This window comes from Leptinotarsa decemlineata, unplaced genomic scaffold (genome assembly GCF_025532065.1).
Source record: "Leptinotarsa decemlineata unplaced genomic scaffold, Ldec_3_MD MMD2_tig00000505_RagTag_RagTag, whole genome shotgun sequence".
Lineage (NCBI taxonomy): Eukaryota > Metazoa > Arthropoda > Insecta > Coleoptera > Chrysomelidae > Leptinotarsa > Leptinotarsa decemlineata.
Window position 1 is genome coordinate 8392940 of NW_027412549.1, and position 60948 is coordinate 8453887.

A 60948-nucleotide genomic window follows, 5' to 3' on the forward strand; every position below is an offset into this window, starting at 1 on the left:
GTTGAAGGGGACAAAATACAGAAAATATGGAGGTGTTTCATCATCATCATCATCATCAAAATTACAAAGAATAGCATAGAGAATGAGCCATCATTACGCCATCAAAGGAATCGGTAGAAGAATTCACCTTTTTTTGAAGTTTCCTATTTTGCAGGATCTAAATTCACTAGAAACTCGATTGAATAATTTAGCGGCGCTGTATCCAAGTACAGCAATAAAACATACATGAAATTAATTTTAAATAGATCTATAAGAATTATAATGAATTTTCAATGAAGTTATATAATGAAATAGCAGGTAGGTATATAAACATTATAATAACATTTCAATATAGTAATATGCAATGAGTAAGGAGAATTTCATCTGCGAAAGATGCGTTAGGCTCAGTCGTTAAAGTTGTGTCAAGTCCTGATAAGTATTTGAAGTGTTCTGGCTCAGCTGGTTCTGAGTTATAGAAATGAAATCTGGCGTTTACACACAGGAAATATAGCTGTCCATTATCAAAAAAATTTGACTCTTTATAAGGGCTATCGAAAGAAAATCTGAGGGGTTTATTGAGAATCAGCCGAATGAATCTTTTTTGGATTGTTTTCAAAGGATTCAAATATATCCTAGATGCGTTTCCCCGAATCCTAATGGATTTGGGCGTGTTATTAACAGCAACTGAGAATCTTTTCGGCCCCAAAGTCGTCACTACCGACTTTCCGAAACTTTGCTTTGAATTATCAGCTGATAACAAATCAAAGTCTGTGGACCACGATTGATGGGATGTTGATCAAAATCAATGTCAGGGAACTGAAAAGAGAAGTAAAGTCGCAGAATGTTTCACCAAATTCTAGTATAGGAAATCTTACACCGTTAGAGACGAATTTGTCCTTGATAGTTATTTATAATTGGATTTTTCAAATGTCATACTATAGACATGATAAATAAACACACATGCATACATATTCACAGTATAAATAGACAAGTGTATGAAACAATCATTGAAATAGACAGAAATTTGCATATGAATTACAGAAGTAGGTACCTAATGCTATTTTGAACGTGATGTGAATGAAGGTATAATTTGTATTCGTAGTTTTTGATTCCTATGAGTATTCTGTTCGTACTGAGAATGAACATGCAGCTGTTGCACATCGGAATGAGTGGTTGATAGTTGTTTTTTTTTTCATTAAAAAAAGACGTTTCAACCACATAGGGTTATTAGCGTAGGTTCCGTGATACAGATTATGCTAGTGCTATATTTCGTGTAACATATTAATGTGTTTGACGAAAGCTAAGAGATTGCCAGTATTACAATTTTATCCTAATATGTCTTTGAGTTAACGGATAATATTGAAATTGAGCCTATCATTAGAACGCTTTCGGTTAACATAATATGTTCAACACTTGAAATAGAATTACACATTGTACATTTAGGTTGCTGTTCGCCCGTCAGAAGATGTCCATGACCCAGTCGAAGTCGTGTATGACCCAGTCGAAGTCGTGAAGGATTACTTGTTTTGACCTGTTATCAGGTGTAGAACAGATGCCTTGATGCTGGATAATTTTGAGGATGATTCATTCCATTGGGATTACCAACAGTTGAAGAGGATATGTTTGTAAAAGGGTTTAGATCTCGGTACGCAACTTGAAGTTCTGTTGCTGTAATCGGGTTGGTAATGGCTTCTTTTGCTAGTTTGTCCGCCACCTCATTACCTGCTATTTCTATATGCCATGGAATCCACATAAAATGAATTTGTAATTCTTCATTTCCTTGCAGCTAGTGTATAGCTCTTTTTATGAGGAGTATGATGGGGTGGTTGGTGTACAGTTCTTCGATTGCCTCAAGTGCATTCAGCGAGTCTGTAACAATAAGGCATTTTATTAGATTCCTTACTTCGGCATGATTCAATGCTTTCAATATAGCATATAATTCCCCTGTGAATACTGTACTATCTTTGGGTAATTTGAAGGAGGCCTTGTAATCAGAACTTATGAAATCTGCCCCAACACCCTTTTCGGTTTTTGATGCGTCCGTGTATATCAAACAAAAGTCATCATTTTGGTTCATTAGTTGGTGAAATTCTGTCTCAATTATCTCATGATTGGTTTTATTTTAGTTATACTGGGTGAGACTTATGTTTGTTTGTATTTGAGGAATTGTCCAGGGAGGAGAGTTTAATATATTTGAAGTATTCATAATATTTAGACATAAACTGGATAGGTAGCGGTTATATCTCTCATAAAATGGAAGATCAGCTTTTTTCTTTCTAGCAAAAATGTTTTTGAATCTGTTTGCGACGACGTTGTGGTGAACTGCATTTTCTGGATTTGAGTTGACAGAAGCTGCGTATTTCTCCGAGAAGATAATTATGGTTCACCTGCTTCACAACGGATGTTGTTTACCGGACTAGTGCAGAGGGCTCTGATTGCAATTCTGATGGCATTATTCTGAATGGTATCCAGTTGTTTTGGAATTGTCTTCTTTTGGATAGTTGTTTCAATTTGTGGATTATTGACCTATAAATTTCTTGTAGTCAAAGCAATGATTTGAAAGTGTTGCTCATTCAATTCAGGTACATATTCAAAAAAGTTGTAAACCTTACTGTTTTCACTTTGAAATTATGATGCTTTATTTTGTTGCACATTAAGAATAGAATCTTCCAATTTCTTCGAGTTGTACCTCAATACATTTGATGCAAGCACAATTGACCAGATAACTCACTATACTGCGAGGCAATCACAGTTGATCAAATTTACAACTTTACAGATATTTTTAATTATTTTCAGTCGCAAGTGAGACTTGAGAATTTTCTACTTCAAAATATGTTCCCAAACATCAAACACAATCATTGAACCGACAGTTCGTTTTGTAATGTATAGATTCGAAACAAAAATTACAACATGGACACATAAAACTATTAGACTAGTGGAACTAACAGAAATTAGTAAAGTGGCGAAAAAATTAACATTTTCCAAAAGTTGATCACTTGATAACAAAATTGATGTACCGTGTTAGGAATCACGCGTTGAAAGGTAAGACCTCGTTAGTCCTTAGCTTGCACAATTTTCTCAACTCCTGAGAGTTGTCGTTCATATGGGAGCGACAGCTGATTAACGGAAAAACATATTTTTTTTAAACCTACTCAGAAACTTAAATAGTTTTATTTCACAGAACTTGAAAGCAGCTTTTCGGAGTTGTGATCCCGGGTTCAATCTCGGGTTCAGTCATATTTCGACTTTCTATTTATTATTATTAAATATTTATGAACGCTTCTTGTTATGAATTTTGAAAGTATTACTCTGATTCGGGATACCCTTCAAAATTATTTTCCTCTCATAAATCATGAAAAAGTATAGTATTCTACTCGAGCAAAATGTAAATTACTCGCTCAAATGATTTACGGCTCTTGCGTTTGGCTCGCATAGACAAACTTCATTCTCAGTAATGGTCAAATTTACGACTGACTTTGTCTGCCCATCGATTTGAGGTTCAATTCAGTACACCTCAAACTTCACTGTTTAAGGACTCTTTCATTTGGAGAATTGCGTTTATGTGAAATAAACTTCCTGAAAACGTTTTTATGAATGAATTTCATCTCCAGCGATGAAAATCCAACTTGAATCGCTACTTTCGCACAGGCACCGCTCTTAGAGCGCCTTAAGGATTTTCCTAGAGTTTTTGTGTTCTGTCCTTGAGAAAAAGTTCATCGCTAGTTGAGTAGTGTGTTAGGAATCACACGTTAAAACGTAAGACCTCGTTAGTCCTTACCTCGCATAAGTTTCTCAACTTCTGAGAGTTGTCGTTCGTATGGGGGCGACAGCTGATCAACGGAAAAACAGATTTTGAACAGGAACAGAACAGATATTATTTAGGGTGAGTTTGTAATTGGACGCGATAGTTACCACATGTTGTGATCATTAAGATATTGAATTGATGGAAACCATCATGAAAAAAAACATTCTTATGTTTTTTACCACTTTTATGTAGTAAAAAACGTAGAAAGTTTCAATTCTCATTTTTCATCACCACCACCAACACCCAACCGTTATTTTAACACCTCGACACGTGTTTCGATCACCAAGTGATCATCTACAAGAGGAAGATTGAACAGATTAGGATTAAGAAAATAAACCAGTTTAATCTTCCTCTTGAAGATGATCACTTGTTGAGGTGTCGAGGTGTTAAAATAACGGTTTGGTGTTGTGAGAAAACCTCAGTAATATTCATAATTACACCAAAGGTTCCAAACAGTGCATCACAAATTATGGTATTGTGTTATGCAAAAATCTCCCAATGAAGAGTTATTTACTAGGTACATAACATATTTCAATTCTATGACTTATTTAAATGCGTTTCGATGAATACCTGGTTTTCGAATAAAATTTCATAACTGTTATTGGTTTATTAGAATACGAGATATAATTAAAATGAATGGTACCTCTTAAAGATCAGTTTTATGAGATCATTTATGATCCGAAATATAAAGTTCAGTCATGAGACTGTAATTTTTATTAGAGTGAGATTGATATATGAACTTTTTTTATTATTTGGAGTTGTTCACGAGATCCGATCTGATACTATTTTAACGTAGTTGAACAGTTTCAGATGAAACGAATAGTGTTGTGGCCCTACGTTTATCACCAACTTTGGATATCGAAAGTGAAGCAGTCCAAATTTTAATGTAAGAAATATTATTCTCATTTGTATACATTGCACCTCGGAGGTTGGATAATTCCATTCATCATAAATACATTCAATTCGACAAAATAGAATTAATAACAAATTAACAAAATATTTCACTTATGAAATCACCAAAAACACAGTAACACACATTTGGAATTATTCATTTGAAGAGAAATCGAATCAATTGGATTGTTGTTTCGGATTTTCAGGTCATCTTCTGTTGACATTTCTTTCTGATGTTTCGCCCGCGCGAGTGGCTGGCATGTTTGGAGATGCGTGTTATCGTTTCCAAGATTGAAAATACACTGTTAATTTTGAAATCCTCCATAGTGGGATATCCAAAAGTTTTTTGGATAATTGACGTTCCATTATCTGAAAAATAAACGAATCTGAATCAAAAGAGGAACTGTTGAGGTTTAATTATGGGCTAACTGAAAAGTCATCCTCGAAAAGATACTGGATAATATGATTTCCAATCAGTAACTTGTCTACGAATTGAGTATATCCTAAAAAATATTCAAGTATATATTTAGTGTTCTTCAGGTGAATAGATACGCTTTTATTCGACTACATTATGCAGAATAACATTCTTCTATGACAGAATGAATGAGATAAACTCTGAAGAAGGTAGCCACTCACGGCAGTGTAACGTCAGGAAGGAATTCCAAAAACCGACGGCTTTCAAACACGAAAAATAAGAACACTGAACATCCTTTCTTAGCAAAACTAAAAAAATTCACTTTAAAAAAACATCGACAAATGTTAAAATAATGAAATGCCTGAATATCTCATTCGATAATCCACATGAATACACATATAGGATGTTTTCCGATAATTCAGTTCAAGTTCACATTTTCGTTCACATAGATTCTCCATTAGCAATGGTAACCTTGTCGTTATCTATCATCATTTTGATATTTGCAGAAAGAAATAAATCATATTTAGTTTCATCTGAGGTGTTATTTTACAAATGTTTTTTTCGGGTTTGCGTACGCATAAGAGAATTACTTTCCAAAACGTTAACGATCTAAAAAAAGCTAATTATATGAATTCAATTTTTTCATAGATTATTCAATTCATAGGCAAAGTTGTGAATACTCACTGAGAGGCATTTTCAGCGGTTTATATGCGTAATTATTTTTCGCGGTGAACTTTTCAGTTTGCCCGTCATAACATTTCAGTAGATACTTTATCGACCATTTATTTTTCAGAAGAAATACCACAGAAAACAGAAACAAACAATGACCCAACAAAAATATATTTCAAGCCATATGTTTCATCTCCTGTCAGTGATCCAGTGCCTCAATTCTGAATAAAATGTCGGGCTGTCCTTGTTACTTTGTTGCACTGTCTATAGCTGATTTTGCTGCTAACCTTCAAACATGTTTTCCTATGTTTCCAGTTCTGCTCATATTTTTGATTGATCAAGTTTCTGGACAGTAAATTTCATACCCCAACAGTTGGTTGAGCTGAAAATCCGGGTCTAGCAGTCTTATCAGTTTTTTCAATCTGAATGTCTAGGAACCCAATATAGAGACAATTTATTTCAGTCTGACAGTTCTTCACGGTATTTTGCGACCAGTTTTTATGTCATTTCTTTTTTTTTAAAATATTTATTATGATTATAATGTTCAATCATGAGCATGATGAATTTTCTTTCTCAATTGACTGTAGGTCAGAGTAATTAGGAAACCATAAAATATATTCATTGGGTATGTTTCGTCTATTACGAAACAGAAGACAAATTTATATACACATGACCTTCGAGTTGACGTTCATATTTTGTGGGATTGTAAATTCGATAATTTATTCATGATTATGTACATATTCTGAAAATGAAACCTTGAATGCAATTTGTTACTTATTTGATAGAAACAATATTTGATAAAAACTATATAAGATCGGATCTTTCGATCCAACAAAATAGATATTCTCAGCACGAATAGTAAATTTAATTTTTTACAAATGACGAATGGTACCAGTTAAAAATCACTATCACTACATAGTATAAAACGAAAATGCTTCCCGCTATCAGTTACTATGTATGCTTCGATCTTTGAAGCTACGTAACGAATTTTGATGCGTTTTTTTTAAATAGAGGTTAACACAAAAGGAAGGTTAACATGTATATAACATGCATGATATGGTAGAGAAACAATGATAATTTTAGAGGTATTTAAATAAACACATTTTTTGCGCTTACATTGCAAACACTAGCTGAACCCTACGAGATAGATCAAAATATGTACTACATACAGTATTGTACATTTTAAAAACTTTTCTTATCTCTTGTGATATACTGTTTGGAACCTTTGGTGTAGTAATTAATATTACTGGAGTTTTTCCCAACACCAAGTCGTTATTTTTACACCTCGACACGTGTTTCGATCACCAAGTGATCATCTTCAAGAGCAAAAGGAGGAGATAGAAAGATCTTCCTCTTGAAGATGATCACTTGGTGATCGAAACACGTGTCGAGGTGTAAAAATAACGATTTGGTGTTGGGAAAAACTCCAGTAATATTCATTTTCTTGTCCCCTAGAAATAATGGCTTATTCACGAAGAGATTTTGAGCAATCATCATTAATCCTTATCCAATTAATAACCTCAAATACACTGTGCATTTGATGTAGGTCATTATGGCTCTTCAAAGCATATACAGCAAGCGCCAAACGTGATGGCTAGCGATCGCGCAGATATACACTCTCCCAACTAAATTCCTATTGGATTACAATAAGCCAACCAGTGTCGTACCTATAATTGGTTTTAATTAGGGTAGCGAATGGACTTCTTTTTATTTTCTTTTCGTATGTTATTTAGTATTATAAGGAGTAGTGGAGTTCATTGAAATGTTATATAATGATACACTCTTGATGACTTGTTCTTTGTTAGGCGGTGACATTCAGAAACAACACAAATTATTCAGACAATGTCAAACGCCGACAGCATTGGAGGACAAGTAATAATACGCATACGTAACTGTACAGAGCATTTGTATGTATTACAAGGGCTGTAGTGGGGGTTATATTAAAAATGAATTTATGCGCGTGGGGCTCGCCATCATGTTTGGCGCGTGGGCTTTTTGTAATTTAAATGAATATTTTTGGGGTATTACAAATTGATTGCGGCGGTACCGGCCTGTGAGTTGGCGGTGCGTGCCTGCCCTAATAATACAGTATAGCGAAGTAAATTATAATGTTTTAATACATTTTGCCAAAAAGTACTAGTTTCTACATATAATGTTCTGCATTTGTAGCAATACTGGGAACACATGAGGCTCAATCAAAGATTGCAAGGCAACGATATGAGTATAATCGCGTACTTCACTTTCATCTCTCATGGTATGTTGGGGATTCAGAAGTAGGTATACTTTAACGGAAACATTTACTCTTCAATCTTAGAACAGGTTCATGAAAATATAAGGTCATCCTCACTTTGAGATTTTTTTGCATTGTATATTCTTGAAAGTTTCATCTTGGTATGTGTGGCAAAATGAGACCAGATACCTAATTTTTTGGTTATAATTAGATAACTAAATCGCCTGTTTGGTAAATCTCAAGACAGAATAGCCCTGTTTATACGACTTTAAAGAATCTATTACTCGTATGTTGACATTAGGAAATACTAAAAAAATCATGCAGCCTCTTTTATTTTCCTTCACGCAAATAATATCGCGAAAATTTTTTTTATTTATAAATTGAATGCGATTAATAAAAAATGGAAAAATTAATTTTTTTAATCATATTACGTATATAGGTAAACTGACGAACCGCCACGGCTCCGCACGGCTGCAATGCTGATACCAAATATAAATTCACCCACCGGCAATTCAAGGGTATGGAGAAACAGTGATGAAAAGATAATTTTCTTTCATGAATGAGCCTTTATTCCCCGCGGCTGGCGCCCCAGTTGAAATATTTAAAAATCCTTTCTCACTGCACAAATTTCAGCCTACGAAAATATGCCATTATGGAGAAACAGTGATAAAAAGTTAACTTCATTTCATGAACGTAACTTTTTTCCCGCGGCTGGCGCCTCAGTTGGAATATTTGTAAGTTCTTCATTGCACATCTACAACATAAAACAAACCTACATATAAAATTTCCGCGTCCGAAAATATAGCAATACGTAATATAAGCGTACCTCTTTTTTCCACACGGGGGGCCGCTCCAGTTGGAATATTTGAAAATCCTTTCTTAGTGCCCATCTGAGAACCACCTATACAGGGTTTTTCAAATTCGATCTTCACCATTGGGATCTCGGAAACTATGATAGATAAGAGATGGTTAAAATGGGATGAAGTTGCGCATTTACCTGACTAACAATATGCCGTTCAGAAAATTCTGAAGTTCCGAAGATATCCGGAAAAAACAGATATTTGAGAAAATGTTTTATTTTTTTCTGGCTTTATTTGTCGAAGGATTATAAAATAAATTGCACTTTTACATTGACACTTTTTTCCTGCTACATGATGGTAGCAGGAATTTTAATTTTTCTTATGGGCACTACATTGTACTCTTTCTGTTTTGAATAGAACGAAAAGATTCCTTGTGAGAATCAGTCAAAGATCGTTTACTGTGTGAGTATGACTTGATTGCAAGTTCAAAAATGGTTATGGCATGATTTGGAACCCCTGTAATGGGATTGGGGTCTTCAAAATAAATTTCTAGAACCAATGACAAAAATATTACCACCAGCTCCCGATGAATTACCTAATACTTTATTTTGTAATTGTAAAAATGGGTGTCTACGGTGCGGATGTAGAAAATCGGGGTTGCAGTGCATTTTAGCTTGTGGTCAGTGTAATGGGCAAGCTTGCCTCAATGCTGTATCATTGCAAAGTGACGGTGAAGAAGAGAGTATATTTGACCCTGAAATTCTGGCAGGTCTGGAAACAACGATTCAGGACAAGGAAGATGATGACGATGAAACAGAAATTACTGAACGTCCAGAAGGTGAAGAAGAAGAAAACTAATACTTTTCTTTTAAATATCATTAAACATTTAAAGATTTTTACAACAATTCCATTTTAATTGTCAGAAATGTACAGCTGTTGAATAAAGATAAAATTAAAATATATTAACTCATTTTACTTCCTTGAAATTTCCTTTGATTAAATTAATATAAATGTAAGATATATAATAATGTGATAAGTATAATATATTATCTAAAATCAAAAAATGTATACCTTTCAATGATAAAATACTTAATTATTTTTATATTTCAAATGTATTTTCAATACATTAATTATTTCATAATGAGTTCTTAATTACACAAAGTAGGTAAGTATTAAATTAATGTATGTGAATTGTAAAATGTCGTTAAAAATGATATATCAACTGATAAATAATACAAATTATTCAAAATTGAAGGTAATATTCACAGATATTCACGGTTGACCTTGGATTACAGTACGCACGGCAGAGCGCTGCGCCTTTACCGTCCTCTATTTCAAAAACAATTGAACGCATGAAAAAAAGTTCAAATAAAATTTATTCTAAATTTTATGCTCTACAATTTTTATACAAAATGGAGCGATAGAAACTGAGATAACCACGAAAAACTGGTTTTTTACCTTTGACCTCGTATAACTTCCGGTACAGACATGAGATTATATGAGACTTTTGCGACAGTTTTTCGAACGCCACAATAGAGGTATATACAAATATTCAGCATATTACCTCTCATTCCGAGGTTGATCGCTAAATTAACAGGACTATATTAGGTATAGTACGTACGCAACGTAGTAAATATGTTAATGAATACGTCTTCTTTTATGATTGATACCATCGCTGGAATTCCTCTGGTAAAAAAAGTAATGATGAGATTAGAATAAATGTGTGATCATCTATTTTTGGAAAACACCATTTCACATTCAATCATAATTTCGCCAATTTCTAACCTTGAAATAATGATTTTAAATCTGAATATTTATGAGATAGACCGGATGAAAAGGTACATAGGTTGTTTGTTCATCATTTGCTACTGCATTGAGTGATTGAATTAATAGTAGAATTTATGTAACATATAACAATCGAAAGTATTTGATGATTTTTGGAAAAAGTTTTTGGCTTTCTACTACTCCATCTTGATACAAAAAAAAATGTAGGAATCTTCCAAAGAAAGGAAGGAAGTAATCAATTTGAAAACAAGTAGGTTATGTCATCGATGTCATCGATGACCTAAGTAGATCAAACTTATTCCGTGACATTAAAAATCATAATTCATGAATGAATTGTGTGTATTTTCTAAAATGTTATCCAGGTAGGTACTGAAGAGCCCTGAGACAAGTGTCTTACGGCTAAACATCGATGTCTACAATGAGGATGACAGTGTTCTATGTAAGTGCAATTTGTTAACATTCATTTAAAGTAGAACTCTTATGAATGATATCTGATTTTATTCCATAACGAATGTTTGGAATACAAACTGAATAGAGAAAAGTATCTTCTGTATAATTCAGTGTTCATATAAAAGTATTTGTTTCGAAAGGATTTTTTCTTTCATGTAATTCAATGTTTAAATGAAATTAGTTATTTCAGGAGAGCTTTCTTCCAGTTTGTGCCTGAAAGTTGCTTCTTTGCATGATCTACACATCCATATTACTTATTTGCAAATTGATTACTTCCATCCTTTCCTTTTGGAGTGTTGTATCCACAAATTGTTTAATTTTTGATTTAAATCATGCACACTCGATAAAATCCCTATTGGTATATATATAGATAAGTACTTTCTAATTATACCCATTTTGATTTCAATTTAAGAGCCACCAGTAGACAGCTGTTTCAGTTTATTGGGCATCGTCAGTACCGGGCAGGCGGTCCTCGATTGAAGACAAAATCTGTATATATTTTTTTTTGAATGATGCAACTAATTTTCCTTTATTTTCAGTATTTTAATATTAATGTAAGTCACAAAAAGGATTTGAAGCTTTATCACTTCTATTTAATTATCTGCGAGCGCTTTCGACAAGCTGGTCGTGCCATCATCATCTAGGCTCTACTCAAACTGTTTGAGTAGATGTATATATATATATATATATATATATATATATATATATATATATATATATATACATATATATATATATATATACATATATATAATATATATATATATATATATATATATATATATATATATATATATATATATATACATATATGAATGTGAAAATTTGACTCAAATCGTTAAGATACGTTTTCTTGTTCATACAATGTTATTCGTTATTGATGTGTTCATTTCTAAAAATGTTTTTTAGTTGAATTATTTTTCCCATCTGAATTTTTTGTGCTTTCAAAATCCATTTTGTGATCCTCCGTATTGAAGTTTGCAGTCGCTTCTGTCTGAAGTTATGCTATTATTAAGAGGCCTAGAAGTATGTCCTACATATGTTTTGGAACAATCAATTAATGAAAGTTTGTATATTGTGTTCGATTTTTGTTTATTCACAATTGGACTTTTGACTTTTTTTGGTAAACAGTGATTTTATTTATTCTGTTTCCTAATGCTTTTATCAAATTGATCGTCATCAATGATAAGGATGGTAATTGATAAATCGATAAACACACGTCTGTTTTGTGATGATCAATATTATGTCTAGAAGAGGAAGACAGTTATCAATTTCTTCTTCGATTGTCACCTGAATGTTTATATCGCAAGAACCAAAGATACTTAAAACTTCTTCTTCGCCGTCTGACAGATAGGTAAGAGAAAATCAACTAGTTTTCAGAATAAAAAAAATGTATTATGGGCACGAAAACTATACAAATCTGAAAGTCGTGTGGCTTGATTGCTCTCCAGTTAACAAAAGCAAAATTCCTTTCACTTCTCCAAGGTTCTCATAACAGTTCAGTTCTCTTGGTTAGAAACATCTTTTTATTGTGTAGACAACCGAAAGAAATGTGCAGACAAAAATTTGTTGAAAATATTTTTGATGATCATTTTGGATTTTTAGGTTTTACATAACCTAGCCAGAGCTTAGGAACAACTCAATTGTTGAGATGGGTCTACCATTGAGAGTACCTAGTAAGATATTCGTCGATATAGTTGTGCCGATTTACTGCGAGGGAAAATTTTACATGCGCTGTTCTGGTTATGAATAAATGGAAAATATCTGAACACATTCTACTAAGAAACTAATATGAGATAGGCTCTGAGTTGAATAAAAATAATAGTATTCAATTTTATTGTTGATAAAATGATTTAAGATTTTATGAGAACAAAATATGAAATATTTTGAAAATATTTAATGGCGAATGCGCAAATGTTAATCACAAAATGATTCGACATTTTCTCAGTTAACGATTTCGGAAAATACATTATATGGAAAAACCGCAGCAAAATAGCATTACAATTATTTGTAACTGATGTTTTTTCATTCATTCGAAATCATGACTCAAGATTATTTAACTCATGTGATGAAGTACAATATCATCTTATTTTAATGGTTGATACTTTGAAGAAAATATTCACCTCGATTCAGCTGAATTCATTTTTGTGATATGAACTCTGAATATTTTATTCTCGTAATGTAGTGAGGGTACTTCGATAATGATTTCTCGAAACAATCCTGAGATTTATCAGGTATATTTATCATTCATTGAATTCAAAGACTGTAAATTCTCCTAGCAGTATGATCAAATTCTTTGAAAAGTCTCTTCTGGTGATTTTGATAATACCTAATTTGTAAATATGAATTCAAATTGTTTACCAAATATATTTTTGAATAAATTCAAAAGGTGAATTTATAGTTCTGAAATAACTTGAAATGAATAAAAAGTAGCCGATGCCATCTCCTTTTGGGCAGACGTATTCTATGGAACACTTGAATCAGGAATGACAATGAGTATTCCGTGATAAAACCTCTAATTCACTCAATATCACCCTTATTCACATGGGGTGTCAGGAATTCCATGGTCTATATGTAAACCGAAAGATCAACAGCACCAACACCAATACGATAGGCATGCTGACCATCCCTTGGAAAACATTCTCAGCCATCAAAAGGATCCCGAAGGAGTAGGAGTACTGTAGGAAATTCTGGAGCACCTCCTTGGCATCCTGAATGAGTTCCTGATAGCGATAAGGTAGTGGGAAACCCACAGCCAGGAGCCATACTAAAATTCGGAGTTCACACTAAGCCACAGCAGTTCCAAATCACAATTAGGAGTTGGCACCATTTTCGAACCCGTCAAAACTAACCATAAACAAATCGAGGTGTACTGACAAAAATCAAAAATCATTGTATTACCAGACCGTTCCTGAAGAGGCCTAGGTCTAAAACAGAGACCTCATAAATTGCACCACTTTGTATACGAATTCGAATGTTACTTTTGAATTGAAATTATCAGTGGTGCTGGGCTGAACCACAACTGTATTACCGAAGTAAACTGTCCCTGAAACTGTCCGATGACCTGTCTCTCATGTATATCATCAATTATATCCATTTAGGATTCCACGAATATTAATGATGAACGAGGCGCTCGAAGGCGATTTGCTATGGCTATGGCCTCGACCGCCAAACGAGACTCGTCTTCTGCCTTTCAGTTTTTACTATAAGACAACTATTTGGAATAAATTATCAATTGATAACCCCTAGAAAACTAGCTTTCACAATAGCTTTTATGGCTATTTGCATAGATAATGAGTTGAAATATTAATAAGTAGGCACCCAGACTAAGAAAGAAAGACACCTCAGTGATATTCGATGAAATTTATTGAGAAAATATATACAAAATGAGCTGATGATTACTGACTGAATAATCAATATTTTCTTTGGAAGCGATTATTATTGTAAGCCGGCTGAACTGAGGGAGCCTGTCTTTGGGGCCTACCTGCCTCTTCTTCTTCTGGATGTGCAGCATTCCATTCTAGAGATCTTTGAATGGCTAGTGGAATAGGAGGAGGTGTAGGAAGGTGCTCACCTTGTGGTTGGAAACCGTCTTCATTTGCAATATAGCTGAGAGCTATGGGAACACCATCGTTAGAAGTGTATTGGTAAGACCCCTGTACTTCTGGTCCTTCATTTTCAGTTCCAGCATTCTTCAGTTGTCCCTGTTCTTGTGCTCTTATTCCATTCGCAGTTTCAAAACTGTAATGATATTCGAAATCAGATTTGGAGAAATCGATATTTAGCGGGGCTATTCTGTCAAAAAGTTATGTTGTAGTCGGCTACAACATAAAAACAGATCAATGCGATATTGTCATATTTACATATCCTATATAGTTCAAATAATGACTTCCAGCAGGTCCACAAAATTGGCAGAATAAACTCACTGGAATAGACTATGTTCACTCTTCTCGTTTTGAATTAGGAATTTATGGGTCAGTGATAAAATACTTAATTTAGGGAAGATAAAACATAACTATTTGATAAATACCGTAACGGAAACAATTTTTTTTCCTAGTTACCCCGGATCTGATTCACCTACTGAATAATCTTCTTCTGAATTCATTTCTATACGATACAGCCACAGGGTTTATGATAATAAACTTGTAGAATGATTTGTTTAAACGATTCGAGCTACAGTTAAAAGTTGAAAAAGTATCGGTTATTTCAGAAGATTTGACTGGAGAAGCAGAATGATGACACTTCTATGTTTGTCATTGTTGTTTGAATACTGTTGTCCACGCAACAGTATTCAAAACAAGCCCTTTATATTTATAGTACCACACTACTAATAAGCAGAAACATTTTTATAGATAGCTTGTTTTTCAACATTCCTTGCTGATTTCACATTCGGTTGTGTGTCCTGATTCCTATTTTGACAAATACATGTTTCAGATTTCACTTTATTGAAATGAATAAAAAAAAATAGAAACACTTTTGTCTAATTACTACCACCAACTAGTGGTAATTAGACATAAGCTAGTCCAACTAGTAGACAAAAGTGCTGTTATGTTTTTATTCATTTCATTGAAGTGATCATGAATTACCACAAAATAAACAAGTCATCACACATTTCAGATTTCAGTAGACTTCACTTGTTCGTTCAATAGCACATCACAGCATATCAAAAACATATCACAAATGTTGGCGGATCTTGCAAATAGGTTGCAAAATTGTGTATTGTGTATTCGAAAAATTTGAGTATAGGTATGAACATGGTTGAGAGAAAATATTCTATATAATTCTTCAATAGAAAAATTGTTTTATAATCAATAACATACTCGAAAGCTGTTATACATTTTTGAATTTTCATAACCTTTGGGTATATACTGATGTGAAGAAAATATTCCCAGAACGAATCATCAGTATTTTGGAAAAAAAAATACAGAAATGTTATGAAAGGTTCATTATTGTTGAATGACTTTCACAAATAAAAATTTAATTTTGATCATTTGGCGCACGGTGATGTTTAATAGTTCAGTTACATATACATTCGCATTACTTTAATGGAAATACGTTTCAAAGTTTAAATATTATTTCAAATGGTGTGGCTTTAAATGATCTCTGGTCAATTTTTCGCACAAAATATTTTGTTCTGTTTCGTGTTAATATCGTACTATTGAACCTGATTATTGTGATTGTTATGTAAAGAGGATTTTTCAATAAGATTTCCAATATAAATTTATGTGAAATTAACTTTGAATATTTATTTTGAAAAATTGATAACATTCAGGCATCAAGCAAGTTGAAATATATGGAATTTATTCATATTCACTCATTAATATAACGAAACGTTTGAATTTCATGAAATTCATTTTGAAGGAACTGAATGTAAATATCAATGCAAGAAACTGAACGTGAATAATCTTACCTCCACTGATACGAGCCATCAGCATTAATGCCTTCATTTTCATATCTCACTATTGCAATCTGATCACCTTGTTGGGCGTAGGTCTCAGAAAGGAGATTGAATCCCATGACAACCTGTCAGAAGAAATAGACATGTTATATATATATATCATGTTTCAGTAATAACTTTCAGAAAACATTTGACAAATCTCACTGCTTGAAATCATTTTTTAAATATGAGATGTACACTACCAATCTGGTTTACAAAACATCAGTTTCCTGAAAAGGAGACTCACATAAGTTCTATTAATTTTTCAGTGTAATAATTTTGTTGGAAAATGTTTCAACAATCCTGATCAATTACTAATTACTATGAATAACAAGAAGTTACAAATTAAATGAAGCTTTCACGAAAATGTTTCATTTCAGTTGCCAATTTTTGAAATTGTTGATCGTTTTGATAAAGTTCTTCAGCAGTTCTTCCAAACGAATAGTTTCCATCTTCAACAGATAATTATATCACTGTAATTGGCGCACATTCATTTCCTCATAGTTAATTACTGAGCAAGAATTGGCTGATGAGTCTCAATGACCTCAATGGATACAAGTGAGGTCACGATAGTCACGTAAGAAGAAATTTCATAATTTTCGGTTTGTATTTTATCTATTTCAATCAGTTATCATTTATTTCATTCAGGAACTTTCACCAAAAATCAATTATTTTGCACTGACTGTTTGTTATAGTTTTCGCATCTATGAGTTTTCAAAAAAAAGTTTTCTTCATATTTTTCCTAAACTTTGTTCAACTTTCAACTCTTACTTCGCGTATACAAACGCTAAACTTAGATTATCATATTACAGTGGAAGTTATGTGGAGAAATCAATTATCAAAACAGATATATTAATTGCAATTGAAAAAATATTTCTAGAATGAAGTGGTTTATACGTTCTTATGGGTATAATGCGATGAAAAAAAAAATTAAATTGATATTGAAGTATGAACATTTTCTGAATAAATTTCTGCCAATGGAGTATGCATGATTTCTGATGATGAAGTCATATTTGTTGGGCGACATATTAACATTTTTGAGTTATTTAATTCAACTTTTTTTTACTGAAGTCACCTCATATGAATTATTATTATTATCTATGTTTGGTGTTTTGCTGTCGAGAACTGGAATATCAAAGAGATGATTCTACTCATCCCCCTCGTACAATTACCAGTGGAAAAGTAGAATTATGTAACAAATTTCACCCTAGATGGGATGAACAGCTCCTAATACTGTTTGAAAATTATTCATTCAGGAAGGGAATAAGTTATTATTCAGGAAAAGAAAGAGTTATTACAGATAATATGAGAATTTTTTGAATTTGTACGCATTGAACGTCATAAATTACCTAAATTACTGAAAACCTCACAATTAATTGTAATTTGAATAGTCATGAATTTGTTGTTTCACGTACTTTTCTGGCAGAAACAGCACTTACTTTGTGCCTGCCCCGCTGCACACCGAATCAGGTTTTCAGAGTTTGGCTGAGTCGCACTCTTACCATCTGACCTGAAAGACCACTCACCATACAAACTTCGTTAAGAAGCTAGGTTTATTTAGTCGAGTGTGAATAGGTGTAAGCCACAATAAATCTTTGCGGGTTGCGATGGAGGATCTAAATGACCCACTCACTTTTGACCCAACCTTACGTAACATTCAGTGCATTAAGAAAAAAATATTGATATTAAAAAAGGAGTTTGGCTGACCGCAAGTTCCCCAATTTTAAATTTAGTGAACTTCAGCTCGATGAAAACACGCGGTATGAATATGCAATGCGATGAATTGGTGATCTGAAAATTATTTTAATCTACTCAAGATCGAAAGATTCATATTGGTTATCTACGATATGAAAACTGACTAGAACAGTCTTGTAATGAATGTTCTTAGTATTAGGTACTTTTTCACATGAATCTTAATATCGAAAAATTCCTATGAAATCAATATAATTTTTCCACCTGATTCTCCTAGGATGAAATACGAAGAGAATAATTTTCTAAATAAATAGCATTCGAGAATATTCAAATATTATTTACATATGATAACTTCCTATTCCATTTGAAATAACTACAATGAGGGATTGGTAATTACATAATTCAATTATCGACCATGATGATTTCTCTTTTGTATTATATTCATGAAACAACACTTCAACAAAATTTCACTCGTCAGTCCAAGAGAATAATAAAAAATCACTGAGAACATTATGAATCCACTTACGAAACATAGAGCTTGATTTAACACCTTCATTTTGATTATCGTTACAAAACTAACCCTAATGATTTGTTCCTCGTATTTATATCCAATTACAAATCCCCACACTGTACATATGTCTTCTTTGAAACTATTATTGGGATATTAAATAATACCAAATGCGTTTCTAGTGAACTTTAAAGTTTATGTCATAACCAGTGGACGTGCCAGTGCATTGACCTACCTCATCTTATCTTTCGTCCTGGAGAAACTGAATATATCCCACTTAATTTTTTTCATTGAATCAATCATCGCAAATTTTCTTTCTCTTCATATTAGTTAGAAGAGGGTGAGTGAGTATTATTATCATAAGTTTATATTCCCTTAAATTGAATATTCACTTGGACTATATTGTATACCTACTTGCTTACTTTCAATTGTGAAAAAGATTTCGATAATTTTTTTTAAAAAATTCTATTTTATGAATGAAAGATTACTTGAAACATGTAGTTCAAAGTTTTATTATATTCAACATATTTTTCGACTGGATGAAAATAATAATAAAGTGAACATTGTGAGCCAAGAATGAATATAAATTTCGCAATAAGACAATTTCAATAATGAAAGTCATACTCAAACTCAATATGTGCTGCCACTGAAAAATATGAAATCTCTATAAATGCTATTGATGCCAACAACAAATGTGAATTACAAATAAATGAAACTATAAAGGTGCATAACCAGAGAATCGAAAAACAAACTTCTTGTCAGTCACAACGTTTATAGATATCTTTGGTTAGGATGAAACCGTTCCAAATTTCATCATGTTTTCAATTTCTTCAGTAAGACAAATTTACTCGCATACATAGTCGACACTAAAGGAATGCCCTACCTACTCTTTCCACAGTACAATCCCTGATGCAAGAAATCACTTTTTTACAGCGTAATATTAAATGATTACTGAAACTGCTCAGCATGAACTAAGATTCTCGTCCTGTCAACGTACTTTTGAAAACGTCAGTAAACTTGAACCAGTATTCTGTAGGCTCTTCAACTTGTTTCAAAAAACCCAAAAAGAAAAAGGAAACTCTTCCGAAAGCTGTAGATCAGTTGCTTCACTTTTAGTTATATCGAAAATCACGAAGAAATGTCCAAATCATCATATTCTTGAATATTTAGAATGCTTTAACATCTAAAGCAATCATCAATATGATTTCCGGAATTGAAGATCAACAGACGTCCTTCATACAATTGTAACACACATTTGATGTAGATGAGGACGTGTAGATGGTAGATGTTGGTCCCACCTAGCATCGTCCGGTGAGATACCATCGCAACGGCTTAGGCAGCGCGCGTGACGTTGCTTTCGGGCTAACGTTTCGTTGCTGTGCCGCTGTTTCCAGTTTCAAGGGTAAGAATATAGGGAAAATGCACGATGGCGCTCCTCGGGTCAGAATACTCCGGAGATAAAATAGCTCCCCAGTCAGATATCGGGGTGGCGGCTGATTCAGGGGCATCATCCTGCAGAATTTATTCGAAAACCACTATTTCTGACAGTCAGTAGGGTCTTCCTAACACCAGTCCACAGGGAAATAGCAAGGTAACTGCAGTTGCTAAGAGGCCCACTGGCAACTTCAAAATCGATTCTGCAATCAAATAGTCCTCATATTCTTGCACTCACAGAAACCAAAATATGTGCTTCTATATACCTGATTTCCACTCCCGATTCAGGCATAACTTTGGAATATTTTTTTTATCAGAAGCGATCTCTCCTGCCAACGAGAGGAAATGCTGGAAACCCGAAACTTTGTTATGTGTTATGTGGTTCAAAATGATATCACAGAAGATAACCAAATTCATATGCTACGTTTATTGATCACCTAGCAATACACAATATAGGGCACTATTCTCTTCACTTGCAAACACCACTGACTTTCTGCAAATCAATCATCCCAGTGCCGAAATTTCCATATTCGGTGACTTCAGTGTCCACAGTATCGAATGGCTCAAATTTTCAAATATCAATGACGAACAAGGTCGTGAAGCTGAGGCTTTTGCAATAAGCAGCGGACATACTTAGATTATAAATGAGCCAACCAGGATTCCTGACCGTGATGGAGAATATGCTAATCTTCTAGATCTATACCTAACAACCAATCCAGACATTTACACAGTCACCGTAAGATCTCCATTGGAATCTTCTGATCACAAACTCATTTCAGTGTTGAGTGAATTACCGACAAAAATTGCGAGCAAGCTGTCGCCTCCAAAAATCTCGCCTACCGGCAGTGGCGCAAAAATCCCAGTGCCGAAAACCGAACTAGGTTTGTTAATGCTAGCAACAGCTGCCAAATGATAAATGAAAGCAAAGAACGTCACAATCAGAGAATTAGGGAAAAACTGCTTGCCAATCCCAACGGGTCTAGATCATTCTGGTCGGTAGCTGAAGCTGTTAATCAGAACTTTACAAAATCCACAATTCCACCATACACCACCACACAAGCGGATGATTCAATTGCAACGACAGTCATAGAAAAAGCAAATCTACTAGCTGAACAATTTGCGTCCCACTCTACAGTCGATTTTCTGGGAAAGGCACCCCCACTATCTCCACAGTACAATCCACAATGTCGGAAATTATTTTTCGAGGGCATCTAGTCAGGCGAATTTTGAGACAGCTCAACATCAACAAGGCGTCTGGCCCAGATGAAGTGCCCGTCATCGTTCTTAAAAAGTGCGCAAATGAACTCGCACCAGTATTTTGCACACTTTTCAACCTGTCTCACAAGAAAGGGGTTTTTCCTTCTCATTGGAAGATTGCTCGCATTCAGTCTATTCCCAAAAACACAAGAAAAATCAATCTTTCAGATAACTATACTTTGCTATCAGTGATATAAAAAATCATCGAGGAAGTCGTAAACCAACATATTCTCAAATATTTGGAAGGCTTCATCTTCTTGAGCGATCATCAATATGGAATCTATAAAGAAAGATCAACAGGCGATATTCTATCGTATAATAATGATAATAAATGGGCTTTATTCATTGATATACATTGTTTATAAAGAACAAGTAGATACAAAAATCAATGAAAGGCAAAGTTCAGTCGAGGCTGTTTTAAAACTTAACCCAAGGAATAGCATGCATTATATAGAAATAAAAAATAATTACCTAGTATATATTGGTAAGTGAGTAGTTCATGAATCTTTGTGGAACTAAGAAGATTATAAATTCTAAAGTAAATATTAAAAATCTATCTAGCTTAAATAAGGTAAAATATATAGCAAAACATACACAAAAGTAAGACAAAGGCAAAATCATATGAGCAAGGCATAATTTATTATCTATCCAGAAGACTTCAGATATGTTTTCAACTTTTTCTTGGAATATTTGGAATAACGCAATTGAGAAACATGGAGAATCAAAAGCTGTTGCGCTTGATATTTCTAAGGCTTTTGACCGTGTGTAGCATGAGGTTTTGCTGGCCAAACTTTGATGATATGGATGGATATCCCTCGAATATTTCCACCATCAACGCTGGTGTTCCCCAGGGATCCATATTCTCTCCAACCCTTTTATTATTTTATATCAGCGACTCATTGAAAAAAAAAAGAATCCAATGTATTGATTTATTGACGACAGCACACTTCTCTCGACATTCCATTTAGATTCCAGGACATCGACTACGGAGGCACATCTCCACCGGCAGCAGAGGATTGCATATTTTAATGAGTATCTAGAAGTGATTTCAAATTATGGTGAAAGTAAGTGCGCCCGTACACGAGCCACATTTTGCGGTCGGATCGACCACATAGTAGCAGTCGCGTTCCAGCGAACTCAAGCCGCCCATAAGAAATACTGTACTACACGTACACGGACGTTCACAAAAGTCAAAACGGGCGTTTGCAGTCAACTTGCTGATGATCTCTGCCGTGATATCATCACGGCATCCGCCGTACACTAACCACAAACTTGCAGTCATACCCAACCGCGTACACCGTCGTGTACTTTTTCTCAAATGGTCTCACAGCATTAAATTTTTGATGTCAGTTGCCTCAACTGCAAGTGCGGTTTATATGACCGCAAGTCGACCTCAAATATGTGATTGGGTCAACTGCGAAGTGCAGTCAACGTGGCCATAATGTTGTGGTTTGTTGTGGTTGCCTCAACTGCAAATATGTGGTTCGTGTACGACCGGACTAACCAGGTTCGAATCAATGTCACAAAAACCTAGGCATCGGTTTCCTCCAAGAAGATTAAAGTTTCCGAACCGGATATAATAATGTCATGTCAGACAATTCTGCTTTCTACTTCGAAAAGTTTGTTGGGGGTTAAAATTGACACCACTATGACTAGGCACAATCATGTCGCTAGAATTGCAAAGGCTGCTTCTCAAAATCTTGGAACACATTCTGTCGCCATGAATTCCAACCCATGGGGTAATATACCCAAAGAGTGGAAAGAATCGCTGATTCTGTGCTTACTTAAACAGGGCAAACCGGACGGTGAAACCAATAGTTATAGACCCATAGCTCTAACCTCCTGTCCTCTGAAATTATTAGAAAAAATAATTAAATTCAGAGTAGAATGGCAAATAGAAAATAACGATACATTATCATTGTATCAATACGGGTTTCGTAAAGGTAAAGGAATTATGGACAATATATCACACTTAGTAACATACATCCAAATAGCATTTGGATTAAACCAATCAGTCATAGTGACCTTTCTAGACATAAAAGGAGCGTATGATAATGTAAATATACATAAACTATACAAATACCTTTTGCAGTATGGAATACACTCAGATATCAGTAATCTTATATTTAACATATTAATGAACAGGGAAAATATAATTATGGACAATGAGGGAGAGAAACATGGTCCAGCAGTAACAACCAAGGGTCTCCCACAAGGGTCCCCACTTAGCCCTACCCTGTTTAATATTTACATTGCTTCACTTTTTCAAATAATTCCTAATCACAGTAAATTAATAGCATATGCGGACGATTTAATAGTAATGGTGAAAGGATCAGATATTTCTGACATCAATCAAAAAATTAATAAAACCCTAGATATTATCCATCAATGGATGGATCAGCACGACCTGACCATTTCACACGACAAATGTGAGGGTATTTTATTTAATAAAAAAAAAATTCAAAATAAATCTCTTAATATAAAGATAAATAATGCAACAGTTAATTTAAAAAACGAAGTTAAATACCTAGGTATGATCATAAATTTCAATCTGAAATGGATAAACATATAGACTACATTACTAGAAAAGCAAGGAAAGGACTTAATGTTCTGAAATGTTTCTGCAAAGTATGGTGGGGATCTGATCCCAAAACAATGATGCTAACTTACAAGGGACTAGTACAATCACATTCAGATTTTGGCTCCATGTTCTTCAAACCCACCACTAGAAGAAACTTAAACACTCTAAACAAAATTCACAATCAAGGGCTAAGGTTAATAACAGGTACAATGAAATCCACACCCATAAACGCATTACTAGGGGAAACTGGGGAAATAAAATTAGAATGTCGTCAACTCTTGTTAGCCTCCAAATTTCTGACATACAGACTGGCATGCAACTCACCAATAATCCAGCTTATCACTTCCCTTAAAGCAATCTGCGATGAGAAATTAGGTTACTGGAAAAATAGGGAAAAACCATATTTGGTAACAGTATTAGAAAATCTACAACTTTATAAAACTTGGGTATATACTAATGAGATTCCTCCTTGTTTTAGCTTTAACTTTAAGACCTACACACATGAAATGACAGTAATAAATTTTAATATAGAAAAAACAAATATTAATAATAATATAATATTTGAAATAGTTACTGAAGAATTTAAAAATCAATATAAGTTTGTATATACAGATGCATCCAAAAAGGAAGGAAAAACGGGTATAGGGATCTTTATACCAGATATAGATTATTCCTTTTCAGCCAGGGTCAACGACATATTAAACATATGTGACGCAGAATTAATAGCTATCCACGAAGGTATGATGACATGTTTAAGAAAAAATTTAAAAAAAAATTTAATACTTACGGACTCCAAAAGTGCATTAGAAAAAATCTTGCTGAAAAAGGTCACTTCCAAAATCGACCACATTAGTCTTTCGATCAGGAATATGGCATATCACGCTTATTTAAACAATATCATTTTCAAATTTGCATGGATACCTGGACATTCAGACATCATAGGGAATGAGAGAGCAGATTGTTTAGCAAAAATAGGAACCAACTTGAACATCCCATTAAAAATCAAAATAGACAACAACACAATATACTCGATTTTAAAAAATAATATCATAAAAAACTTTAAGTCGCTATGGGAAAATGACATTATAAAAACAGGTAAATCCTATAACAAAGTCCATGAAAAATACCCCAGTAAAATAGCATTATTCTCCCTACCGTACATAGATAGGAGACACATCACCACCATAATACGGATGAAAACCGGTCATTGTCATACTAAAGAACATCAGTACAAGTTAGGAATAGTTGATCACCCATACTGTGAATGCGGTCTAGTAGAAAACGTAAACCATATTTTCCTGGAATGCCCTATCAATGTTATCCCTAACAGAGATATTTATTTTGAACTTATTAAACATGGTATTAATTCCCCCTTTAACATATTTCAAGTTTTTCGTAATCTGAATATACAAATCACAAAGATCCTCATCCAATTTTTAGATTACAATAAAATCAAACTATAAACCATTAATAAACTAAATTCCTATACTTAAACTCCATCATTTATCCCAGAACATTTTGTTTGTGTATCTTTGTCAATCCCTAACATTCTCATAGCACGAGAAGAAGTAGACGAACAAACACTAAGAAGTCGACAGCATGAGTCAGAATTAAAATATAAGGGTTGTTACTGAGTGCTATCCCAGACAAGGACAACCCCCCGTATTGAGCTGGCCCCAATTGCGCCTGAACAGGAAGCATCGGCCAATAAAGAAGAGAGAGAGAGAGAGAATTCTAACCCATGCATTGAGCGTCTCAGGAAGTTGAGTATGAATTTCATGAAGTCAGAACAATATCAGCAACTGTGATGATCAATACTCTATAGAATTTAACACCCTCTAGGATAACTTATATTGGAAATGCTCTGAAAATATGAGGTTAAGATGGTTTCACCTAGAGAAAACCTTTGGTTATCCGTAGTCTTACAGAAATACTTTTGGGCTTTTTGTTCGAATCATTTTATCATCCAGAATTTAGCATTTAGGGTAATTCACTATCCATACGGTAAATTACTATATAGGTGTCATTTTGAATCTTAAATAACTGTGTAATGAAAACAATCATATTAATGTCGGTTTGCAAAAAGTATATTGGGTTTTACATTTACTATTTCACATTACATGATGTGAATGATTTGGTGTGCAAGTTTTTTGATGCTGATTCTATTTGTATTAATTTTTTACGCAACCAATAAGAATTTTACTTATATTCGTACTTGTAATCTGGCACTGACTGTGATTGTAGCAAATATTGTAGAATAAGCAACAGGTGAATGAATAATTATTACGCGTATGAGTAATTATTATGTAATGAATATTGTTACAACATGGAACTTAAAATGATTTATGAGGATGTATTTTTAGAGTTTTTGAATTTGTCCTTTCAGTTGACTGAAAATCATGACTAATAACTATTCATGGGTTGTTATGAGTTACTGCTAATATATGACAAAGGATGAGCCCAAGAGCTGTGGAATTAATTGAGTACTTACCTTTCAGATATTTTAACCGATAATATACGTAAACCTTATTGACAGAAGGTATTTGGAATAAATATTCTCTGTTACTCCGCCTGAGATGTGTCATATAAATTAGTATATTCAGAGTTTTCATTGACTTCAAAAAAGGGAGCACTTCTTTCGTGTACCTACAATAAAGACCACCAGGTTTTTGTTGGAAACATAATTTCTCAATGCCGTCTCAAGTTCGATATTGTTTTCCCAAGTTCAAAATTGAACAATATGAGTAATAGATTTTTTTCTATTATGCATTTCATATTTTGTATCTGGGAGTGGACATTTGTGGATTGCTACTCATTTTGAGGAAAGTAATAAATGGTGTATATTGAAATTTTTGAATTTGAGGAATCTTCTCCAGGATTTTCCTGATAAACCTTCAGTTTTCACACTCAATTTCTGTTTACTAAATTAATTTCCAATATGTAGTATTTCTTCTCAAATGAAACAGTTTGGGTATGTCAGGTTACCCAATTTGTTTGATTTTCTATCAAGGTAGGTTCAAAGTAAATGAAGTCTATTTGATACTCTACAAGAAATATATTTATAGGTTCTATCAGAAACTTATCGTTTATTGTTTATTGTATTATTGATTTGTTTCTTATGCCCCTTTTTGAAAACCATGAAGTGAAATCTATTTAGACTATTTCTGTCAATAATAGAGAGTAATTCAAAGTATCAAACGAAATAGGTTTTCCACATGATGACTCATGGTGTGTTCCATTCTGATACGTGATAAAACATAATTATTTGCAACAAAAAAAAAGTGATTGCTAACATTGCTGAACTTTGGTTAGTTGTTCAAAGCTCCTGAAGTAACATTTTCAGATAGAATTACAGAAGAAATATGAAATATGCGATCCGGAAGGAATATGTTAACGTTACGTACTGAGTTGAGGGGATTAATAAGGATTATTGTCTTGATAATGTTCTGAAATTAGTAACAATCACCATCATGTAACCATAATATTCACTCACAAGAAAGATAAACAAGTTTCATTATATGGATACTATCTACCTACCTCAACCTATCACGATTTTTTTGACATGACCGAAGTGATGCCTTAGGGTGACATTGTTATCATCATGGCGATATTGTTATCACCCTATGGCATTGGGTGATAACAATACAGCTGCCATCAGATATGAAATTAGAAATTTTTGCGAAAAAAGTTGCAATTAGATTCGAAAGACTGTTTACAAAGATATGGGGACCATGTACAGACATTTCTTTCAGATACAAACTGAAAAATCCGGGATATGTGTTTCGCTATAAAACATGATTTTTAAGCCAGATTTGCTACTAAGTACTGGGTCTATTTTTTGTGAGTAGGCGGGTAGTTTCAAAGTAAGTAGGTCTCCTCAACCCTTCACTGTAATCCAAGAGAGTTGATTATGTCGTAAATCCATACGAACTCGACCATATAAATCAATCTTCTCAACGAAGCCGATTACTTTATTGAGAAAATGATATTTGACATCAGCTGGTTGAAACAGGACTCTGACAAACATTGGTAATCTGATCCGGACAGCGGTGAGACAGGATCTGAATTCACTTGTGAAGAATAATCCAGTCTCAGGTTGACAGCCCACGGTACATTTTCTCAATCTAGCGAAAACCTGTTCGATAGTTGGTCTGCGACTGCTTCAGTCAGCTAGATAAACAACACAAATGTGCAAATTGGTTAGTAGATCTTCTGTTACGCATTTAAGAGAAGCGCCTGTCCATGGATGCTGGGTACTAACTGCTTCCATCAGCCAGGACATATTCTCTTGATAACCTGCACCCAAAAAAGACTTACAGAGAGCCTCTGTTCACAAATACTACATAGTATCAACAACCAAGTAATAGTTGATTTCTGTGGAATTTTATTCAAATTTCACTACTTATTTGTTCAAAATAAAGTGAAACTGGTGTCTGTTTCTGAGAGTGGTTTCGATTTTTTTTCAATTCATATAATCGAAATTTTCTGCAACTACTTTCTGCAAACGACAGTGAAGTTTAATTCTGTTGAAATTTAAACTGTTGAAAAATAATTTTCACTTTCATCAGTTTTGGGGTACAAATTTCTGTCAGTATCATTTTCCTAACAACAAGATGGTTCCATTATTATCTATGTTTAAATATTTCCTTTGGAAAAACAACTGATATACAGAAATGTGAACAGAAAGTAACTATATTTATGATAAAAAGATTTCCAGGTAATAAAATACTCGTAACAACTTCCAGATTGTATTTCAATTTTATTGAAAATTCAAAATTTTTTTTCACCATTAAAAAGACTGTGAAAAAGAAAACTTGTTTATTGATTGAACCTATTTCAGTCGTTATCGTGATTCTTTTCCGCTGAATGATTTTAGAATCATCTTGAGTGAGTGCACTTTCAAAGAAATGTATTTGCTCGCCGGAAAATTACCAATAATAATAATAACAATTCATTCATTTCGCGTGTTAAAAAGTACATACAGTGGATAATTCTATCAGTACAATAATAAGGAAAACGTCATAAGATTCTGTGCTTTTCATATACATATATTCAAATTCAAGTATTTATCTAAATATTTTAAAATAAATGAGATAAAAAGATGAAAAATATATGTAGACACATAAAAGTAGCGAAATACTACAACAGTAATATTGAGGGTCATGGTTATAATTGAAAAGTTTGAAATAATGGTAATGTCAAATAGTGACAAGAACGTTAACGAAGACAAAAAAACACCTAACCTAAAATTCCTCAAGCAGGATGTAGCAATTTTTTTCTATGAGAGCAGCTTTCAGTCTTGATTTTAAAATAGGTATTGACATTTGGCGCACTCTTTACCGGATCATCAAGCTTATTGTAAAATTTTGGTCCAAGAAAAAGGTGGTTTTTTGGTATATGGTGGTTCGATGCATATGGGGTATTAATGAGTTTTTAGAGTGGGTAGGGTATTCGAGCTGATTAGATATAAAATTATGACCATTCTTGTACATGTATATGCATAATTCATATATATAAATACCCGCAACGGTGAGTATTTTGAGTTCTTTGAAGATGTTTCTACACGATTGCCTCTTTCCTATACGAGCAATAGTTCTGATGGCATATTTCTGTAGTGTAAAAACCCTCACTGCAGACGATCCAGTGCCCCAGTTCAGAATTCCATATCGTATATGACAGTGTATTGATCCATAGTACAGATTCAACAATAATTGTTTACTGCAATTGTTTGACATAAATCTTATCGCATAACAATTTCTGCGGAGTTTGTCGCAAAAAGTTTCAATGTGAGGGATCCAGGTGAGCTTTTAGTCAGGTGTAAGGCCAAGCATCTTTGTTGTTGAGCAAGATTCAACATACAACTCCTCGTTCTCATAAATGCTAAAATTGTCATGAGCAGAATTCAGCGAGAATTTCATTGATGATGTTTTCGTGATGTTCAGTGATAGTTGATTTTTTTTGCCCATGTTACTACCTGCTCATATTACATTCTCTGTTTTCTCTGCTGCAAGTGCTATTGCATTGCTCTCCTTGATGAGGAAGTTGGTATCGTCTGCATAAGCAATCACATGTATTTCCGTGAGACTATTCATGAACTGCAACAAGTCATTCCCATATACAAGAAACAGTAAGGGACCAAGAATTGAGCCTTGTGGAACACCCTGTTTAATGGTTGCTGACCAACTTACAGTTTTCCGAATCAATAATTTTTGGGTTCTGCCATGCAAATAAGACTTCATTAATTTCAATGCGGTTTCCCTCACGCCATATCGTTCCATTTTCTGAAGTAGAAGTATGTGATTTACATTATCGGAGGCTCTGGAGAAGTCAATAAATAAACCACAGATACTTAGTTTGCCATCAAGAGCATTTATGACATGTTCGTGGAATTCATACAGTGCCGTTTCAGTACTTTCGTTCTGGGTGAAACCATGCTGATTTGGTGAAAATTGTTCATTAGCATAAAAAAATGATAGTAATTGCTTTTAAATATGCTTGCTTGAAAGCAAGCTTATTTCTCTATAATTCTCATAAAGATCAGTTTCTCCTTTTTCAATTATTGGTATAACGAGTACAGCTTTCAATTTTTCGGAAAAAGTTCCTCGTTCTATCATAGGTGTTGCATATATTGTTTGAAAAGTGAATTGATTATTTCATTTGATTAGTGTCAGGTGAAGGTGGAAGATGAAAATATTTGTTAGTAATGACCATTATTGGCTAAAATTTACACTTCATGTTTTTCATGGTAGCATCCTTCTATACAGGGTGTAACTGAATAAGTGTGAAATATTCAAGTAACAAATTAAGAACAGAACAACAACACACAATTAGTATTAATTCAATTTCGAAAATTCACAAACTGATAGCGTCATACCAATTTGATTGTTACTATCGCTAAGAGCGACCTACTAGATAGATTAGTTTCGTATTTTCGCATTTATGACGATGTATTTCTGTAGTTGTTCGTAAAATAATTTTTGCTGCGAACTGGTTTATTTTGGGCAAAAAACTCAAGAGATATTTTTTGTTTAGAATGAAACAGGCTATCGAAAATGAATTTTTAAATGGTAAACAAATAAAATAATAAGACAAAAATTTACATTGGAAATAAATTTTAGGGGTTGCGTTTTCCACCCCTTACAACCATGGGGTAAACCAAATACATTTCTGGCCAAGTGTCTTTTTGGTAGTACAAAACGTCAGGTTGATTTCAATATTGAAATTTTTTCAGTGCTTGTGAAAAAAATTGTTATACAAATTTTATGTACCATTTTTAAGGGGATGTATCTTAACAAGGAATGCTCCAATGAAATTTCTTTATATGAAATATCCTATCTTTTTCGATGAGGAATCATCCTCAAATGTTTTACACTTATTTAGTTACACCCTGTATAAATTGATTGATGTAGCATGAAAAATTAGAATGGAATCTTCCTATATTTTTATACCACTTGTATTTATAAATAAAATTAATGCAGTTTCATCCTATGAGGACATTTTTTGTATCCGTTTGAAAATGTCATTTTTGGACGAAACAAGGGGTATAAAAACATATAAAGTTTTATTTCTCATTTTTCGTCCGTCTATGTCTCAATTCGTGAACCAGTTCGACCTTCATACAATCAAGTTCCACTATGACCCAATACACACCTCCTTCAAGGTCACATGAAAACGAAGAATATCCGTGAGATACCTTTCCACACAAAAATTTAAACAGCTAGAAAACATAAAAACATGCTAGTTCGTGATGGCAGCTATTAAGCTTCTCAGCGATGATGATTACACAGCAAGATTATTGCAAATGCATCTCTGATAATGTGTAGATATGTTCAAATAACCGTTTCAGCCAGAATATTCTCGACAATATATACGAGGTTTAATTAGAAAAGAGTTATATTCTTTTTTGGCAGTTGGTGGCACAGTGAAACACAGGCACAGTTGGAGGCATAGTTAATATTTCAATTCTGAGATCAATTTCAGTGTTTGAAAGTCTAATTTCGCAATCGGTGATATTTATGTATGTACTGCGTACAAACAACGAATTTCAACAACGAAAAATTTTGGCCTGAAATATCTATATTTTTCTGAATATATGGCTTCGTATTCAATTCTTGGGAACCGACTGACTTGACCATTTCGTACAAGTCTCTGGGAAATACTGCAATCTTATGAGCTGATGAGTTTTTTCCCATCTCATTCATGACACCCATTCCAATGGTCTAGTGCTTGAACTAGTTTGCGAAGGTCCCTTCCTGGATATTTGGAACATAATTTTGGTTGTGCAAATAGTGTGTGCCACTTGTAATCTAGTACCTCACATTCGCCTTCTGTTGTCGCATTGTCTGCAGGAAAGGTATCCGTTGTACAACTCTATTTTGTTCATGCGTCTTCATTGTAATTTTCAGTAAGTATTCTGAACCGATACCTATTTCATCGAAGCAGTTCGTTAGTTTTTCTCTCGGACTATTTCTTCACAAAGGATTTCCCGTATGTGTTTCCGGGTATATTTTTCCTATATGACCTTCAAATTTCTCGAATCGAGTGATATTCAAACAGCTGTTATAACAGATTATAAGGTTATAACTGCAGTAATAGCAGTCACATAAAAGTTATGACAGAATAGGTGTAGAAAAGAAATGGAACTTCAGATCACAAGGAAAAAAATTATTTTCAAGACAAGATAGAAATTGGTATCAGAACAAAAAAAAAGAAGTTACAGGAGAAATAGAAAATGGCATGATCACTACAGTAGGTTCAAAAGTAACAATGAATAAAGAAAAAATTATTAGAATTAGTTGTGAAGTAGACTGAAATAATAATAAGGGGAAATTTGGATGAATCGAAAGAATTAAACAGTCTATTACACTCAAATAATAACGTACAAAAACTTGCTACAAATCGGAAAAATACTCTCATGTAGTTTTATCATCTGAATCACTGAACAAATTAATGAAAACTTATGAGAGGAAAATATCAGCACTATTTTGGACATTCCTATGGTTGAAAGAAACAAGAATGAATGGTGGATAGTGGAACACATATTTGAATAACAACTCATTGTGAAAAAAAGTTTTGGCTTCCTATATACAAAAAAATTTAGAGTACACACTGTTTTTGGCGATTCTGTAATCTAACCGATTGTGTTTTATCGAAATCGAGTTAGGGGAAATCTAACAGGCCTTTTTACAGGTCGCTGTCATTTGAATTATCATATTTTATTGAGTTTTCCGAAATTGTATTTTTACTGGATATAAATCATATTTGGGCAATCGCACATATTTCATCTGTATTTGAGCCTCTAATTCCGAATAACTTCAGGTTTCTCAAACAACATTGAGCCTTAATTGGTGAACGGAGATCTTATTTCTAATACCGATGCACTTTTATCTCTTCCAATAGCTTTTCTGCAGATAGACGGTTTTATCAGTTGCACTTCTTCATCGATTCTGAAATAGTTTTATTATCCAAAGATTCTGCTCGTAGACTGAAAACAAAAGAAGTGAAAATGTCTCACTGCGACTAATAACTACGACTACTAACCTAATAATCTATAGATATGTATGTATATTTGGTTTTCCTTGAAAGGTACTTTAAAATGTTACTACTATATTTACATAGTTAAGGTCGTGAGATATTTTTGAATTTGTAATTTTTCTTTTTTTTTATATTAGGCTTGCCTACTTAATAAATAAATACAATAGTTTCAATCGCAGTTGACCTAAAGGTCAACTACCACTGTTTATTGCAGATTGTAGGTTTTGAAGTTTTTGAATGAACATGGGAATTTTGTGTCTTCAGGATAACGAGAGAACTGTTCATTCCAATGGATGACAATTCCTTATGAGGTATAAGCGAAATGATCGAACATAAAACAAAACAATATTTGTTTGTGATCAACGGAACTAATCTGGATTGTATGATATCCTGTTCATTAAATAATATCTTTGGGCAACATATGCACTATATTCGGTACTATGATTGATTGAATATGAATTTATATTCACAGAAATTTATATGGCAACTGTATTTTTAAAGAGTTGCTGTAACTCAGAAATGATGATAGCTATCGATATGCGGTTTTCACCATTGATTTTGTCATAAAATTTGCTCCTCAAACACAGCCATCAGTTTTCATATACTTCTCTTATATTAAAACAGTAGTTTCTCTTCAAAAATGTCCAATTTGGCCCACTCAGCTCAGTAGAGAACAGAAACTGAAGATGTCAGAGTCTTAAATCGAAGTATCCGATATTCTACTCCACATAGAGCTTGATTTGACCTTCCTTTGCTGAACCTCGAATGCAATGAGATGGCTTCAAACCTACTAGTAGTAGCTAAGTTGTGACATCGAATACAGTGAAAGCTGCAAATACTTCACGTATGACCAACAGCACCAACCATTTTTTGCAGCCTATATTTGAATTGTAGTGGGTCCTTCTCTATCCCAGATTTTTTCTGTTCTTTCCATTCCCTTATAGAATAACAAAATCAGTCACTTTACTTTTGAAACGTGTTACCAATTGTGAGCTACTAGCATGATAGCCTTTCATTTAAACATTTAACAAGTCTCAAGTATTTCTGTCAAATACTTATTTTCTCATTGTAATTTCCAACCAGATATGAGTTGATTAAAAAAATATTGAGAAATTCAAAATAATTGATACATAAATATAGATATAGATCCAGATACATTATACTCTTATCACATAACAGATATATTCCCGGATATCATCATCTTTTGGAAACGACAATGTGTTGTCGTATGAATGTATTTCAAATATGTTGAATATTCCAATAGGTGTTCTCCAGGGATTCGTTCAAGTCCCAAAATCATTTCTTTCATAGAGAATGACTCAGAAATAGGCATTCAAAATACTTTCTTGCCAATATATGCTAATGGGATGTCTTTAGTATCTGATATGGATGATGAATTACTCAATGATATATCTAAACAAACTCTGCAATCTGTGATGAACTCATGTGAAACAGATTCCCTTTATTTCAATTCAAATAAAACACAATGCCAGTATGGAATTGAGATCAGAACGATTCTTGATAAAAGAATTCAATGAACAACGGTTCGAATTCAATGAACAAAATCAATTCATTTTATTACCTGTTCAGGAGCCCAACAGATACGTTAACAGTTCAGCAATCAGTCACATCCAGACTGAGACAAGGCAAATTGCCTGCTGTATGCCAAACCACAGTTTGTGAATGATGATACAGGAAAAAATAGCAGAGGAAAGATAAGAAAGAAATAAATAGTATGTTTTGATGCTGCGATATCTTCGGAACCAGTGAATGATGAGTAAATAGAGTCCATCAGCAAATGTGCATACAACCGATTATTCGTTTCATCAGTTACTGTTTTAGCATGGAGCTGCCGATATGTATACGGGTACCTCGACTCACCCCAGCAATGCAGGGGTTCACCGTAAAGGGCGGTACTGATGTATAAGGACATTCATGCCGCTATCCCATGATCAGTTATGACCCATTTGTCCTTCTGACAAATGCTAGCCGATATGGTAAGGGAACTTAACCGAGGATTATCGAGCGGTACCTCGACTCCGTTTTCGAATTCATTCTTTCTTTGAAAGTATATTTTTCGGAAATTCATTAAAAAAATTCAGTATTCCAGCTCATATCATCATATACATATTTGAATTGTCGATTTTTGTGTTGAAAAATTAATATGAAATGATTTCATAACATTTCATGACATAAAAACTATGATTTCCATATGAATTTCTTTAAATATAAATTCATTTTAAATCCGTCATGGGACCGAATATAGTGAATATGTTGCCCGAAGATATGAAAGAACTCAAAAAAAGGATCAATTCTACCAAGTCCCAAGGAATTATTTAATTAGCAGTAGATCATACAATCTAGATGAGTTTTGTTGATCATAAACAAATATTCTTTAATGTTCGATCATTTCGCTAATACCTACCTCAGAAGAAATTGCAATCAATCGGAATGAACAGTTCTCTCATTGTCCCATATTCATATAAAAACTTCAAAATCCCTACAATATACAATGAACAGTGGTAGTTGACCTTCAGTTCCAACTGACATTGAAACTATTCATCGTAGTGAGGCATTTTCACTTCTTTTGTTTTGAGTCTACGAGCACAATCTTTGGATAACAAAACTATTTCCGGATCGATGGAGTGGTGCAACTGATAAAACCGTCCATCTGCAGAAAAGCTGTTGGAAGAGATAAAAGTTCATTGGTATTAGAAATAAGATCTCCGTTTACCAATGAAGGCTCAATGTTGATTGAGAAACCTGAAGTTATCAGGAATTAGGGGCGAATCGGTGCTTAAATACAGATGAAATATGTGCGACTGTCAAAATTTGAATTATATGCAGTGAAAACGCAATCTTGGAAAACTCAATAAAATAATAGCAAAATTGGTATACTGAAGAATCACTCATATTTGCTGATGGGTTTCCCATTATTGACAGATCTAATGAAGATTTCAGAAAATTCGTTCGTAATGTGCACTACCAAGTTTCAATTTTTATGAGTCTACTTCAAACTAGTATATCTCAGTGAAAATGTTTATCGAAATAATCGCCATTTGAAACAGTGCGCTTTTGCCAACGTAACACATGTCGATTAAATCCTTCTGCATGAAAATGTTGTGCTCGGGATTCGATGAAGTCAACGGAGGCCGTCTTTACCTGGTCCTGACTGGTGAGAAAGTTATCGAAGTGCTTGGAAAGATAGTAGTCGGTTGGCGAGAAGTCTTGGGAGCATGGTGGATGAGGCATAACTTCGACGCTCAATTCGTTCGATTGTCAGAGGGTGATTTGTGGATCATGCGGAAAGGCGTTGTCGTGGAGCAAGATCGGACCTCTTTGGCACAATTTTTGGTACATTTCGTCGATTTCCTCACAATACCTCTCTACTGTGATGGTTTGACCCAGTTGCAGAATGTTATAGTGAATCATACCAGCCGCTGACCACCATAATGGTCTTTTTTGATGAGTTTTTGCCTTTTGGAAGTGCCTGGGTGACTCATCGGTGTCTAATCACTATCCTGAATGTCTCTTGTTGTCGTAAATATAAACTTTTCATCGCATGTGACGATCCGATCCAGAAAAGGATTGTTTTTTTTGTACAAAAACAAAAAAAAATAGAATTCGGAACATGGTGATTTCTGTCGATGGTTAAAATCATAGGGCACCCACTTTTTCGAGTTTTCTGATATTTCCAATACCTTTCAAACCATCAAAAACCGCATGGGAGCTGATGCACAGTCTCCACCAGGGTCCTTAAATCCTCGTCATGAATTAATTTAGATCGACACTTCGTAGCTCATTTTCGAGGCTAAAATCTCTGAAACGAATTTTCTCAAACCAACATCGAACAGTGCGTTCATTAACACTATCATTGCCGAATATCTGGGTAATTTTTTGGGCTATTTCTGAAGCGTTTTGGTTCGATTCGAATTCATAGAGAAAAAATTGGCAAAAATCGCTTACTAGCATCATATACTTATGAACTGAAAAAAACAAAACATTTGAATTTGGAAAAAAAAATGAACGGCATCAGTGCATATAATACAACACAGTATAATAAATATTCATTGAGATATGTAACTACAAAAACATATAACGTTATCACCCAGTTATCACCCGAAGACGATTGTGGATACTAACAATCGAAACGTCGTGACGTAACTTGGTTTGGAATATTTTAATTTTTATTTTTCATTTTTTTGTTAATAATATTTTTTAATTTTTTTCAGCTTTTATTAATATTTGATTTTTTTTTATTTTTTAGGTAGTCGCTTGTATGTTATTTTTTGTAATTTTCAGTTTTTTGTTTAGTAAAATTGGTATATTCGGTTAATCTTTTTAATTAAAAAAAATTTTTTCAGGGATTTCAAATCAATTTATATTATATTAGACAATGGAAGTCCGAACTGATGAAATACACCACGAAACATTATTATCAACCACCTTCAATCAAACCTTGAGAAAGCCTGTTACAGCAATAATTAAAAAGCATAAAACTGATAACAATTTATACTTTATTCACTACTAATGAATGAAACTTCAACAATAATAATAATTATAAAGAACAAATAATGAAATATATTTTTCGGAGAAAGTGTTTCAAATATCTACCAGCTTCTTTTACACATAGGCGACACCTTTTCTGAACGTTTTTGCCGAATTAATTGTTCAATAGAAGTGAAAGAAGCAAAACTTTGTATAACTGCCGCTTTCAATTCCAATGCCGACACTGCCAATATAAGCTTCGTCTGTCCACATACAATTCAACGAAAAATCACGCACTTGGTTACAACTTTCCAGGAACCACATGCACAAAGCCAGTTTTATAATTATTCTCAACAGCTCCCTAAATGACTATTTTTTCTAACTCCTTATCCCTATTTGATTCATATAATTTTTTTCAAATTGACCACCATCAATTAGGTTGTGTCGCAATCTTGCAACACCCGGTTTGTATAAAACAGACATAATTCTCATACTTCAATGCGAATGTGTTTGAAAATCAAACAAAAACCACTAATTGAGTGGCGTCTTTACTGCTTTCAATTAAAATTTTACAGGTACCAGCGAAGATTTGCATTCTGTTTTATCACCGCATCGTCCAAAGCCTACTTGATCAAAGTGTGCGTTTCAGAGTCTAGATGAAAAAACCTAAAAGCTCTGCATTTCAAAGACGACTAGCGAAATATCAACTGTGCTGTGACTCAGAACGATGATAGATATCGATATGCGGTTTATCATAAAATATGACCCTCAGACACTAGGCTAAATGCGCCGTACGGAAGCAATAGCCAAGAAATCCTACAGAGAGAGAGAGAGCGAGAGAGAGAACCTCAGACACAGCCATCAGTTTTCATCTAACTATTTTGAAAACAGGAGTTTTTCTCTAAAAATGTCCAATTTGGCCCACACTGTACAAAAAGTAATGGATTTGAAGATTTGGAAAATTCATTCATAGTAGAAACAGGCGATCATTCAGTTTTGTTTGTGATTGATTGTCACATTATCTGAAATTGTAACATCAGTTTGATAATTCATTGATAAATGATTCATAAAATTACTTCGATGTTTGCATATTCAAATATCTCGAGTGAAAGTGAACTGTGGTTCATCCAATGGTGATACTGCGATTGAGATTTTGGTTAATCTTGTAAACATGACTTCGACATCGTGAATTATTCATTTGTTCACGGAAGAACATTAAGAGATAGTTGTTGGTATATAATTTGTTACAGAGATCGAACACGAAAAATAATATGCAGTAAAAAGTTCAAGGGTTTGTGCTAGAGTCAAGGCTATTCATCTAGCAGTTCCATATGTGATTGGCTTTTCATAGTGGTTTTTAGCTACAATAAAAAATTTATAAAATTTGAAAACAGGATTTCATCTATGAACTCAATATGTCAAAGAAAAAACTTCAATGTTTTGATGAATTCATGAAAGGAAAATATGTGATTTGAATTTTTCCTGGATATCTGGAAATATATAAGCGACGAATATATACCGAACACTATGAATTGAATCATGCTTTAAAATAATCTGCTTTTTGAATAGCACGCTTGTGTTAATGTAGTTTCGACAAAAGGGTTAAAAACCCTATGACAAATATGATTGATTGAAATCAGGTTTAAATTCACATGAGGTTATCAATTTGAAGTAATAAAAATGAGTAATCGACATGAAATGAACATCATGAATACATATAAAAAAAGGCAAATAACAGGATTGGATATGGCGGAGCATATTGAAAAAATATAAGGTTTTTCCTTCAAGTGCTCACTCCACCTATTTTCAAAAATGTGTGTCGTACTTCATTTTCCATTCCACTTAAAGGAAAGGAAGATCAGTTTTATGAAAGTAACTTTTGCAATTGCCTATATGAAAACTGAAATAACGATTTCCCTAATCGTTCTGAAGTAGTAACAACTTTTCTACATTTGAATAGATACAAAACTTTTGAAGTGTTTTTGAAGAAGCTGTGTCTATTTCTAACTTCTTATCACTGTGAATACTTGTTTTCAGTTATTGAAGTTATTGATAAAGCAACTTATTATTACATCATCGTGAATCTCTTACGCATCTTATTACGAAATAAACTCTAACTTGTATTTCAACAGAGCCCACCGGGAATATTATCGCATATTATTGGTACACGATCGAACTGATGGAAATGAATCCAACAGATTTGATCGTAACACTTTTTTTCGATGGATACAAAGCGTGTTAATTTCTCTGACACACATCCATTGAACGAAAGTGATAGTGTTTTGAAGTAATGAAAAGGTTTCAACGCCCTCACTGGCAGTGAAACGAATGATGGAAAGTATTAGTCATCCAAACAATAGACGATGGATGGCTCGGTTCGTTTAAGTATGCTAATCATTCAGCTAGACAGCATAGACAACATTTTATGTAATAGAGTTCAGTTATGTTACCGTTACCTAATACATTATTTACTTGTCTATTATAAGCCATCACTTCGTGAAGATGTGTGATATTCGCGAGGTTTCCACACCACGATAGAAAATAAACTCCACATTCAGTAACACTGTTGCTTCTAGATTTTTTTAGGTTAATTGAAAGGGTTATATTTTAAGGAGTGATTAATTTTTGGGAAAGAAAGTTTTTGGCTTCCTACTACTTCATTTTGATACAGAAAATATGAGAATTTTCCAAAGAAAGGAAGGAAGAAACCAATTTCGAAAGAAGTAACTCTATGTATTGATGTGTAGATAAGCAAAGAAGTAAGTTTCACATACAAACTGGTATAACTGCATTCACACAACATACGAAAATACATTTCAACCTTATGACGTTTTTTCTGAATTTGGAGTAATTTGAAAGTTATTGAAATTTTAAGAGTTTTGGAATCCTGAAGTCTACATCAATTTTAAGTTTACATACAATTGACATGAGTGAGTAGTTTTATGGTAACTCAGTAAACATATTGACATCCATTGAAAATCAATTGAATATCCAATGGATGTCCATGTGTTTACTGGGTCACCGTCAAACTATTTTGAGAAATCTAATTATTAAACTGAGTAGCAAAATCTTGTTAGTTACTTATGAAACACTGAACAGACTTTCATGACTTTTGATTTTTTCAATTTGGAAAATTGGGAAAAAAAGTTTAAAATCAAACAAGCTGACGACGTTTGTGAAAAGGCAAATCATAATATGCCATTTGTGATTGTGAACATGTCGGTGTTGTGAACATAGAAAAGTTCATGTCAAAAGATAAGCAAAATTAGCAAATATCTACCACAACGAAACTGTAATGCAATGAGACTGAAATATTGCTAATAAATTCACTGCAGATGAATAAAACACACGAGAGGAGCCTGTGTTCAGTGTTGCCAGGTTCATTTCTTCGGTGTAGATTTCCCGTTTTGGCTCACAAGCTACTGTTTTGTTATTTGAGAGTTGAAATCTAACGATGTCTCAGTTCACTTCCCATAATGATTACTGAATAAGTCTCACTAGTGAGAATTGGCATGTATGTTGGATGTATCTATGAAATAATTTTTCTACTGATTTTTGATACAAAGTTTACTTGAATAACCTAGAAACACTGGAAATGTTAGTGTATTTCGACTCCGTGCTTCACAAACACAATATGAAAAAGTTAATAAGGCTAACAACGGAAGTTAGTTCGTTGGGTCAGCTGCTAATTCAATAAGGTTTCGTTGTTATCGCAGCAAATATTAGACACTTCAGATTGAAAAGAGTCTTGGCTTTTAGAGCATATTATTTCAACAAATTCATAGATGTAGTAGTAATACTTCTAATAATTCTAATAATTCTAATGATGTTAACAACTACAAGAATATTTTAACTGAAACAGGTTTTATATCCTACATTAATGAACCAACTCGAGTTACAGAAATATCGAAATCTATTATTGACCATATATTCATTAGGTAACAAAAACCAGCTGAAAAATTATCATTACTTCCCTCAATCATTGGAACGAACATAACAGATCATTTTACTACAAGTCTCATCATTTCAATAGATACTACTAACAAAAACAACGTGCAAAATGCTAAAACAAACTCCTATCAACAAACGAAATTGAATTATGACAAATCGAACAACCTTCTTCAGAAGGAACACTGGTTAGAAGTTATAAATTGTAATGACCCACAGCAGGCCTATAACAACTTCTTCAAAAAACTAGAACATATCAATATTTGCAAAACATATAAAAAATCACTAATAAATCCTCCAAAATAAAACCTTAGATTACTCAAGGTTTAATAGGATCAATAGAACTTAGAGATGAAATAAAATTGAGACTAAATAGAGAACTCAACCCAGAATTAAAAATTGAGTATAAACGATACAGAAATGAACTGAATAAATTATTAAGACTAACAAAAAATTAATATTATAGAAATAAACTGAATGAGTATAGCAGAGATTGTAAAAAAACTTGGGAAACAATAAACGAAATAACTAACAAATCAGTGAAGAAATATAAAATAGGTAACATTGATAAAGTGCATAACACACCACCAGACTTTATAAGCAATACAACTACTGCAAATTCGTTGCTTCTCAATCCCGGTAATGAAAAGGAGATTATAGATTCAAAATTAAAAAATAATTGTGCTCCTGGACCCGACGGAATCAACACAAAACTGATAAAAACATGTCATATTCATCTGATCAAACCACTTACACATATGGTCAACCTTACCTTCAAAACAGGAAAAATACCAACACAATGGAAAGAGTCTAGGGTTACTCCCATATATAAATCCGGTGACAAATCAGAAATGGGCAACTACCAACCGATCTCCGTGATAGGAAATTTCGCGAAGGTGCTAGAACATGCCCTGAAAACACGACTAAAGGATTTTTTCAATAGAAACAAAGTCATAACAGAGAGACAATTTGGATTCATTGATAAAAGCAACGCACAATCCGCTATATTAAATTTAACTGCACAAACAACAGATGCTCTGGATAATTCCAACAAATGTCTAGTTATTTTTTCAGATTTGGCCAAGACTTTCGATACGGTTTCTCACGAAAAATTGATAAAAAAACTCTATACTTGTGGAGTTCGAGGCCCGGCAATTGAAATTTTCAAAAATCACCTGTCACATAGAGAACAAACTGTCAAAGTTGGCAACAGCATCAGCTCTCCTCGTGAATTCTCTATTGGTGTACCGCAGGGCACAGTTTTGGGACCCCTACTATTCCTAGTGTATATCAACAGCATAGACAAAATTAAAAACTTCAAAGGCCATCTCATCTCATATGGAGACGATACGGCCATTGTTTATAGAGCAAAGACATGGCGACAAGTATACAACGAGGCTAAAGAGGGTTTAAAAAAACTACAAATATGGCTAAATGACAATCTACTTAACTTCAATGTCTCAAAATCAAAATTCATAGCATTTTCTCTACAAAGTAACTAACAACCCGATATGCAAATGATTCACTTGCTCAAAAACATCATATAGCTGCCCAAGTATTGCAAAGGTTGAGAATACTAAATATCTTGGAATGGTCTTGGACCAGCACATGAGATGGGATGAACACGTTTCTCATAATTATGATCAAAAGACTCAGGCAATTAACTTATAAAATGTATAATCTAAGATGTATATTAACAAAACAAACCTTAATAATAATATATAATTCACTGATTGAATCAGTCATTAGATACTGTATCACAGTATGCATTCGAGCATGTATTGCATAATATTCAAATCATTCTAAACTCTTTGATTAAAATATTTTTTTTGAAATCTAGACGTTTCGATACAAAACAGTTGTATACCGAAACCAAATTACTTGACGTTAAAAGTCTGTATGCATACCATTGTCTAGTTTGGATATTTTCTAATAAATGAAACTATTGCTCGGCAAGATCAAAAGATACTAAATTCGCACAAAATGTATCACTACCACGATTTAAGAAACAAAGAACAATATATTATCTTGCACCGAAATTGTATAATATACTGCCAAAAGAAACAAGGAAAGTTTCAAATCTCAAAATTTATAAAACAAATATAAAAAAATTATCACTTCAAATGATACATTCATTATGAGTCTACTGAAAAACGCATCACTATAAGAAACGGTAGGTATAATTCTCTGAACTAATTTTATAAGATATCTAATAACTGTAAATTACTAAGTAACTATGCACCATGGTTCTATCATCCTACTATATTTGTCTGATCGCATTACGTATCCATGTTAATAAAACACAACAATTTATTTCACCAACTTTCTCTGCTTTCAATTTGTCTATTGTTTTTTCCTTCTTTCTAATTAACAGTTGATTTTTAGTTTTTTTTTTATTTTCACACATTCATTGAAATAATTCACATGTCGTATAGTATCAATTATTATTGAAAGTATTCCGTGAAAAGGAAAATGGAAAAAACAACACAAGCCATAAGCGTTTAGTTTGCGAACGATTTTTCTTCGAACGGCTGAAATGATCCGACTATTAAAAATGTTTATTCCTTTTTTTAACCGAAATAAACTGAAACTGAAACTGAATACCTAGTAGGAGATCATCTCGAGAAATGAAAGTTGAAACTTCATACGTTTTTATATCACTTGTATTTGTAACTAACTTTACTGCAGTTTCGTAGGACGAAAGTTAGTTACAAACACAAGTGGTTTAAAAATATAAGAAATTTAAATTCTTATTTTCCATTGTATTATTTCAGTAATCTTGGATATCTGAAAATGTTATTTTTGAGGATGAAAAAAAAAATTTGATCTCTTTTCGAATATATTTGGAACGTTTTGGTGAGAATTGGAAATTTCTTAAAATTCAATAGAAATGATAAATTTTTGACATCTACTTTTTCTATGTATATCTTACATTCAGTTACGAGTTTCGTTTGTGCTTTCTTGAGCTCCTAGTTCATACTAACAGCATATGATCACTTTCTATTTTTACCTTTCGTCTTTGTTTCATTATTTTTGATTATGTACATATTGGGATAGACCATTTTGAGTTCCATCTATTTGTTCACTTCACTAATCCGAAAATGATTATTGAAATTATTGATAATCAAATCGTCATTAGTATGATAAAAGGTGACAGTCTCTTATGAACATATTTTTCTTTCAGAACATGCCAGTAAATGTGTTTTATTTCAACTATTTTGATGAGGTTTAGCTTTTCGGTTTCTGGAAAAACAGGAGTCCAAATTATGCACCAATATGGCTGTCGATTTTTCAGGACAGAATTTGTCAATAGGTATCGAATTCATTTTCCATCACGGGATCCTGAATTTGGATGAAGTTAATCAGAAATGTCTTTTTCTATTTTGATAATATCAGTCAGTAACTACAAATTGAAACTTCAATTTTATGAATGAAAAAAACAATGGAAAACAGTGAAATAATAATAATTATCATTAAAAATTTAATATCTTTATAATACAATTTTTATTTTCATAAGTCATGAATGGATAGTTCATATTGGACTGCTGAAGTAAGGTCGTGGATAGAGACGATGAAGCATAGCAAAATATTTAGAAGAATTGGAAAGTGACTGTCAAAGTTCAGACAATAATAATATTTTTCAAAAACCTCACAGTTATTTCACAAGGATGGTTCCGATATACATGGTGTTTCAAATTCAATCCTCACCATTGGGATCTCGGAAACTATGAGAGATACGAAGATGGTTAAATCGGGGCAAAGTTGCGCATTTATCTGACTAACAATATACCGTTGAGAAAGTTCTGAAATTCCGAGTATATCCGGAGATATCCGAAAAAAAACAGATACTTCGGAAAAAGGTTTTTATTTTTTTTTGGCTTTAATTTTTGAAGGATTCGAAAATGAATTGCACTTTCACATTGCCACTTTTTTTCTACTATATAATGGTGTTTTCAGATTTGCTATCCGACGTTTCGCCTCCCAGCCACCATCATCAACTTTATTTTTTCTTATAGGCACTACATTGGATTTTTTCTGTTTTGAATAAAACCAGACTTTACCTTTTCAATGATGTATCGTAAGTTATCATTCTTTTTCAAAAAATTGGAGATATTGAAACATTCTTATCATAATAGGCTTTGACTTTGATGTTTCTAAATTTGACATTCAACTTGTTATACTCAATGGCATTTTGTTCTTGTACAATTCATTGAATTTTTGTAAAAAAATTGCTTTCACGAATGAAGAAAAACAAAATATAATACAAATACGATAGAAACAGTGTTAGAACATCAAAAATATATTTTACCCCGAAAGACGACAACCAAATCGAACTATGTTCGAGTTATTGGATCAAAATCTCACCGAGTTTTTTTCATTTCAAAAGCCAACGAAAAAATATGGAGAAAGAATGGACTGGGAAACTAAAGTAACTTCGATAAATGATGTAAGTTAGACAGTGTGTCCATTTCTCTGAAATGAATATATATATATATATATATAGATATATATATATATATATATATATATATATATATATATATATATATATATATATATATATATATATATATATATCTATATATATATATATATATATATATATATATATATATATATATATATATATATATATATATATATATATATATATATTATGAATTGTGGGATATTCAACCGAAATAAGGAACACATTTGGAGCATAAACAACCCCAGACAGTTCCGAGAAATTCGACCTCAATTGTGATTTAGTATTAAAGTTTGGGCAGGAATTTACAAAGATAGAATTTTGGGTCCTAATTTCTGTAAGGGAATTGTGAATGGATAATCCTATCACCAGTTTTTAATGTCGATTTTCGAAGACTATTTGAATGATCTGCCTTTGGTTAACTATAACAATATCTGGTTTTAAAATGATGGTGCATCACCGCTTACTACCAGACGGTATCTAACTACCTGACTGAAAGGTTTGGTGATGAATGGATAGGCGTGGCCGTTTTACTTTCTATTGGTATTTTCTAAGAATGAATTGTTTTGATTGTTATTTTAGGTGATACATGAATTAAATTGATTGTTGATAATTTTTATTCGGCGCTGCGGTCGGACGGAATATTGTGTTATTATCACTAGACTATCATGTTGCCAGATTTAAAAATTCAGCTTCTGCAAGAATCCCCTCGACGCTAGCGCAGAATTAAAAGTATCAACAATCGTTTTAATTCATGTAACTATAATTATCAACTAACAATTTTATTCATGTTTCACAGAAATTGTAGTAAATTATTCGATAGTTACAAAAAAAGTATATATGACAAACATTTACTTTCAAAAATTTCAAACAATAAATCTATATTATAACTGTTGGCAACTTTTCATGAAACAAATTAATTCATGTAACATTTTAAATCAAGTGTCATTTAAAATAGAACAAATTTTGCGAACAATCGTTTTTAATGTATCGAACAAATGCACGAATCAATTAAATTCAAACAAATAAATTGTTAGTTGAATAAATTGAGGAATGAATATTTGTGACAATAAAAAGTGAAACGGCGTTCCATAAGAATGATAACTTATGATACATCATTGAAAATGTAGAATCTGGTTCTATTCAAAACAGAAATAATCCAATGTAACGCCCATAAGAAAAAATAAAGTTGATGATGTTGGCTGGAAGATGAAACGTCGGATAGCAAATCTGAAAACAACATTTTCTAGCAGGGAAAAATTGACAATGTGGAAGTGCAGTTTATTTTCGAATCATTCGTAAAATAAAGCCGGAAAAAATAAAAACCATTTTCTGAAATTTCTGTTTTTTCCTGATATCTCCGGATATAATCGAAATTTCAGAACTTTCTAAAAGGCATATTGTTAGTCAGGTAAATGCGCAATTCAACCATCTTCTTATCTCTCATAATTTTCGAGATCCCAAAGGTGAGGTTCGAATTTGAAACACACTGTATATAATATATAATCCATCTGGTAAGGTGATGAATTACTGTACGGTATTTTGATATGAACAACTTTTTTTTGAAAAAACCATACAGGAATTTATTACGTTTGCACTTTTTCGAAAATGAGAATTTTCAAATTTTCCTGTCTCACTTTTTCTGAACGATGTTTGGATTCTAAAGATCCCAATTGTGATTGATATCTGGCAAATTATCCTTCCCTTTTCGGTTATTGTCTTCAATCACTCGGTGCATCACCTACAACCGATGACATTAGATTGCAACTGATTTTTAATTCAGCACTATATCAAGAGGTATGTAATGACCACCTAAAAATTCAGCATGGACTTGCGGTCTACATGGACACTACAAGAAATTAATTGAAAGGTGAGACTGGTCCCGGAGAACACGTTTTTGTTGCTAGACGAATTCAATCAGTTTTACAATTTTTAATCAATTTGTAATAGTAATTCTTTTGTCTAGACATTTTTTAATTTATGGTACTGATGAAATAAATTTAAAATTCAATCGCCATCTCACGGTAGTAGCTTTCAGTTGTCGAACATTCGTTTTCATATTGTCGATCCTGCCCACTCTAATAGGTTCGGCATCATGCTATTATGATTTTGAGGTGTTAGTAGATGGCGATATTTACTATGCGACTGTATTTCAGGAAGAAATTTACGCTACTGAGTTGTGCGCGGAGAGATTGGAAGAATTCAATCTCATACACAAGTCCATAAAAATATTTTCGGACAGTCAAGCGGCGTTGGAAGCTCTTGGCTCCTACCGAGCAACGTCTGAATTGGCAGCAAAGTGCCAAAAACGACTCTTCTCGATAGGAAGACTTAACAGATTGTCTCTGGTCTGGATTCCTGGCCATACTGGCCTGAAAGGCAATGAGGCTGCTGACTCTCTTGCAAAGGAGGGTACTGTAAGCAGCTTCATCGAATCAGAACCTGTCATTGGCATCGCTTTAGGCTTTGCCAAACAAAGATTAAGCACCTGGATGGCAAGAAGATTTATGGACTTCTGGCAGAGTCTTCCAGGATTGGCTCACTTCACCCTTCGAAGCTTGATACCAAACAGTTGTTGGACTACAGTAGGAATGAACCACGATGTCTATCAGGCCTTCTTATATGTCACTGTCATTTGAATCATCATATGCAGAGACTCGGACTGTCGGAAGACAGTGTGTGTCGCCTCTGTTTAGAAAATGGTGAAACAGCAGAGCAAATACTTTGTTCCTACCCCGCTGGGGACCAAATCAGGTTTTTACAGTTCGGCAGAGCCGTACTCTTACCATCTGACCTGAAAGACCACTCACCATACAAACAATCGGCTCCGTTAAGAAACTGGGTTTCTTTGGTTGAGTGAGAATAGGTGTGAGCCATGATGAACCCTTGCGGGTTGCGATGGAGGGTTCAATAGACCAACTCATTTTGTACCTAACCTAACCCAACCTAATACTATTGAAATTTCAACTGGACTTTTTCCATGAATTGATCGAAATGTGTAGATATTTTTTTCTAGAGAATTCACAATTATAGTTACTAGTACACATTTCTAAAGTGATTCGAAATTCTAAAATGATGTAGGTATCTTTTTTGTGGAAGAACAGGACCGTACGTGTTCTATTCGTAGCAATTCCTTCTTTGAAAATGTTAATCCGCGGTGAGTGAAATAAATATCACATCTTGAGTCTTACGTTGGAGTCGGTATTGCAAGAAAAACAAATGAAAAGTATTTAAATGACAGTTTATTTCAAGTGGCTACCCTCAGTTCACTAACGCGAATGAGTATCACGTGAACATCTGTTGGAATCTTTTAGGTTGAATGAAAAGGCTTCACTTTATTTCAAAGTTGAAGTAAATGGAAAACTTTTAGTTTCAGTTGGCTAATAAATGTGAAAGAGAAACTTTATACTATCGAGAGATAAAAATAACTTTGATATATATTATATAGGTGAAAAATATAATGAATAATAGAAACATTCTTATAGATTTTTCTTTATCAGTTTTTATACTACAGCCTGTTCACTAGTTCAATAACTAGATTCGACATAGGGAGTGAATCTTCGAGAGTAGATCACCTTCATTTAGACTCCTTCAAAATTGTCAAATCAGAATCAAAATAATAGTATGAATTTTATCAGACTCTTAGAAATCATCAAAAACTGTAAGAAGATATAGAAATCTAAAACAGCAGAACCACAATGCTTCTCTCGAAGTGTTTTTCACAGAGATCAAGATCATTATAACTGATTTTATTGAATACTAGCGAACCGTCCTGGCTCCGCACGGGTGCAATGTTGATACTAAATATACATATAAATGAGTACGATCGCTGATAATCATGAAGTGCTATGAGGCGAAACGCGGCCTTCGAAGAGCCATTTAAAGACACGCGTCGCCACCCCGCCGCAACCGCTATGTGCCTGCATTTTTGATCTGTAATGTTTTAGAAAATATCCCCTAAAATAATATGCTGTGAAGGACCATATTGATCTATATCAAATGCACAATGTATTTAAGTTACTTACTTGGATATGGATTAATAATCTTTAAAGAAATCGAAATGAGAACTTTTATTCAACTATATCATACAGGGTGTCAATTTGAAAACTTCCCATTCTTAATATCTTTCTTTCAGTAAATAATATGAGGAATCTGAAAAACAGGTCAATTTTACAGTCAAGGGAGACACTTTAAAAAAAAATATTTATAGCCCCAAGGAGGGGTGGATGTTACCTTTAGAGTATTGAATGGGGTGTCAAGTGGTATTGTCAACGAAGTAGGGCTGGTCTCATACCGTCAGGTCCTGGTGACTTGAAGGGGGCAGAGCCCAATATATCCCATCTTATTTTGTCCTCATCAATTACTGCACTAGCAGATTGCCAGTCGTATTGTGAGGGTGTTGTTGGTACATACATCCAGTTCGTCGTTCCAGGAAAGACAGAACCTGGGAAGTGAGTTTCCATAAGAATCTCAGCACTCTCCTGGAGGTTGGTGACTTTCTCGCCATCATGGTGGTCATTTGAGAGTGCCTTCTGTAGCCTAGAAGCTGGTGGGAAGTCTTCGACTGCCTCACAACAGGCTCTCCAGGCTCCACTTTGCTTTCGTCTACAGACTTTTTTTAACTCTCTGAGGTTGACTTGATATATACCCCAGTCCTCTTCGAGTTTTGTACGTTTTGCCTTGTTAAAGGTCGTTCTTGCTGTCTTCTGAGGAGTTCCAATCCAGGAAAACACTATCTGTTGGTTGTTCCTTTCCAGTTCTTCATTGATGCCAGGAGTCAGTACCTCTGTTTCCCGCAGAGCTATCCTTAAGAGTCGCTTGTACAGAGCTACTTCCGTCCTCTTCGGGTCACGAGATTTTACAGTGGTCCTGAGATCCTGGTTTACCTTAAATGTCAGCCAGCGATGGTCTGACATTGGAATATGGTCCGAAACTTGCCAGTTTTGTTCGGCTACGGGCGTTAATAAATGTCGGCTCCGTGCCTCTGTTCAAGATTGTTAGATCTTTATTAATAATATATTCATATAAGGTCTTACCTCGAGCGTTGATATCCTTGCTGCCACAGGTCAAGTGGTGAGTCGCAACCAATATGAGCTCCACTCTCTGGATGAAGCAGTGATCCACTAGTCCCTCCATTTCTCTGGTCGGTGGTTGTGTGGCTGCATCTGAAGGGAGGTACACCGATGCGAGTATCAACGCCATATATTTGCCTTCTCCAACTGGATATTCAACTTCAACCGCAGTGAGGTCTGAGGTGCTGAATTGTTGTGCCATCGGAAAGGCTCTGTATTTCCTAGGAACGTAGATAGCCGTCCTAGGTTGCTGATTGCTTGCTAAGCTGAAAATTTGACCAGTTAGGCTACTGAAACCAGTAATTTTGGTCTTTATTATCCAGGGCTCCTGGAACAAAGATGTTGCCTCCTCCAATATATCAAGGTGGAGACAAAGTGTTGCCGTTGCCGCCTTTTTGTGTTGGAGGTTGAATTGTATTATTCTTATCTTTTTTCCAACGTCCTTGCCCATGAGACAGTTGTTGGATTCAAGTTACCTTCAGAGGTCCATCTGCTCCCTCACTGGGGGGGAGGTGGCTTCGCTGTTTTTGGGTGCCTTCTTCGGCAGGTCATCGATTGTCATCTGCTTAGATACTTCGACTTCCTTTTCGGGACCCATGGTGGTCTTGGGGTCAATATCCACTTCTGTTGGCTCGATTTTCGAGGACCTAGGGTCTCCAGAGGTATCGTCTGCTTCTTTCTTTGTTACCCTAATAGTCAGTGAGGTAAACGCGTAGCTTAACCTCATCGACTTCTTCTTTAGAACAACCATATCATCGTTTTCGATCCCGAAGACGAAGATGTGCCCTTGTGGGTTTATCTAAGCCTCATGATGGGAAGTGCACCATCTTGCTACCGTCAGGTCAGGGTTCTGCGCTTTCCGCCGACCCAGCATCCTCTCCTTTTTTCCGGATGTCGTCTTGTGGACGTCCTATGGGCAGTTTGCTGTTGTTGCTGGAGGCAGAGAAGATGATCTTGTCCAGCTCCTCCAACAGTTGTTTTTTGATGAGACTCTCTAGTTCTGCGGTAACCTTAACGTACGGGTTTGTCTCATCTATGATGAAGTGTCTCAAGGCGGCTTCCATGAAGGTTTTGGAAGGTGCAGCGACATTACTATCGCTGCGCAGCTTCTTCAACCTTCTTGGGGTTCTCTCTGTGGAGGTACTCGCGTGAGGGCGCTTTCCTGCAGTGGCAGCCGGTTTCATGCCTTTTTTCAAGGCGAAGCTCTTGGCGCCCGCCGCAAGAGGTGCCCTTGTTGTTGGAAATGGAGTGAGAGAGGGGAAGGGTGCACTCAATAGTTGCTGCCTTTCCTGCCTCTTTCGCTCTCTTTCTCCTCTTGGCCTGGGCGCCGCTAATACGCTTACGCCTTGCTCTTTGTGTTACATCGCGAGATGGTCTGCTATGTCCAGCCTCATTCTGAGCGGTAACTTGGGGTTCATCCCCAGCACCCGCCTTGAATTGAGGTGAGCATTGCTGTTCGGCATCGGGATTTGTTGTTGTTTTGTCTGTTTGTTTTTTGTCCGTATTCATGTATGTTCCCACGAGTAGCAAGGGAAGGGTGGGTCACCTCTGGCAGAGCCCCGCATTATCAAGAAGACTAATTACAATGAGGTTTCGCTCGGTTCCTTAAGGGGATTGTTCGTAACCGCATATCACCCTTCAGTCATTCAGCTGTCGACACGATTCCTTACACCTTAGCTTGGGTAGGCTGGTCCGCGGTGGCATGTTTTGCAGGGCTTTTGGGGGGTTTCAGTTCCCCTCACCCTAGTCCAGTCCCCTGGCCGTGTCCTCCTGGACAATGAAATTGAACTGTTTTTCCGATTCTTGATATTATTTATTGGAAGATAAATATTAAGGGTGGAAAGTTTTCAAATTGACACCCTGTATACAAACGTATATTCATATCAAGTCAGTTTGATGGAAACATTTGAAATACATGAAACCACACTATCTCGAAATAGAGTTCGGCACGGTGAGTATGTTCATGATTATCCTGAAATGAAATGATGAAGTGATGAATAATGCTTACCAAACACTGCTAGAGAAAAGAGAGTCAAGAGAAAGAGGTCTGAATGGTGTGTTCAGAAAGACACAGCAGAACGTTGCATAAATATGTTCTTTAAACTCTGCCACCGAATAGAAGAGGTGCTGTAAAGGGAAAATTTCTCATATTTTTCTTGAAGGGAACAAAAATGAATGACTTGATTTCCAAGTTAGAATATTGTAAGCGTGATAGTTTGATGATTTCCTTTGGGATACTTTGAAACTGTACAGAAATCATCAGAAACCACCTGGGACTTCATGTGATAATAATATATCTAGAGACTTCATAGTGAATTGTATTTTGTGGTTCATGCTGTATATAATAATAGTTTTATCGACGTGGAAACTGCTTTTTCTGTTTTTATTTGGTTGTGTGCTTCGGTATGCCAAGTTATGAAAATAGATCGGAAGTAAAGTTGCGAATATTATTGAAAATTCAAAGTTTACAGCACTCAGTATTGACTTGTGGGAGAAATATTGTATTGCTGGTGTATTGATGTATTTGGGAAACTGGTATAAAGTTACCGGATGTGAACTAATCCAGGCTCCCCCCTTTAACATTTCGTCTCTCCTGATACCAATATGGAATTTTTAAAGTCAAATTGTATCACAATTTGGATGTATTGTATTAAAAATAGTTTTGTGGCATCTCTAGTTTCACAGAAAATGACTTTGTAATTTCAAATAAAACACCCAGTATGTTAAATATGAAAAATATGTTTTATACTTTAACCAGCTATCGCACTTCTACGAACGACAACCCGCAGATGTCGAAACTTGTGCGAGCTGAGGACTATCGAGGTCTTACCTTTTAACGTGTGATTCGTGATAACGTGAAATATTCAACAAATTCAAGCCTGGTGTAACGCAAACTCCTTGTGCTTCAACCTAAACAAAATAAAACTAGTTACTTTCAAATGTATACTAGACGATTTAGGTTTGGATAACCACTACATAGAAAACAAACAGCACACTAAATTCCTAGGCATTCACATAGACAATAAATTACATTTTAAAGAACATGTATCCCATCTGAGTGAAAAAGTATCTAGTGAATGTTATGCTATTAGAGTGATATCAAATGAAGTAGGGTACACTAGAGCTAGAATGGCTTACTTTGCACTGATCAAATCTCATATTCGCTATGGAATAGCTTTCTGGGGACATTGTAGTTTACAGTTACAGAATATGATATTTAAGCTACAGAAGAGGTCTTTGAGATACCTTACAAAGTCTTAGACGAGAGATCACTGCAAGTCTTTATTCATCAGCCATAAAATATTAACTGTCACCAATTTATACATAATGCAAACAGTATGCTCAATTCATAAAAATAAAACTAGCATGTACACTCCCGGAACAGATTGTCACAACACCAGACAGAACCATATGCTTTACTTACCTATTCCAAAATTCACCTTGACTCAGCATTCTCTGATTTATGAAAGTATTAAAGTATATAATCACCTTCCTACCATTATAAAAAATAGCACAGATTTTCTCCCATGATCTATATGGAAATCAAATCAGTAATTCTTATGATACCCTTTGAATCACTAAAACTCCTCAATGATAACAGAAAAAAATAAGGGACGAGTCTGAATCTGTTTACACATTATGAATAATACAGACATTATTTCAAAGTATTAGGAAAACCCCTTCACTATCAATACTCGAATTTGTTATTGAAGAGCTTCTGATAAAGTTCATATTAAAACGTACCGCAATCAAATTTCTGAGACAAGATTCTTGAGTTACATTCTTGGATAAATCCATCTCGACAGAGAATGGAATTTTAGGTCATTTGAAAAGTAGGTGAATCGGATATTGAAGAATGTTTAACAAAGTCAGTTTTCAGATTGGAATCTGTTCTGCAATATGAGAACAATGCCAATACATTTAAGAATGTAAGGATATGAATGATTACCAACTGTTTGATTTGAGGTATAAAAGCCAGGAATGTTGAAAATATTTTATAGTCATCAAATAATCTGCAGATATGAATGTCTCGGTAGGTTGAAATTTTTTATGATTTTTGTTTCTAGGTTTAGAATAATGAATAGAAATATATTCGAAATTTTTGTAGGTATATTTGGTATTTTCTATGTTGTTCGCGATTGTGAATTGTTTGTCATATCCACAGCGACAAGAGAAGTATCCAAAACCACAATATCCAAACTACAGGGAGTCGAAAATAGTGAAACATGAGAATAATATGGGGTTGTCAAATTATAATTTCTCGTAAGTATTACTGTTTCATGTATCATATTTCATAAAATGAAGACAACTTTGAATTATTCACTTGACAAATAGATATAATTACTCAAATGACATTTTGCAGGACTCATCATAATTCAAAACTTTATCTACTTTTTGCTTTGTGTTTGATGATGAAAAATGGTCAACTTAGAGTTTACTTCTAGTGACAACAGTACATTTTTCTAATTCAATATTTCGATTTTTGTTGAATCAAGCAAAAATATGTTCAGAAATCCAAAAAGAATTAGTGAACAACGCAAACAGATTATTCATAAATGTGATTTTCTTGTTTGGAATTGAAAGAAATGACTTGAATAACCTAATTAGTTAAATAATTCCTCTAATTGAACAAATTAGTATTACCAAATGATATTTGTTACAATTTCCATAATATTTAGGTATATATGCAATTATTGAGTATGAATATTTGTATTAGATGAGTTTTTGTTCTGGATCTGACAGAAATATATTGGTATCATATACTCATGCATTCGAAAATATTTCATTAGTATACTTAAATTTTAATTTTTTCTTCGAAAGCTTTTCGTTCTTCATATAATAACGAAAAAGTAGAAAGTCATGAAACTGGGCTTTATTATTTCTCGAAAATTTTCAACAGGTCATTCAATTTTGTTATATTTGAGTTGGAGTGGTAAATTGTTCGTAAGATCATTCGTTCGTATTAGAAAATAGGAATGATCTAACTATATCCAGTTTCAAAATACTTCCGTATGCGAAGGAAATATAATCGTTTCCGAAAAATACGATAATATCAAGAAATCATTAGTAGAACTTCTCTGAATTTTCATATGAAAAATGATATACCATCAGCTTCATTCTCCGAGGGTTATTTTGTGTGGAAGAGTGAAAGTTTTATCGAAAGCTTCAAATCTTCCTCAGTTTCAAAACTAGCTAAGACTAATGAAGAAACTACAAGTGAATTGAGCGAACAGAAATTTCCACTTTGGGAAATTTTCTTAAAAAAAAAACGGTAGTTGGGTATTTAACTTAATAATAATACGTTTATTGTCCATCTAAATAACAAGATAATAACAAAAAACAAAATACAATAGAGAGAAAAATAAAAACACTTTGTATTTGATTGCAAATGGCTTTTGGTTCAGATCGCGAATTTGCATTCGCATCTGCTCTTCCACCAATGCCGAAAATGTATAAAAATAAATGAATGAGGGCTTGAAGAGAAGAAAAAAAAAAATAAAAGGTAATATAAAGGTATAGATATATGAATAGCTAAAACCTTTTTCAGGATTCTTGCCGCGGACCTAGTTATTCTGAATGCTGAACAGATGCTGTTTAAACCTACTTTCATTTAAAACAGTTTCTAACTTGTTAAAACAATTGTTTTCCCATTTATGGAGATAATTTATTGTGGAGGAGATATTATAGGAAAAAGATCGTTTGAATATTTCCTTTTCATATACAGGAATGTTTAGCACTGTCTTTTCACGCAAATTCAGGTTATGAATATATATTCTGTAAGACAAATGTTCATATAAGTAGAGGATTCCTATATTTGAATATTCTGAAGAATATGCATGTTGCATGAAAACGTCTACGATTGAACATATTCAACCACTTCAAATCTGCTAATTTGTGAGAAATTCTGAACCTTCTTCTGATATGAAATATTAACCTGATACAAGAGTTTTGAATTTTTTGTATGCGACATCTGTCGTTCTTGTCTAAACATGCGTGATAAACAGCGTCACAGTGGTTGAAATGAGATAAAACTAGTGAATCACATAAGTAGCATTTTCTTGACATCTACATCCAAATATTGTCTATGTGGATATATGAATTTCATTGATGAATAAGCAATTTTAAATTTGTAGGTTATATGTTCATGAAATCTTAGTTTATGATCTAAAATCAACCCCAAATGTAATATAGCACAAAGTATTTTATGATTGATGGTGTCAAATGCTTTTGAATAATCCAACAGAATCAAAGTGGTGGCTTTAATTTTATCTATAGCTTTGATTATGTCATCTACGATCTCTAATAATGCTGTTGCATAACTGTTACCTTTTCTAAAACCTGTTTATGTGGGAAAATATTGTAACGATTAATGAAGTAGTGCATTTGATTTTCCATTAATTTCTCTATAATTTTGGAACATGTCGGAAGAATACTTGTTGATCTCAAATCATTAAAATTTTGTGGCTGATTATTTTTTGGTATGGGTATAACTTTTGCACATTTCCATGCATCAATATAAATTGAAATAGACTGTTTCTTAAACGCGAAATATATACGAGTACTCATATAATCACTTTTGAAAAGTATTCTATTTTTCCTTCAGAGTGATCACTGCAATTCAATAATGCGACTTGTATTGTTCTAACAAGATAAGATTATTATGAACAGAAATGATAATTTGAGATTCACTTATATGTGCAGTTTTATACCACTTCAAATTCTTGAAATAGTTCGAGACTACGAATTTATCGACTGTGAAAATGTCTGATGGTGCTATTATTAATTTCATTCTTCAATAATTGTTTTTATAAAACTTTACTTCAGAAATAGTCCAGTAATGAAAGACAAACATTTTGCAGATTTTTCACCTAAAAGATAAAATTTCGGATGTGGTTTATTTATTGGATTATCATTATTTATATATTATATATTTATATATTATGGAGATATTGTGATAAAGTACATATAAGAAATCGAGGAACACTGGGTTAGAAACTAGTTCAAACATCGCATTCAATCTGACCAACTGGTATAAATACCTAAAATACCAGTGTTCAAAATTCATTGTTATATTTACTGAAGAAAAGAGTTCAAAAATACAAAAATCAACCCCATGTTCACACAGTCAATGTTCAGATTCATTCACTATAGCACCGAGTCTCTTTACAAACTGGAATCAACCCGAAATTATGATCAGTATAAGATATGTTATATCACTGGAAATGAATCTCATATCTTTGATTGCGAATTCGTTAACACTAGGGTCTTACGCGACTTTACAACCTGAAGTTACTTGTTGCGTAATGCAGATACAGAATCGACGTTGTGCCAGAAATTTTTCTGGATTTTTCCGTTTTGTATCTTTTGTCAATTGGAGTATATCCTATATATTAGACACGCAACTTCATTTGACACATTTCAACCCTGTGATAGATTTCATGCAAAGAATGGTAGAGGTATCAGTTTACTTTCAACCATTCCCAAAATACTTGACGACCCTGTCATAGCTCATTGTAGTTGAGCTCAAAACAATACGAATTTCATGAAAGTCAAATTACGCAAATCAATTTTAGAACGATACTTTCCATTATAAAACTTATATATGAACTATGTGAACCCTTATTGACAGCCAGTTCCCTCTCAGCCCCTTACTACAACTACAAGGAATATAATTTGAGAGGATTATATGAAATATGCCCAGGGACGTCCAATTTCAGGTGCATTTGAGAATCAATATTTAAACCATACTATCTATATCGATTTTTCGAAGGCTTCTGATAGAACAGGTTGTCATAATTTGGTCAGGAAACTTGTATCCATTAGATTTTCAGAAGGCGTGTACCTACTCCATTGGTTGAGAAGTTTTCCGACAAACATGACTCAATGAGTGAAGATCAATAATTTTCTATTAGATTATGTGACAGTGTCATGGAACCCCCATTGAAGTTACTACGGTCTTCTGTTTTCCAACTCGAAAGTGATATTGTGGTTAACATCATGCATCGATGTACTTCTGGTGATTACCGTATTATCGAGCCCAGAACAGACTAATTACCATCCTCTAGCAGATGGTTTGAATTAAATAGTGTGTTGGCAAATGGAATAGATCTAAATAAAGACAAATGCACTGCTCGTTACAAATTCCTTTGACTCAGGTGATTATTATTTATTAACTACATATCCAAAGTGTCTCAATTTTTTTTTCATGTGCTTTGGTTATGTTCTCAGAATCAAAAAAAGACTTCTCACTCAATACAAAATAGATTTCATTTCTTTCATTTCGTGTGCATCGAATTGCATATTCAAAAATTTTTAAGAACATGTTCAAAATAAAATTAAAAACATAATTGTTTTCGGACAGACCCGAAAAGTAAGGTATGTTACTTCATTGACCTTCAATGAAAAGTCGACTTGTTCAGAAATACTTCATTTCTTTTTAGACGTATTTCTGAAGATATCGACTATTCAGAAGTTCTAAATAAAAAAGGATTCAGAATTGAATAGGCACTGGGTATGATAAAATTGCTCTTCCTGAACATTTGAACTGAAAAAATACGAACAACCGTCAAGTGTCAAGACTATACAGATTGGCAAACAATTCCTTCGGAAACATTCTTGGTGTATCTTGGACGATACCTAAACATTCACTTTCTTTTGTGTATGCGTCAATTCCACCTAAAAATTGTGTATTACTGGGTTAACGTTTCTGATATATGTTAGTATTAATTATTTTTTATGATGATTCTACCACATATTATACAATACTATATCTTAAAAACGCAAAGTTTGAATGTATGATGAAATTGTCTGTAAAATGATACAATCTGTACAAGAACACTTGTTGTACATGTTTCAGTTACGAAACCAGTGATGGTTCTCAGCGACAGGAGGAGGCAGAATTGACAAATGCAGGTAGTGAAAAGGAGGCATTGGTCGTTCATGGTTCGTATACTTATGTAGGAACAGATGGAGTTACATACAAAGTTACATACGTTGCCGATGAGAACGGATATAGAGCATCAGGAGAGCACTTACCAAGAAATATTTGAAGTTTTTCATATATGATACGATATGAGTTTGAACCGTGTATATATTGATGTTTATTTTTTGTACATGCTGATAGATGCTAATAAATAGCGAACGCAAAATAATTTATTTTTATTTCAATTTTTGGTTTATTCGAACTAAAGGTACAATTCTGAGCGATATATGAAAGGAGTCATATTAGGATGAAAGGGAAATGTTCTCTTTTCTAGTTTGTATATGCGAATGGATAAAATTATATTCCATTTATTTTCTCATGATCACTCTCATCGTTTTCTGGGAAAGGAAGGTTTCGGCTTTCTTGTTCTCCACCTTCATACAAAAATTAATGTCCCCTCGAAATATACCCGTTTCAACCCAAACTCTCATCGTATTCATAGTAATCATGATCTTTCTCTGGAAAATTCTATATACAAAAATCAAATTTACGAATAATTTCTTCACAGTATTCCGATTTAGT

General features: G+C 33.8%; 2 protein-coding genes across 5 annotated transcripts; one reads left to right on the forward strand and one right to left on the reverse strand.

Moving 5' to 3' along the window:
* The first annotated feature begins 4544 nt into the window (after nt 1-4544).
* LOC111517494 (endocuticle structural glycoprotein ABD-5) lies at nt 4545-60589 on the forward strand. 3 transcript variants are annotated; one of them, XM_023173667.2, is made up of 4 exons: nt 4545-4670; nt 55324-55476; nt 55552-55706; nt 60301-60589. In XM_023173667.2, the coding sequence occupies exons 2-4, from the start codon at nt 55465-55467 to the stop codon at nt 60491-60493; spliced, it is 360 nt and encodes a 119-aa protein (XP_023029435.1). In that variant the 5' UTR covers nt 4545-4670; nt 55324-55464; the 3' UTR covers nt 60494-60589. The 3 variants fall into 3 exon arrangements, with proteins under 3 accessions (XP_023029435.1, XP_023029436.1, XP_074029971.1); XM_074173870.1 differs by lacking the exon at nt 4545-4670 and adding an exon at nt 12250-12378; XM_023173668.2 differs by lacking the exon at nt 55324-55476 and having other exon boundaries at nt 4573-4670.
* LOC111517493 (endocuticle structural glycoprotein ABD-4) lies at nt 14373-42744 on the reverse strand. 2 transcript variants are annotated; one of them, XM_023173666.2, is made up of 3 exons: nt 42676-42744; nt 16435-16547; nt 14373-14765 (listed from the first exon to the last, which is right to left on the reverse strand). In XM_023173666.2, the coding sequence occupies exons 1-3, from the start codon at nt 42727-42729 to the stop codon at nt 14438-14440; spliced, it is 495 nt and encodes a 164-aa protein (XP_023029434.2). In that variant the 5' UTR covers nt 42730-42744; the 3' UTR covers nt 14373-14437. The 2 variants fall into 2 exon arrangements, with proteins under 2 accessions (XP_023029434.2, XP_074029970.1); XM_074173869.1 differs by lacking the exon at nt 42676-42744 and adding an exon at nt 18680-18833.
* Nucleotides 60590-60948: the final 359 nt, after the last annotated feature.

Bases quoted from the DNA above. Each gene is read 5' to 3' on its own strand.
- LOC111517494 (XM_023173667.2), top strand. The intron at 55,707-60,300 runs GTAAGTATTACT...TACATGTTTCAG, and splicing joins TTGTCAAATTATAATTTCTC to TTACGAAACCAGTGATGGTT.
- LOC111517493 (XM_023173666.2), bottom strand. From the start codon at position 42,729: ATGGGAGTAACCCTAGACTCTTTCCATTGTGTTGGTATTTTTCCTGTT. The intron at 16,548-42,675 runs GTAAGGTTGACC...TTCTTCTGACAG, and splicing joins GTATTTTTCCTGTTTTGAAG to GTTGTCATGGGATTCAATCT. The intron at 14,766-16,434 runs GTAAGATTATTC...ATATCATTACAG, and splicing joins GATGGCTCGTATCAGTGGAG to TTTTGAAACTGCGAATGGAA.